The following is a 72,089-nucleotide window of genomic DNA, read 5'->3' on the forward strand; positions in this document are numbered from 1 at the left end:
TGCAAAGATATTTGCAGCACGTCTGCCTGCATTGCACACTTAAACTCATTGTTACTAAGCCATTATACTAGCAAACACTGAGTAAACTTAGTGGCATCCTAAACGTGGCTGTTGGACTTCTGTATTGTCCCACTAGTGCAAAGATATTTGCAGAACGTCTGCCTGCATTGCACACTCAAACTCATTGTTACTAAGCCATTATACTAGCAAACAATGAGTTAACTTAGTGGCATCCTAAAAGTGGCTGTTGGACTTCTGTATTGTCCCACTAGGGCCAAGATATTTGCAGCACGTCTGCCTGCATTGCACACTCAAACTCATTGTTACTAAGCCATTATACAAGCAAACACTGAGTGAACTTAGTGGCATCCTAAACGTGGCTGTTGGACTTCTGTATTGTCCCACTAGTGCAAAGATATTTGCAGCACGTCTGCCTGCATTGCACACTCAAACTCATTGTTACTAAGCCATTATACTAGCAAACATTGAGTGAACTTAGTGGCATCCTAAACGTGGCTGTTGGACTTCTGTATTGTCCCACTAGTGCAAAGATATTTGCAGCACGTCTGCCTGCATTGCACACTCAAACTAATTGTACTAAGCCATTATACTAGCAAACACTGAGTTAACTTAGTGGCATCCTAAACGTGGTTGTTGGACTTCTGTATTGTCCCACAAGTGCAAAGATATTTGCAGCACCGCTGCCTGCATTGCACACTCAAACTCATTGTTATTAAGCCATTATACTAGCAAACACTGATTGAACTTAGTGGCATCCTAAACGTGGCTGTTGGACTTCTGTATTGTCCAACTAGTGCAAAGATATTTCCAGCACGTCTGCCTGCATTGCACACTCAAACTCATTGTTACTAAGCCATTATACTAGCAAACACTGAGTGAACTTAGTGGCATCCTAAACGTGGCTCTTGGACTTCTGTATTTCCCACTAGTTCAAAGATATTTGCAGCACATCTGCCTGCATTGCACACTCAAACTCATTGTTACTAAGCCATTATACTAGCAAACACTGAGTGAACTTAGTGGAATCCTAAACGTGGCTGTTGGACATCTGTATTGTCCCACAAGTGCAAAGATATTTGCAGCACGTCTGCCTGCATTGCACACTCAAACTCATTGTTACTAAGCCATTATACTAGCAAACAGTGAGTGAACTTAGTGGCATCATAAAAGTGGCTGTTAGACTTCTGTATTGACCGACTAGGGCCGAGATATTTGCAGCACGTCTGCCTCCATTGCACACTCAAACTCATGGTTACTAAGCCATTATACTAGCAAACACTGGGTCTACGTAGTGGCATCCTAAACGTGGCTGTTGGACTTCTGTATTGTCCCACTAGTGCAAAGAGATTTGCAGCATGTCTGCCTGCATTGCACACTCAAACTCATTGTTACTAAGCCATTATACTAGCAAACACTGAGTGAACTTAGTGGCATCATAAAAGTGGCTGTTGGACTTCTGTATTGTCCCACTAGTGCAAAGATATTTGCAGCACGTCTGCCTGCATTGCACACTCAAACTCATTGTTACTAAGCCATTATACTAGCAAACAGTGAGTGAACTTAGTGGCATCCTAAAAGTGGCTGTTGGACTTCTGTATTTTCCAACAAGTGCAAAGATATTTGCAGCACGTCTGCCTGCCTTGCACACTTAAACTCATTGTTACTAAGCCATTATACTAGCAAACACTGAGTAAACTTAGTGGCATCCTAAACGTGGCTGTTGGACTTCTGTATTGTCCCACTAGTGCAAAGATATTTGCAGAACGTCTGCCTGCATTGCACACTCAAACTCATTGTTACTAAGCCATTATAGTAGCAAACACTGAGTGAACTTAGTGGCATCCTAAACGTGGCTGTTGGACTTCTGTATTGTCCCACTAGTGCAAAGATATTTCCAGCACGTCTGCCTGCATTGCACACTCAAACTCATTGTTACTAAGCAATTATAGTAGCAAACACTGAGTGAACTTAGTGGCATCCTAAACGTGGCTGTTGGACTTCTGTATTGTCCCACTAGTGCAAAGATATTTGCAGCACGTCTGCCTGCATTGCACACTCAAACTCATTGTTACTAAGCCATTATACTAGCAAACAATGAGTTAACTTAGTGGCATCCTAAAAGTGGCTGTTGGACTTCTGTATTGTCCCACTAGGGCCAAGATATTTGCAGCACGTCTGCCTGCATTGCACACTCAAACTCATTGTTACTAAGCCATTATACTAGCAAACACTGAGTGAACTTAGTGGCATCCTAAACGTGGCTGTTGGACTTCTGTATTGTCCCACTAGTGCAAAGATATTTGCAGCACGTCTGCCTGCATTGCACACTCAAACTCATTGTTACTAAGCCATTATACTAGCAAACATTGAGTGAACTTAGTGGCATCCTAAACGTGGCTGTTGGACTTCTGTATTGTCCCACTAGTGCAAAGATATTTGCAGCACGTCTGCCTGCATTGCACACTCAAACTCATTGTTACTAAGCCATTATACTAGCAAACACTGAGTGAACTTAGTGGCATCCTAAACGTGGGTGTTGTACTTCTGTATTGTCCCACAAGTGCAAAGATATTTGCAGCACGTCTACCTGCATTGCACACTCATACTAATTGTACTAAGCCATTATACTAGCAAACACTGAGTGAACTTAGTGGCATCCTAAACGTGGTTGTTGGACTTCTGTATTGTCCCACAAGTGCAAAGATATTTGCAGCACGTCTGCCTGCATTGCACACTCAAACTCATTGTTACTAAGCCATTATACTAGCAAACAATGAGTTCACTTAGTGGCATCCTAAAAGTGGCTGTTGGACTTCTGTATTGTCCCACTAGGGCCAATATATTTGCAGCACGTCTGCCTGCATTGCACACTCAAACTTCTTGTTACTAAGCCATTATACTAGCAAACACTGAGTGAACTTAGTGGCATCCTAAACGTGGCTGTTGGACTTCTGTATTGCCCCACTAGTGCAAAGATATTTGCAGCACGTCTGCCTGCATTGCACAGTCAAACTCATTGTTACTAAGCCATTATACTAGCAAACATTGAGTGAACTTAGTGGCATCCTAAACGTGGCTGTTGGACTTCTGTATTGTCCCACTAGTGCAAAGATATTTGCAGCACGTCTGCCTGCATTGCACACTCAAACTCATTGTTACTAATATATTATACTAGCAAACACTGAGTGAACTTAGTGGCATCCTAAACGTGGCTGTTGGACTTCTGTATTGTCCCACTAGTGCAAAGATATTTGCAGCACATCTACCTGCATTGCACACTCAAACTCATTGTTACTAAGCCATTATACTAGCAAACACTGAGAGAACTTAGTGGCATCCTAAAAGTGGCTGTTGGACTTCTGTATTGTCCCTCAAGTGCAAAGATATTTGCAGCACGTCTGCCTGCATTGCACACTCAAACTAATTGTTACTAAGCCATTATACTATCAAACACTGAGTGAAATTAGTGGCATCCTAAATGTGGCTGTTGGACTTCTGTATTGTCCCACAAGTGCAAAGATATTTGCAGCACGTCTGCCTGCATTGCACACTCAAACTCATTGTTACTAAGCCATTATACTAGCAAACACTGAGTGAACTTAGTGGCATCCTAAACGTGGCTGTTGGACTTCTGTATTGTCTTACTAGTGCAAAGATATTTGCAGCACGTCTGCCTGCATTGCACACTCAAACTCATTGTTACTAAGCCATTATACTAGCAAACACTGAGTGAACTTAGTGGCATCCTAAATGTGGCTGTTGTACTTCTGTATTGTCCCACTAGTGCAAAGATATTTGCACCACGTCTGCCTGCATTGCACACTCAAACTCATTGTTACTAAGCCATTATACTAGCAAACACTGAGTGAACTTAGTGGCATCATAAAAGTGGCTGTTGGACTTCTGTATTGTCCCACTAGTGTAAAGATATTTGCAGCACGTCTGCCTGCATTGCACACTCAAACTCATTGCTACTAAGCCATTATACTAGCAAACACTGAGTGAACTTAGTGGCATCCTAAACGTGGCTGTTGGACTTCTGTATTGTCTCACTAGTGCAACGATATTTGCAGCACGTCTGCCTGCATTGCACTCTCAAACTCATTGTTACGAAGCCATTATACTAGCAAACACTGAGTGAACTTAGTGGAATCCTAAACGTTACTGTTGGACATCTGTATTGTCCCACAAGTGCAAAGATATTTGCAGCACGTCTGCCTGCATTGCACACTTAAACTCATTGTTACTAAGCCATTATACTAGCAAACACTGAGTGAACTTAGTGGCATCATAAAAGTGGCTGTTTGATTTCTGTATTGACCCACTAGGGCCGAGATATTTGCAGCACGTCTGCCTGCATTGCACACTCAAACTCATGGTTACTAAGCCATTATACTAGCAAACACTGGGTGAACGTAGTGGCATCCTAAACGTGGCTGTTGGACTTCTGTATTGTCCCACTAGTGCAAAGAGATTTGCAGCATGTCTGCCTGCATTGCACACTCAAACTCATTGTTACTAAGCCATTATACTTGCAAACACTGAGTGAACTTAGTGGCATCCTAAAGGTGGCTGTTGGACTTTTGTAATGTCCCACTAGTGCAAAGATATTTGCAGCACGTCTGCCTGCATTGCACACTCAAACTCATTGTTACTAAGCCATTATACTAGCAAACAGTGAGTGAACTTAGTGGCATCCTAAAAGTGGCTGTTGGACTTCTGTATTTTCCAACAAGTGCAAAGATATTTGCAGCACGTCTGCCTGCATTGCACACTTAAACTCATTGTTACTAAGCCATTATACTAGCAAACACTGAGTAAACTTAGTGGCATCCTAAACGTGGCTGTTGGACTTCTGTATTGTCCCACTAGTGCAAAGATATTTGCAGAACGTCTGCCTGCATTGCACACTCAAACTCATTGTTACTAAGCCATTATACTAGCAAACAATGAGTTAACTTAGTGGCATCCTAAAAGTGGCTGTTGGACTTCTGTATTGTCCCACTAGGGCCAAGATATTTGCAGCACGTCTGCCTGCATTGCACACTCAAACTCATTGTTACTAAGCCATTATACAAGCAAACACTGAGTGAACTTAGTGGCATCCTAAACGTGGCTGTTGGACTTCTGTATTGTCCCACTAGTGCAAAGATATTTGCAGCACGTCTGCCTGCATTGCACACTCAAACTCATTGTTACTAAGCCATTATACTAGCAAACATTGAGTGAACTTAGTGGCATCCTAAACGTGGCTGTTGGACTTCTGTATTGTCCCACTAGTGCAAAGATATTTGCAGCACGTCTGCCTGCATTGCACACTCAAACTAATTGTACTAAGCCATTATACTAGCAAACACTGAGTTAACTTAGTGGCATCCTAAACGTGGTTGTTGGACTTCTGTATTGTCCCACAAGTGCAAAGATATTTGCAGCACCGCTGCCTGCATTGCACACTCAAACTCATTGTTATTAAGCCATTATACTAGCAAACACTGATTGAACTTAGTGGCATCCTAAACGTGGCTGTTGGACTTCTGTATTGTCCAACTAGTGCAAAGATATTTCCAGCACGTCTGCCTGCATTGCACACTCAAACTCATTGTTACTAAGCCATTATACTAGCAAACACTGAGTGAACTTAGTGGCATCCTAAACGTGGCTCTTGGACTTCTGTATTTCCCACTAGTTCAAAGATATTTGCAGCACATCTGCCTGCATTGCACACTCAAACTCATTGTTACTAAGCCATTATACTAGCAAACACTGAGTGAACTTAGTGGAATCCTAAACGTGGCTGTTGGACATCTGTATTGTCCCACAAGTGCAAAGATATTTGCAGCACGTCTGCCTGCATTGCACACTCAAACTCATTGTTACTAAGCCATTATACTAGCAAACAGTGAGTGAACTTAGTGGCATCATAAAAGTGGCTGTTAGACTTCTGTATTGACCGACTAGGGCCGAGATATTTGCAGCACGTCTGCCTCCATTGCACACTCAAACTCATGGTTACTAAGCCATTATACTAGCAAACACTGGGTCTACGTAGTGGCATCCTAAACGTGGCTGTTGGACTTCTGTATTGTCCCACTAGTGCAAAGAGATTTGCAGCATGTCTGCCTGCATTGCACACTCAAACTCATTGTTACTAAGCCATTATACTAGCAAACACTGAGTGAACTTAGTGGCATCATAAAAGTGGCTGTTGGACTTCTGTATTGTCCCACTAGTGCAAAGATATTTGCAGCACGTCTGCCTGCATTGCACACTCAAACTCATTGTTACTAAGCCATTATACTAGCAAACAGTGAGTGAACTTAGTGGCATCCTAAAAGTGGCTGTTGGACTTCTGTATTTTCCAACAAGTGCAAAGATATTTGCAGCACGTCTGCCTGCCTTGCACACTTAAACTCATTGTTACTAAGCCATTATACTAGCAAACACTGAGTAAACTTAGTGGCATCCTAAACGTGGCTGTTGGACTTCTGTATTGTCCCACTAGTGCAAAGATATTTGCAGAACGTCTGCCTGCATTGCACACTCAAACTCATTGTTACTAAGCCATTATAGTAGCAAACACTGAGTGAACTTAGTGGCATCCTAAACGTGGCTGTTGGACTTCTGTATTGTCCCACTAGTGCAAAGATATTTCCAGCACGTCTGCCTGCATTGCACACTCAAACTCATTGTTACTAAGCAATTATAGTAGCAAACACTGAGTGAACTTAGTGGCATCCTAAACGTGGCTGTTGGACTTCTGTATTGTCCCACTAGTGCAAAGATATTTGCAGCACGTCTGCCTGCATTGCACACTCAAACTCATTGTTACTAAGCCATTATACTAGCAAACAATGAGTTAACTTAGTGGCATCCTAAAAGTGGCTGTTGGACTTCTGTATTGTCCCACTAGGGCCAAGATATTTGCAGCACGTCTGCCTGCATTGCACACTCAAACTCATTGTTACTAAGCCATTATACTAGCAAACACTGAGTGAACTTAGTGGCATCCTAAACGTGGCTGTTGGACTTCTGTATTGTCCCACTAGTGCAAAGATATTTGCAGCACGTCTGCCTGCATTGCACACTCAAACTCATTGTTACTAAGCCATTATACTAGCAAACATTGAGTGAACTTAGTGGCATCCTAAACGTGGCTGTTGGACTTCTGTATTGTCCCACTAGTGCAAAGATATTTGCAGCACGTCTGCCTGCATTGCACACTCAAACTCATTGTTACTAAGCCATTATACTAGCAAACACTGAGTGAACTTAGTGGCATCCTAAACGTGGGTGTTGTACTTCTGTATTGTCCCACAAGTGCAAAGATATTTGCAGCACGTCTACCTGCATTGCACACTCATACTAATTGTACTAAGCCATTATACTAGCAAACACTGAGTGAACTTAGTGGCATCCTAAACGTGGTTGTTGGACTTCTGTATTGTCCCACAAGTGCAAAGATATTTGCAGCACGTCTGCCTGCATTGCACACTCAAACTCATTGTTACTAATATATTATTCTAGCAAACACTGAGTGAACTTAGTGGCATCCTAAACGTGGCTGTTGGACTTCTGTATTGTCCCACTAGTGCAAAGATATTTGCAGCACATCTACCTGCATTGCACACTCAAACTCATTGTTACTAAGCCATTATACTAGCAAACACTGAGTGAACTTAGTGGCATCCTAAACGTGGCTGTTGGACTTCTGTATTGTCTTACTAGTGCAAAGATATTTGCAGTACGTCTGCCTGCATTGCACACTCAAACTCATTGTTACTAAGCCATTATACTAGCAAACACTGAGTGAACTTAGTGGCATCCTAAATGTGGCTGTTGTACTTCTGTATTGTCCCACTAGTGCAAAGATATTTGCACCACGTCTGCCTGCATTGCACACTCAAACTCATTGTTACTAAGCTATTATACTAGCAAACACTGAGTGAACTTAGTGGCATCTTAAACGAGGCTGTTGGACTTCTGTATTGTCCCACTAGTGTAAAGATATTTGCAGCACGTCTGCCTGCATTGCACACTCAAACTCATTGTTACGAAGCCATTATACTAGCAAACACTGAGTGAACTTAGTGGAATCCTAAACGTGGCTGTTGGACATCTGTATTGTCCCACAAGTGCAAAGATATTTGCAGCACGTCTGCCTGCATTGCACACTTAAACTCATTGTTACTAAGCCATTATACTAGCAAACACTGAGTGAACTTAGTGGCATCATAAAAGTGGCTGTTTGACTTCTGTATTGACCCACTAGGGCCGAGATATTTGCAGCACGTCTGCCTGCATTGCACACTCAAACTCATGGTTACTAAGCCATTATACTAGCAAACACTGGGTGAACGTAGTGGCATCCTAAACGTGGCTGTTGGACTTCTGTATTGTCCCACTAGTGCAAAGAGATTTGCAGCATGTCTGCCTGCATTGCACACTCAAACTCATTGTTACTAAGCCATTATACTTGCAAACACTGAGTGAACTTAGTGGCATCCTAAAGGTGGCTGTTGGACTTCTGTAATGTCCCACTAGTGCAAAGATATTTGCAGCACGTCTGCCTGCATTGCACACTCAAACTCATTGTTACTAAGCCATTATACTAGCAAACAGTGAGTGAACTTAGTGGCATCCTAAAAGTGGCTGTTGGACTTCTGTATTTTCCAACAAGTGCAAAGATATTTGCAGCACGTCTGCCTGCATTGCACACTTAAACTCATTGTTACTAAGCCATTATACTAGCAAACACTGAGTAAACTTAGTGGCATCCTAAACGTGGCTGTTGGACTTCTGTATTGTCCCACTAGTGCAAAGATATTTGCAGAACGTCTGCCTGCATTGCACACTCAAACTTATTGTTACTAAGCCATTATACTAGCAAACAATGAGTTAACTTAGTGGCATTCTAAAAGTGGCTGTTGGACTTCTGTATTGTCCCACTAGGGCCAAGATATTTGCAGCACGTCTGCCTGCATTGCACACTCAAACTCATTGTTACTAAGCCATTATACTAGCAAACACTGAGTGAACTTAGTGGCATCCTAAACGTGGGTGTTGGACTTCTGTATTGTCCCACAAGTGCAAAGATATTTGCAGCACGTCTGCCTGCATTGCACACTCAAACTAATTGTACTAAGCCATTATACTAGCAAACACTGAGTGAACTTAGTGGCATCCTAAACGTGGTTGTTGGACTTCTGTATTGTCCCACAAGTGCAAAGATATTGCACACTAAAACTCATTGTTACTAAGCCATTTTAGTAGCAAACACTGAGTGAACTTAGTGGCATCCTAAACGTGGCTGTTGGACTTCTGTATTGTCCCAATAGGGCCAAGATATTTGCAGCACGTCTGCCTGCATTGCACACTCAAACTCATTGTTACTAAGCCATTATACTAGCAAACACTGAGTGAACTTAGTGGCATCTTAAACGAGGCTGTTGGACTTCTGTATTGTCCCACTAGTGCAAAGATATTTGCAGCACGTCTGCCTGCATTGCACACTCAAACTCATTGTTACTAAGCCATTATACAAGCAAACACTGAGTGAACTTAGTGGCATCCTAAACGTGGCTGTTGGACTTCTGTATTGTCCCACTAGTGCAAAGATATTTGCACCACGTCTGCCTGCATTGCACACTCAAACTCATTGTTACTAAGCCATTATACTAGCAAACACTGAGTGAACTTAGTGGCATCTTAAACGAGGCTGTTGGACTTCTGTATTGTCCCACTAGTGTAAAGATATTTGCAGCACGTCTGCCTGCATTGCACACTCAAACTCATTGTTACTAAGCCATTATACTTGCAAACACTGAATGAACTTAGTGGCATCCTAAAGGTGGCTGTTGGACTTCTGTAATGTCCCACTAGTGCAAAGATATTTGCAGCACGTCTGCCTGCATTGCACACTCAAACTCATTGTTACTAAGCCATTATACTAGCAAACAGTGAGTGAACTTAGTGGCATCCTAAAAGTGGCTGTTGGACTTCTGTATTTTCCAACAAGTGCAAAGATATTTGCAGCACGTCTGCCTGCATTGCACACTTAAACTCATTGTTACTAAGCCATTATACTAGCAAACACTGAGTAAACTTAGTGGCATCCTAAACGTGGCTGTTGGATCTTCTGTATTGTCCCACTAGTGCAAAGATATTTGCAGAACGTCTGCCTGCATTGCACACTCAAACTCATTGTTACTAAGCCATTATACTAGCAAACAATGAGTTAACTTAGTGGCATCCTAAAAGTGGCTGTTGGACTTCTGTATTGTCCCACTAGGGCCAAGATATTTGCAGCACGTCTGCCTGCATTGCACACTCAAACTCATTGTTACTAAGCCATTATACTAGCAAACATTGAGTGAACTTAGTGGCATCCTAAACGTGGCTGTTGGACTTCTGTATTGTCCCACTAGTGCAAAGATATTTGCAGCACGTCTGCCTGCATTGCACACTCAAACTCATTGTTACTAAGCCATTATACTAGCAAACACTGAGTGAACTTAGTGGCATCCTAAACGTGGGTGTTGGACTTCTGTATTGTCCCACAAGTGCAAAGATATTTGCAGCACGTCTGCCTGCATTGCACACTCAAACTAATTGTACTAAGCCATTATACTAGCAAACACTGAGTGAACTTAGTGGCATCCTAAACGTGGTTGTTGGACTTCTGTATTGTCCCACAAGTGCAAAGATATTGCACACTAAAACTCATTGTTACTAAGCCATTTTAGTAGCAAACACTGAGTGAACTTAGTGGCATCCTAAACGTGGCTGTTGGACTTCTGTATTGTCCCAATAGGGCCAAGATATTTGCAGCACGTCTGCCTGCATTGCACACTCAAACTCATTGTTACTAAGCCATTATACTAGCAAACACTGAGTGAACTTAGTGGCATCTTAAACGAGGCTGTTGGACTTCTGTATTGTCCCACTAGTGCAAAGATATTTGCAGCACGTCTGCCTGCATTGCACACTCAAACTCATTGTTACTAAGCCATTATACAAGCAAACACTGAGTGAACTTAGTGGCATCCTAAACGTGGCTGTTGAACTTCTGTATTGTCCCACTAGTGCAAAGATATTTGCAGCACGTCTGCCTGCATTGCACACTCAAACTCATTGTTACTAAGCCATTATACTAGCAAACATTGAGTGAACTTAGTGGCATCCTAAACGTGGCTGTTGGACTTCTGTATTGTCCCACTAGTGCAAAGATATTTGCAGCACGTCTGCCTGCATTGCACACTCAAACTCATTGTTACTAAGCCATTATACAAGCAAACACTGAGTGAACTTAGTGGCATCCTAAACGTGGGTGTTGGACTTCTGTATTGTCCCACAAGTGCAAAGATATTTGCAGCACGTCTGCCTGCATTGCACACTCAAACTAATTGTACTAAGCCATTATACTAGCACACACTGAGTGAACTTAGTGGCATCCTAAACGTGGTTGTTGGACTTCTGTATTGTCCCACAAGTGCAAATATATTTGCAGCACGTCTGCCTGCATTGCACACTCAAACTCATTGTTACTAAGCCATTATACTAGCAAACACTGAGTGAACTTAGTGGCATCCTAAACGTGGCTGTTGGACTTCTGTATTGTCCCACTAGGGCCAAGATATTTGCAGCACGTCTGCCTGCATTGCACACTCAAACTCATTGTTACTAAGCCATTATACTAGCAAACACTGAGTGAACTTAGTGGCATCTTAAACGAGGCTGTTGGACTTCTGTATTGTCCCACTAGTGCAAAGATATTTGCAGCACGTCTGCCTGCATTGCACACTCAAAGTCATTGTTACTAAGCCATTATACTAGCAAACACTGAGTGAAATTAGTGGCATCCTAAACGTGGCTGTTGGACTTCTGTATTGTCCCACAAGTGCAAAGATATTTGCAGCACGTCTGCCTGCATTGCACACTCAAACTCATTGTTACTAAGCCATTATACTAGCAAACACTGAGTGAACTTAGTGGCATCCTAAACGTGGCTGTTAGACTTCTGTATTGTCCCACTAGTGCAAAGATATTTGCAGCACGTCTGCCTGCATTGCACACTCAAACTCATTGTTACTAAGCCATTATACTAGCAAACACTGAGTGAACTTAGTGGCATCCTAAACGTGGCTGTTGGACTTCTGTATTGTCTTTCTAGTGCAAAGATAGTTGCAGCACGTCTGCCTGCATTGCACACTCAAACTCATTGTTACTAAGCCATTATACTAGCAAACACTGAGTGAACTTAGTGGCATCCTAAACGTGGCTGTTGGACTTCTGTATTGTCCCACTAGGGCCAAGATATTTGCAGCACGTCTGCCTGCATTGCACACTCAAACTCATTGTTACTAAGCCATTATACTAGCAAACACTGAGTGAACTTAGTGGCATCTTAAACGAGGCTGTTGGACTTCTGTATTGTCCCACTAGTGCAAAGATATTTGCAGCACGTCTGCCTGCATTGCACACTCAAAGTCATTTTTACTAAGCCATTATACTAGCAAACACTGAGTGAAATTAGTGGCATCCTAAACGTGGCTGTTGGACTTCTGTATTGTCCCACAAGTGCAAAGATATTTGCAGCACGTCTGCCTGCATTGCACACTCAAACTCATTGTTACTAAGCCATTATACTAGCAAACACTGAGTGAACTTAGTGGCATCCTAAACGTGGCTGTTAGATTTCTGTATTGTCCCACTAGTGCAAAGATATTTGCAGCACGTCTGCCTGCATTGCACACTCAAACTCATTGTTACTAAGCCATTATACTAGCAAACACTGAGTGAACTTAGTGGCATCCTAAACGTGGCTGTTGGACTTCTGTATTGTCCCACTAGTGCATAGATATTTGCAGCACGTCTGCCTGCATTGCACACTCAAACTCATGGTTACTAAGCCATTATACTAGCAAACACTGAGTGAACGTAGTGGCATCCTAAACGTGGCTGTTGGACTTCTGTATTGTCCCACTAGTGCAAAGATATTTGCAGCACGTCTGCCTGCATTGCACACTCAAACTCATTGTTACTAAGCCATTATACTTGCAAACACTGAGTGAACTTAGTGGCATCCTAAACGTGGCTGTTGTACTTCTGTATTGTCCCACTAGTGCAAAGATATTTGCAGCACGTCTGCCTGCATTGCACACTCAAACTCAGTGTTACTAAGCCATTATACTAGCAAACACAGAGTGAACTTAGTGGCATCCTAAAAGTGGCTGTTGGACTTCTGTATTTTCAAACAAGTGCAAAGATATTTGCAGCACGTCTGCCTGCATTGCACACTCAAACTCAGTGTTACTAAGCCATTATACTAGCAAACAGTGAGTGAACTTAGTGGCATCCTAAACGTGGCTGTTGGACTTCTGTATTGTCCCACTAGTGCAAAGATATTTGCAGAACGTCTGCCTGCATTGCACACTCAAACTCATTGTTACTAAGCCATTATACTAGCAAGCACTGAGTGAACTTAGTGGCATCCTAAACGTGGCTATTGGACTTTTGTCTAGTCACACTAGTGCAAAGCCATTTGCAGCATTGCACACTCCAACTCATTATAACTAAGCCATTATACTAGCAAACACTCAGTGTACCTAGTGGCATCCTAAACGTGGCTATTGGACTTTGCTATAGTCCCACTAGTGCAAAGACATTTGCAGCACCTCTGCCTGCATTGCTCACTCCAACTCATTATAACTAAGCCATTATACTAGCAAACACTCAGTGTACCTAGTGGCATCCTAAACATGGCTACTGGACTTTTGTCTAGTCACACTAGTGCAAAGACATTTGCAGCACCTCTACCTGCATTGCACACTCCAACTCATTATAACTAAGCCATTATACTAGCAAACACTCAGTGTACCTAGTGGCATCCTAAACGTGGCTATTGGACTTTGCTATAGTCCCACTAGTGCAAAGACATTTGCAGCACCTCTACCTGCATTGCACACTCCAACTCATTATAACTAAGCCATTATACTAGCAAACACTCAGTGTACCTAGTGGCATCCTAAACAAGGCTATTGGACTTTGCTATAGTCCCACTAGTGCAAAGACATTTGCAGCACCTCTACCTGCATTGCACACTCCAACTCATTATAACTAAGCTATTATACTAGCAAACACTCAGTGTACCTAGTGGCATCCTAAACGTGGCTATTGGACTTTGCTATAGTCCCACTAGTGCAAAGACATTTGCAGCACCTCTGCCTGCATTGCACACTCCAACTCATTATAACTAAGCCATTATAATAGCAAACACTCAGTGTACCTAGTGGCATCCTAAACGTGGCTATTGGACTTTGCTATAGTCCCACTAGTGCAAAGACATTTGCAGCACCTCTACCTGCATTGCACACTCCAACTCATTATAACTAAGCCATTATACTAGCAATTTTTGCTGCCAGTTTAAGGGCCGTAGTTGCATTGTCAGGGATATTTATTCTTTATTATTCTGCTGTTAATAAAGCTAGACCACCACTGCAATCTACACCACCTCTCAATTTTTACTACCACATTTTCAGTGCACAATCTTGTCGCAATCAACATGAGTGGCAAAATGACAGATGCTGGTGGAAAGGGGAAGAGGCGTGGTGGAAAAGGCAAAAAAGGTTTTGTCCGTGGGGAAGGTGGCAAAGCTCCATTATCATCTGCTGAAGATAGACCATCTACCAGCAAAAGTAACGTGGACAATCCTATGTGCTCCCTTTTTTACGGACACGAACAACAGGAACAAAGGTAGATGATGGCCAAAAAAGGAAAATGCTTGAATGGATCTCAAGTGGTCCAACAAGTGCCCTCTCAGCCACTTCAAGTACCGCATCCAAAAAACACCAGTCCTCTGAGTTGTCATCCCAATCAAACTTGCTTTCTCCCAGCTCTGAAGTCTTCATCAGCCCTGCACAGTATGGTGGAACTGAGATGGCTGAGTCTGCAGAGCTGTTCAGTCACACTATAGCCTGGGAATCAGAGGTCTGCTCCCAAGCTACAGTGAGTGCAGAACAGGAAATGGTCTGCAGTGATGCCCAGAACCTTTGTGACTCAGATTCAGGCCGTGAGGACCAAGTTTCTGAGCATAATGTTGACCCTTTGTCACAAACTGTAACACCTGTGGTTATAGACAATGAGGAACATACTGATGAAGATGAGACGCAGATACCCGATTGGGATGACAACTTAAATATTCGGTCAGGGCAAGAAGAGGCTCGGTCTGAGGGGGAGGGGAGTGCAAACACAACAATTGATGATGAAGTTCTAGATCCCACCTACTGTCAACCCATAGTCAGGCACTCGAGGAGGTCAACAGAGGTGGTGGAGGAGGATGCAACTGATGACGAAGTTACCTTGCGCCTTCCTGGACACAGTCGGAGTACTGATAGCACGTCTACAACTGCATCCTCAGCCACCACTCTGCTTCTGAGCATTATTCGGGGTGGATCAACAGGTTGCATGGCCTCTAAGCCTTGCCTAGCCTGGTCCTTTTTTGACATAGAAAAAGATCGCCCAAATTATGTGATCTGTAAAATTTGTCATGGTTCTCTTAGTAGAGGTCAAAACCTCAGCAGTTTGACAACTTCTTCCATGAATCGTCACATGAATAAATATCATATGGCCCGGTGGGAAGCTCACTGTGCTGCAATGCGGCCTAGCGGAGCGAACCATCCACCGCCTGCCCCTTCCAGTGCATCCGAGCGCTCGTCATCTTCTAGGACTGTGGGGACAGCTGTCACACCTGTTTTTCCACCCACAACTTCCACCACTGTAACCGCAACAGGCAGTTTGCTTGGTAGGTCGTCAGTTGGTTTGGAAGGGGAAACAAGTGAGTGTGTACAGCTCTCTCAGACATCGATAGCACCAACGTTGGATGAAGGCAACATCATGTCTCCACCTGCACTTTCCTCACAAACCTGCATTTTTCCAGGGACACCCTACTCAACACCGTCTACACACAGCAGCCAGATCTCTGTCCCTCAGAAGTGGTCAAATAAAAGGCCACTTCCTGCGACCCATGACAAAGCTAAGAGGTTGACTCTATCCCTCTGTAAGCTGTTGGCTACCGAAATGCTGCCTTTCCGCCTAGTGGACACACAGGATTTTAGAGACCTTATGTCTGTCGCTGTGCCCCAGTACCAGATGCCTAGTCGCCACTACTTCTCTAAGAAAGGTGTGCCCGCGCTACACCAGCATGTCGCACACAACATCACCGCTTCCTTGAGAAACTCTGTGTGTGAACGGGTGCATTTCACCACCGATACTTGGACCAGTAAGCATGGACAGGGACGTTACATGTTGCCGACTGGGCACTGGGTAACTATGGTGATAGATGGTGAAGGGTCTGCTGCACAAGTCTTGCCGTCCCCATGACTTGTGTGTCAATCCTCTGTCTGTCCAAGTTCCGCCACTGCTTCTGCATTCTCCACCTCATCTGGCTCCTCCACCTCCGCCCCAAGCCTGCCTGGTCAGGCCACCAGCGTTCTCACTGCGCAGAAGGAATCACGCACCCCTCATTACTATGCTGGCAGCAGAGCGCAACGGCATCAGGCGGTCTTTAGCTTGACATGTCTTGGGAATAAGAGTCACACAGCTGAGGAGTTGTGGTCAGCTCTGCGGTCCGAGTTTAATAAATGGTTGTCTCCACTCAACCTGCAGCCTGGTAAGGCCGTGTGCGACAATGCTGCAAACCTGGGTGCGGCCCTTCGCCTGGGCAAGGTGACACACGTACCTTGTATGGCTCACATGTTGAACCTTGTCGTCCAGCAATTTTTAACACACTATCCCGGCCTAGATGGCCATCTGAACAGGGCACGAAAACTGTCTGCTCACTTCCGCCGTTCAAGCGCCGCAGCTGAGCGACTTGCATCGCTCCAGAAGTCTTTCGGCCTGCCGGTTCATCGCCTGAAATGCGATGTGGCGACACGCTGGAATTCAACTCTCCACATGTTACAGCGACTGTGGCAGCACCGCCGAGCCCTGGTGCAGTACGTCATGACGTATAGCCTGGGCTAACGAGATGCAGAGGTGGGGCAGATCACCCTGATGGAGTGGTCTCAGATCAAGGACCTATGCACCCTTCTGCACAGTTTCGACATGGCGACGAATATGTTTAGCGCTGACAATGCCATTATCAGCATGACGATTCCAGTCATTTACATGCTGGAGCACACGCTAAACACTATTCGGAGTCAGGGGGTGGGACAACAGGAAGGGAATGAACTACAGGAGGATTCATATGCGCAAGACACAACAACATCACCAAGGTCCAGACGTTCATCATCACCAAGGCGCCAGGCATGAGACCATGGGGGACAGGGATCAACAAGGGCGCATGGTAGCAGGCGAGATGTTGAGGAAGGTGCAGGAGAACATGAAGAAATGGAGGACGAACTGTCCATGGACATGGAAGACTCAGCAGATGAGGGAGACCTTGGTCAAATTTCAGTTGAAAGAGGTTGGGGGGAGATGTCAGAGGAAGAAAGAACGGTTAGCACCTCTATGCCACAAACACAGCGTGGACTTGGTCCGCATGGCTGCGCAAGACACATGAGTGCCTTCTTGTTGCACTACCTCCAACATGACCCTCGTATTGTCAAAATTAGAAGTGATGATGACTACTGGCTTGCCACACTATTAGATCCCCGGTACAAGTCCAAATTTTGTGACATAATTCCAGCCATAGAAAGGGACGCACGTATGCAGGAGTATCAGCAGAAGCTGTTACTCGATCTTAGATCGGCTTTTCCACCAAACAACCGTGCAGCTGCAGGGAGTGAATCTCCCAGTTGTAACTTGACAAACATGGGACGGTCTCGTCATCTTCAACAGTCTACCCGTACCAGTAGGACCGTATCTGGTGCTGGTAACAGCAATTTTATGGAATCTTTTCATAATTTTTTTAGACCCTCCTTTACAAGGCCACCAGAGACAACAAGTCTGACACATAGTCAACAGCTGGAGAGGATGATACAGGAGTATCTCCAAATGAACATCGATGCCATGACTTTGCAAATGGAGCCTTGCTCCTTTTGGGCTTCAAATCTAGAAAAATGGCCAGAGCTATCCAGTTACGCCTTGGAGATTTTGTCGTGTCCAGCTGCCAGCGTTGTCTCTGAACGTGTCATCAGTGCTGCTGGGTGTGTGCTGACAGATAAGCGCACGCTTCTGTAAAGTGACAATGTGGACAGACTGACGTTCATCAAAATGAACAAGTCATTGATCCAGAAGAAATTTACTACCCCTGTGTCATCCTGGGGAGAGTAAATGCTTGTGGATTTGGAATGTGCTTGATGCAAATCTAGCTGTGAAGTGTACAACTAGGGCACAAGTGCTGCCACTGAATGGGTGGGTGTGTGTGGGGCCCAATTTTTGGAAAAAAGGGAGACTCCGCTTGGAGTAACCCTTGCTTGCTGTGTTTTTTAAAAATGATCCAAGATGAACAGAGCTGGGGTCAGGAAAGACTTTGCTACCTACCCCGGTGTCATCCTGGGGACGGATAAGAATGGCGTATTTTTGAATGTGCTTGATGCAAATCAAAACATCATGTTTGCAACTAGGGCACAAGTGCTGCCACTGATGGGGTGTCTGTGTGGCCCAATTTTTGGAAAAAAGGGAGACTCCGCTTGGAGTAACCCTTGCTTCCTGTGTTTTTAAAAGAAGTCAAGATGAACAGAGCTGGGATCAGGAAAGACTTTGCTACCTACCCTGGTGTCATCCTGGGGACGGTTAATTAGGCCGTATTTTTGAATGTGCTTGATGCAAATCAAAACATCATGTTTGCAACTAGGGCACAAGTGCTGCCACTGATGGGGTGTCTGTGTGGCCCAATTTTTGGAAAAAAGGGAGACTCCGCTAGGAGTAACCCTTGCTTACATTGTTTTTAAAAGAAGCCAAGATGAACAGAGCTGGGATCAGGAAAGACTTTGCTACCTACCCCGGTGTCATCCTGGGGACGGATAAGAATGGTGTATTTTTGAATGTGCTTGATGCAAATCTAGCTGTGAAGTGTACAACTGGGGCACAACTGCTGCCACTGAAGGGGTGGGTGTGTGTGGGGCCCAATTTTTGGAAAAAAGGGAGACTCCGCTTGGAGTAACCCTTGCTTGCTGTGTTTTTTAAAAATGATCCAAGATGAACAGAGCTGGGGTCAGGAAAGACTTTGCTACCTACCCCGGTGTCATCCTGGGGACGGATAAGAATGGCGTATTTTTGAATGTGCTTGATGCAAATCTAGCTGTGAAGTGTACAACTGGGGCACAACTGCTGCCACTGAAGGGGTGGGTGTGTGTGGGGCCCAATTTTTGGAAAAAAGGGAGACTCCGCTTGGAGTAACCCTTGCTTGCTGTGTTTTTTAAAAATGATCCAAGATGAACAGAGCTGGGGTCAGGAAAGACTTTGCTACTAGTGATGAGAGAGCATGCTTGTTACTACTCGGTACTCGCACGAGTATCACTGTACTCGGTCTACTCAGCGGGGACCGAGTAATCTCGCGATACTCGTGCTGTACTCGTGGTCTTCATTTCTGCATGTTGGCGCTCTTTTGAGAGCCAGCCCTCATGCAGGGATTGGCTGGCAGACCACTGCAATGCCACAGCCCTGTTAGTTGTGGAATTGCAGTGATTGGCCGGCCTGCACAGCGTGACCGAGCCTTTATACCGGCCGGCGCGCTGTGCTCTGCTCACAGCTATCCAGACAGTCAGTGCAGGGAGAGTGTCGCTGATTCAGGGAAAGCTTTGCGGCCCTTTATAGCTTTTTCAGTTGCAGGGCTGCAAACAGTGTGACCAAAAGTCCTTCTCAGGACTATTCTAGTTGTATACAGGCAGGCAGGGTATAGCCAGGTCGGAGTACAGTAGCAGAGTCCTTCTCAGGACTATTGTTGCTATATACAGGCAGGGTATAGCCAGGTCTGAATACAGGGTAGTGACCAGAAGAGTCCTTGTCAGGACTATTGTACCAGTATACAGGCAGGCAGGCAGGCAGGCAGGGTATATATAGCCATTCCTAGTGGTGACCGTATACCAGCCTTCATCATATCTGGGGCTGGTGTATACAGTCTAAGGCTTCTGCCACACTCACGTGAAATTCACGCACGTGCCGAGAGACACGTATTTTCCCTGCGTGTTGCGTGCAGGTAAGTACGTGTCTCTGGTACGTGCGTGACATGTGTGTTCTACGTGTGCTATCCGCGATAGCACACGTAGAACCGGTAATTATTATACTCACCTGGTCCTTCCTGATGTCCGCGCTGCTGTCCGTGGTGCTGATCTTCGGCTCCAGCCCTCCCGTCTCCCCGCTGCTGCTGCTGCCAGGCAGTGAAGTGAATATTCAATGAGAATAATGAGCGGCGGTCGGCAGCAAGAGGCGGCAGCGGCAGAGACAGGAGGGCTGGAGAAGGTGAGTTAATGTTTTGGTTTTTTTTCAATGACATGTGTGTTTTCTCCGGCGCGTGTCACACGGGACCGCATCCACACTACACCCGTGTGGTGCGGGTGCGGGCCGTGTGACACCCGTGCTGCCAGTGAAAAAACGGACATGTCAGCGCTTTCAAAAACGCACACACGTACAAACGCACACGGACACACGTTCCGTGTGGTTTTACGTGTGTGTGCCTGCTACAATAGGGTAGCATTGGTTAAAGTGTCTCCGTGCCGCCGGTACGTGTAAAAAATGACAAACACGTGCCGGAGGCACGGATGTGTGGCGCAGGCCTAAAACAGTCCAGATAGTGTCTGACTTGTCTGTAATTGTCGCTCCCCAAAAAAACCTGTTAGGTTCTTAGTGCGTCCGTGCTTGGTTTTTAAAACCGCACGTGTGTGCCTGTCGGTGGCAGCGTACAGGTGCACTTGTGTGCAATTTCCACAAACTTTGATATAACGCACAAGTAGTGAATACACGTCAGCACGGCATTGGCAAGGAACAAGGAAGTGGACGTGATGGTGGTGCAGGCAGAGGCCGAAGTCGTGGGCAAGCTCTAATTTCGCCACAACAAAGGGCCACATCTAGTCGCTCGCACGTCCTGTCCCAAATTCTTGGGGACCGCAGCAGTACACCGCTCTTGAACCAAGACCAGTGACAACAGGTCGTTAGTTGGATAGCAGATAATGCTTCCAGTCAGATTGGCACCACCACAAACACTCTGTCTTCCACACGGTCAAGTGTCAGTAGCCGTGATACTGCACCGCACATTTCTGAACCTGATCCTCCTTCCTACCACCAGGCTGAGTACACGTCCTCCTCGGACATTAATGATCCCACACTTGGACACTCGGAAGAGCTGTTCACGTTTCCATTCACACATTCTGGCCTCTCGCCAGCTCATATTGAAGTGGGTCATGAGGAGATCGTCTGTACAGATGGCCAAATATTTGAGCAGCCACGTTCTCACGAAGTTGGCAACATGTCTCAACAAGTGGTGGACGATGATGAGACACAATTGTCAGGAAGTCAGGAGGAGGAGCAGGGTGCGGAAGAGGAAGACGACGTGGTGGATGATCCAGTAACTGACCCAACCTGGCAGGAGGATATGCAGAGCGAGGACAGCAGTGCACAGGGGGAGGGAGGCGTAGCATCACAACAGGCAGTAAGAAGCAGGGTGGTGGCCCCAGGCAGAAGTCAGGCAACCGTTCCCCGGAACAACACGACGACACAAGGTGCCTGTACAAATGTTAGGTCTTCCCGAGTCTGGCAGTTTTTTAAGTTGGCTCCAGATGATTCTAAAAAGGCCATTTGCAACACCTGCCATGCCAGCATCAGCAGGGGTACCAAAACTAGCAGCCTGACCACCACCAGCATGATCAGGCACATGTCAGCCAAGCACCCGACTTTGTGGGAAGTACAACAGAGTCGAGGAGCAGTGCTTGCTGATGTCACTGCTACGTCTTTGCTGGTTGTGCATGCGAGCCAATCCCCTGTCCATGCTGCCTGCGAACAAGCCTCCTCCACTCCTGCACCTGCAGTTGCCTACGCAGAAAGAACACCATCATCAAGCACGTCCTTGTCCCAGCGCAGCGTTCAGTTATCCATTCAGCAAACCTTTGAACGCAGGCGCAAATACACTGCCAACACCCCACATGCCACAGTTCTAAATGCTAACATTTCGCGACTGCTTGCGCTGGAAATGTTGCCTTTTAGGCTGGTGGAGACAGAAGCATTCCGCGACCTGATGGCGGCAGCTGTCCCACGTTACTCGGTCCCCAGCCGCCACTATTTCTCCCGGTGTGCCGTCCCCGCGTTGCATAACCACGTGTCACAAAACATCACACGTGCCCTGAACAACGCTGTTTCACCCAAAGTCCACCTAACCACAGACACGTGGACAAGTGCTTGTGGGCAAGGCCGCTACATCTCGTTGACGGCACACTGGGTTAATATTGTGGAAGCTGGGACCCAGTCTGAGCGAGGGACGGAACACGTCCTTCCCACACCAAGGTTTGCAGGCCCTACCTCAGTCAGTGTTTCACCCACACTCTACAGCTAAGGAATGTCATGCTCTTCAGCCTCCTCCTCCTCCTGCGCATCCTCATCCACTGTACCCTCCACACCAGTCCCAAGCTGGAAGCACTGCCTCGGCGAAGCGGCAACAGGCTGTGCTGAAGCTAATCTGCATCTGTTACGGGGGGCTGTCTGATAACCTAAAGGAGTATCAGACAGTCAGGGTCCACCGTGCAAAGACTCTGCTGCAGACTATGGCAGAGTGCAATACCTCTGTTAACTCACAGAAGGATATAATAAGTAAGTAAAGCAATTCCTCCCTTACTTGGAGGGTGTGTGGAATGATCTCTGTTAATAATCACAGAGACAAAGGCAATGTGTGCGAAATGGCACCTACCTAGGTCCGCTCTTCTAGTAGTGCAAAAGAGACGAACAGCAGCGTAAGACGCACAAAGATCCTACCTGCGTTCGCTCCACTAGTGTGCGAGGACACGAACCACTAGATATGGCACCTGCCTAGGTCCGCTCTTCTAGTGGTGCAAAAGAGACGAACAGCAGCATAAGCCGCACAAAGCTCCTACCTCTGTTCGCTCCCCTAGTGTGCGAGGATACGAACAACTGCCAGACGCAGTATAAGGAACGTTACCCTAGCAGCAACGTCCACCTACGAGTCGAACCACAAGGCCCAGCCAGACCATGTGCCTCAGGCACCTGCCTATGTCCGCTCCCCTAAGAGGTAAGGATACGGACAGCAGCCGAAGCTGTAAGGTATAAGAACGCTACCCTGCCGGTAGCGCTCACCTAGCATAGACAGAGGAATGCCTAGAGGAACGCGCACAGAGCGTCTACTCTTATGCATGAACCAAGAGGACTGAGCGCCATGCGGCGTGTGTCAGGGTCTTATATAGACTCTGTGCCTCATCCAAGATGGAGGACACCAGAGCCAATCCGCTGCCAGAACGACAGGAGTGACGTCATGCTGGCCTATCACCGAGCAAGGCATCACAAGCACATGACCAGCGACCAATCGGCATAGAAGGTGTCAGAGACATGTGACCTCGTGTCAGCGATGATGTCACCCGCACATGTGCAATGGCTCCAAGATAGGACTTAGTCTCCGGTGCTCGCACATGTGCAGTAGCAAGAAATCTGGACTTAGTCTCCAGCGCTCGCACATGTGCAGTAGCAAGAAATCTGGACTTAGTCTCCAGCGCTCGCACATGTGCAGTAGTAAGAAATCTGGACTTAGTCTCCAGTGCTCGCAGCAACCGTAACAGTACCTCCCCCTCAAGGGCCCCCCTCCCGGCGACGCAGGTAATCGGCAACTAAGTCGGGAGCATGGACAGCCTCCTCAGGCTCCCAAGAGCGATGTTCCGGGCCGTAACCCTCCCAATCTATCAAGAAGAACCTGCGCCCTCTAACCATCTTAGAACCAACTATGGCTCGTACCTCATAGCTAGAGCGAGAGGAATCAGAGGCAGGAGAGTGCACTTCACGAGCGTGAGGTAAAATAGCCGGCTTTAGCAGTGAGACATGGAATTTGTCATGAATCTTAAGATGGACGGGTAACTTCAATTGGTAGACTACAGGATTTACCTGTCGAAGAACCTCATAAGGACCCAGGAAGCGAGGAGCAAATTTGACAGAGCTCACTCTAAGTCTCACGTGTTTTGCAGAGAGCCACACAAAGTCCCCTGGAGAAAAGACAGGAGCCGGGCGACGAAACCGATCGGACACCGTCTTCATACGGTCCTTAGCTGCTTGGATCGACTCTTGAGTCCGATCCCAAACCTCTCTGGCATTAGTTGCCCAGTCGGCCACAAGAGGAGGAGGTGCAGCAGCGGGAAACGGTACCGGTACCCTAGGGTGTTGCCCATTATTGAGTACGAACGGTGTCTGCCCAGTGGCCTCAGCCAGCGAATTGTTAAGGGCAAATTCTGCCCAGGGTAGGAGGGAGGACCAGTTATCGTGGTTCTCAGCAACAAAGTGTCGAAGGTATATAATCATAGATTGATTGGTACGCTCAACCAAACCATTGGTCTCCGGATGGTATGCCGAAGAGAGATTCAACTCAATTTGCAGAAGGCTACAAAGATCTCGCCAGAAACGGGAAGTAAATTGCGGGCCTCTATCACAAATGATACGATCTGGCATCCCGTGAAGCCTAAAGACATGCTTGAGGAATAGTTTGGCTAGTACCCTGGAAGATGGGATTCTCGATAACGGTACGAGATGAACCATCCGGGAGAAATGGTCCATAATGACCCATACAAATCTATGTCCCTGTGAACATGGAAGATCACCCACAAAGTCCATGCCTACCACCTCCCATGGTCTATCTGGCACTGGTAAAGGATGCAAGAGCCCAGCCGGTCTCTGCCGTAATGGACGGTTGCGAGCACACGAGTAGCAGGAACCGACATATCTCTTGACGTGGCTGGCTAAGTGTGGCCACCAATACCACTTCTCCAGTAACTCTCGTGTCCGCCTAATACCAAAATGCCCACCCACCTTTGAGGTGTGGGCCCATGACAGTATATCATTCTGTCGATCAGGCGGAACAAAGGTCTTGCCCGGTGGGATTTGGTCTAACGTCACAGGGGAGAGCGTATGAAAAACCCTGGAGGGAAGGATAAGATGAGGTTCGTCAATCTCCTCCTGGGTAGAAAGCATAGAGCGAGACAGGGCGTCTGCCTTGTTATTCTTACTCCCAGACAGATAGTTGATGGAGAAGTGAAAGCGGGAGAAAAACAAGGACCAGCGGGCTTGGCGAGGATTCAGACGCTGAGCGGTTTGTAAGTACGTCAGATTCTTATGGTCTGTATAGACCTGGAAAGGATGTTTCGCTCCTTCCAGCAAGTGACGCCACTCCTCCAAGGCTAATCTCAAGGCGAGCAGTTCCCTATCCCCAATGGTATAGTTTCTCTCTGCTGGTGAAAAGGTTTTCGCAAAGAAGAAACACGGCCTTTTTCTACCTGCACCGTTCTTTTGATACAAGACCGCACCAGCACCCACTGAAGAGGCATCAACCTCTAAGAGGAAGGGCTTACTCTCATCGGGTCTTTGAAGAACGGGAGCAGTTGAAAAGTGTCTTTTTACTGCCTCAAAAGCCTGAGATGTCTCAGTAGACCAGGCTTTGGGATTAGCACCTTTCTTAGTCAAGGCCACCAAAGGGGCCACCAAAGTAGAAAAATGGGGTATGAACTGCCTGTAATAATTTATGAATCCTAAGAAGCGTTGCACCGCCTTCAAGGAATGAGGTTCGGACCATTGCAGGACAGCAGAGAGCTTCGCAGGATCCATAGCCAGGCCCTCTTGTGAGATAATGTAACCCAAAAAAGGCAATGAGGACTGCTCGAATACACATTTCTCGAGTTTAGCAAACAATGAGTGCTCCCTTAAACGGGAAAGGACACGAACGACATCCTGACGATGAGTCTCCAGATCAGGAGAAAAAATCAGGATGTCGTCCAGATACACCACTACTGAGGATAACAGTAAATCCCTGAACACATCGTTTACGAAGTCCTGAAATACTGCGGGTGCATTACATAACCCAAAAGGCATGACGAGGTATTCATAGTGACCGTCTCGGGTGTTAAAAGCGGTCTTCCATTCGTCACCCTTTCGAATTCGTACCAAGTTATACGCACCCCGCAGATCCAACTTTGTAAAAACTTGAGCTCCTCTCAATCTGTCAAAGAGCTCCGAAATTAAAGGTAATGGGTATTTGTTCTTTATTGTGATTGCGTTGAGACCCCTGTAATCTATGCAGGGACGCAAATCACCCTCTTTCTTCCGAACAAAGAAAAACCCAGCTCCCGCGGGAGAGACAGACTTACGAATGAACCCCTTCTCTAAACTCTCTCTTATATAGGTCGACATGGCCTCCGACTCAGGTATCGACAGGGGGTAAACCCTGCCTTTAGGTGGAACCGAACCTGGGATAAGGTCTATGGCACAGTCATACGGCCTATGGGGTGGAAGAACCTCAGCACCCTGTTTGGAGAACACGTCAGCGAAATCCAGATAGGGTGTAGGTATGGGAGAGAGATCAGTAGATGCAACCGCAATGACCTTATGTGGTAAGGGAAGACATCGGGACTGACATTTCGAACCCCAACTAATAATGCTGTCAGACTCCCAGTCAATGTGAGGAGCATGAGTCCGAAGCCATGGGAGACCCAGAAGGATGTCGTCTATACCCTCAGGCAAAACAAGAAAAGAAATCTCCTCTATGTGACCCTGAGACAGGGAAAGGCGCAAGGGAACTGTCCTCAATGTAATGGAGTCAGACAACATAGTTCCATTAACAACACGGACAGGAATAGGCGCCTCTAACATGATAGAGGGAATATTGTGTCCCTTTACAAATCCTGAGGACACAAAAGTCCCGTCAGCTCCGGAATCCACAAAAGCCATAATAGGCCATGTATTCTCAGATAACGAGAGCTGACCTGGGATACAACACTTAGAGGGTGTAGAAGACGTCTCTAGTAACCCCCCTCTAATGGTTACTAGGCCAGGGAGTTTCCCTGACGACTAGGACACTTGTTGGCATAGTGCCCAGCCTGACGACATACGTAACATATAGGAGGACCAGACTTGCGTAGTCTGGAAGACGTATGACCTAACTCCATAGGAGTCGAAGATGTTTCAGATGCTGAGGAAGATGGTAGTGGACCCTCAACAACTGGAATAGCCCGATGCTTAGGGCGTGAGGAAGAGACCTCGAGTCTACGTTCCTTATGGCGTACATCGATCCTCGTTGCTACTGTGATCAAGTCCTCCAGAGAAGCAGGGACCTCACGAGTAGCAAGAGCATCCTTGACATAGCCTGCCAACCCTCTCCAGAAGATAGGAATCAACACCTTCTCTGGCCAATCTAGTTCTGCCACCAGAGTTCTAAAAGCAATGGCATAAGAACTAGTGGATAACGAACCCTGAGATAGATCTAACAGTCTCAGGACCGCATCATGGGTAACCTGCGGACCCATGAATACCGCCTTAAGAGCATCAAGAAAGTCTTGATGTCTCAGAGTAACCACATCAGAGCGCTCCCATAGGGGAGTCGCCCATTCTAAGGCTTTGTCCTGAAGTAAGGAGATGATAAAGCCTACTCTGGACCTCTCCGTAGAGAAGCGAGAAGAGTTGACCTCTAGGTGTATCTGACACTGACTAATGAAACCACGACATGATCTGGCATCGCCAGAATATCTGTTTGGCAGAGCAAGTCGAGGATCATGTGCAGATGTCACCATGGTCTGAGGTTTATCCTCTATACTCTTGAGCCGTGACTCAAGTACTTGTATGTAACGGTGTAACTGCTGATATTCTGCCATAACTGCCAGACCCTTGGCTCAGTCCTAATGTTACGGGGGGCTGTCTGATAACCTAAAGGAGTATCAGACAGTCAGGGTCCACCGTGCAAAGACTCTGCTGCAGACTATGGCAGAGTGCAATACCTCTGTTAACTCACAGAAGGATATAAGTAAGTAAAGCAATTCCTCCCTTACTTGGAGGGTGTGTGGAATGATCTCTGTTAATAATCACAGAGACAAAGGCAATGTGTGCGAAATGGCACCTACCTAGGTCCGCTCTTCTAGTAGTGCAAAAGAGACGAACAGCAGCGTAAGCCGCACAAAGCTCCTACCTGCGTTCGCTCCACTAGTGTGCGAGGACACGAACCACTAGATATGGCACCTGCCTAGGTCCGCTCTTCTAGTGGTGCAAAAGAGACGAACAGCAGCGTAAGCCGCACAAAGCTCCTACCTCTGTTCACTCCCCTAGTGTGCGAGGATACGAACAACTGCCAGATGCAGTATAAGGAACGTTACCCTAGCGGCAACGTCCACCTACGAGTCGAACCACAAGGCCCAGCCAGACCATGTGCCTCAGGCACCTGCCTATGTCCGCTCCCCTAAGAGGTAAGGATACGGACAGCAGCCGAAGCTGTAAGGTATAGGAACGCTACCCTGCCGGTAGTGCTCACCTAGCATAGACAGAGGAATGCCTAGAGGAACGCGCACAGAGCGTCTACTCTTATGCATGAACCAAGAGGACTGAGCGCCATGCGGCGTGTGTCAGGGTCTTATATAGACTCTGTGCCTCATCCAAGATGGAGGACACCAGAGCCAATCCGCTGCCAGAATGACAGGAGTGACGTCATGCTGGCCTATCACCGAGCAAGGCATCACAAGCACATGACCAGCGACCAATCGGCATAGAAGGTGTCAGAGACATGTGACCTCGTGTCAGCGATGATGTCACCCGCATATGTGCAATGGCTCCAAGATAGGACTTAGTCTCCAGCGCTCGCACATGTGCAGTAGCAAGAAATCTGGACTTAGTCTCCAGCGCTCGCACATGTGCAGTAGTAAGAAATCTGGACTTAGTCTCCAGTGCTCGCAGCAACCGTAACAGCATCGGTGACAAACCCCACAATGCAGAAGAGGTGTTGACAGCTCTGAAACAGCAGGCAGATCACTGGCTCACACCTCTGAACCTAAAGCCAGGAAAGGTCGTGTGTGACAATGGCCGGAACCTGGTGGCGGCTTTTAGGCGAGGCCAGCTGACACATGTTCCATGCGTGGCCCATGTGCTAAACCTCGTGGTTCAGCGGTTTATAAAGTCATACCCAGAGCTGTCTGATCTGCTGGTAAAAGTTCGCCGCCTGTCTGCACATTTTCGAAAGTCACCTACTGCTTCAGCCGGCCTTGCCGGCTTTCAGCGCCGTTTGCATCTTCCGGCTCACAGACTGGTGTGTGATGTCCCCACGCGTTGGAATTCAACTCTGCACATGTTGGTCAGGATATGTGAGCAGAAGAGGGCAGTTGTTGAGTACCTGCATCACCTAAGCCGTCGGGAAATGGGTCAAACTCCACACATAACACCTGAGGAGTGGAGATGGATGTCAGACCTATGTACCATCCTCCAAAACTTTGAGGACTCCACCAAGATGGTGAGTGGTGATGACGCCATTATTAGCGTCACCATACCGCTACTCTGCCTTCTAAAACGGTCTCTGCTGAAAAACAAACATGATGCATTGCAGGCGGAGCGCGATGAGTTGCAGCAAGAAACAGTAGTGGGTGTGGGTGATAACACACAGCCCAGCCTCGTCTCATCACAACGTGCAGTGGAGGACTATGACGAGGAGGAGGATGAAGACATGGAGCAACTCTCCGGCCAAATTGAGGATATGACATGCACACCAGTCATATCCTCGGTTCAGCGTGGCTGGCCAGAGGACAGGGTAGATGAGGAGGAGAAGGAGGAGGAGGAGGAGGAGGAGGAGGACAGCATGTTCAGTCATCTTGTTGGTCAGGCTACTGAAGTCCTGGCTGTTAAGAGTCTGGCGCACATGGCTGACTTTATGGTAAGCTGCCTGTCTCGTGACCCTCGCGTTAAGAACATCTTGGCCGACAATCATTACTGGTTGGTAACACTGTTAGACCCACGCTACAAGGAGAACTTTTTGTCTCTTATTCCCGTGCAGGAGAGGTCAACCAAAATGCAGCAGTTCCGGAAGGCCATAGTCACGGAAGTAGGCAAAGCATTCCCCTCACAAAACGCTAGCGGCATAGGTCAGGAATCAGTGGACAACCGAGGCGTACAGCCGAGAGAGGCACAAGTCCAATCCGCCAGAGGTAGGGGAACAGTCTTTAAGATGTGGGACAGTTTTCTCAGCCCCTCACGTACCACAGCCCCTGAGGTGCGGGGTAGTGCCACAAGAAATCCTAAGTTTGCCCAGATGCTGAAGGAGTACCTTGCAGATCGAACAACTGTACTCCGACATTCCTCTGTGCCTTACAATTATTGGGTATCCAAGCTGGACACGTGGCATGAATTGGCTCTCTACGCCTTGGAAGTCCTGGCCTGCCCTGCCGCTAGCGTTTTGTCAGAGCGTGTTTTTAGTGCCGCAGGTGGAATCATTACAGATAAACGCACCCGCCTGTCAACTGAAAATGCTGACAGGCTGACTCTGATCAAGATGAACAAGGGTTGGATTGGGCCAGACTTCACCACACCACCAGCAAATGAGAGCGGAATATAAAGTTTGCCATGTACCTCCACTCACCCATGGGTACACACTTCTGGACTTTGGATAATCGCTGGACTGCTCCTCCTTCTCCTCATGCGCCACCATGATGACAGTTACAAATTGCAATACTTAGGCCTTTGTTTCAGGTATACCCCCAGTGGTAAATTTTTTCGCCCATTCTTTGCAGAATGGACATTACAACGACAGGAGACCCGCTCCTTTGCAATGGGAACAATGTTTTGAGGCCCTCATGCACGTCTCTACCCAGGGACAACGTGGAGCCTCCCAATTTTTGGCTGCCCTGCCTAAGGGCTATACTATAATACACCCACTTCCTGACAATGGACACTTAATGTTTTGAGGCCCTCATGCACGTCTCTATCCAGGGACAACGTGGAGCCTCCCAATTTTTGGCTGCCCTGCCAAAGGGCTATACTATAATACACCCACTTCCTTACAATGGGCACTTCAAGTTTACAGGCCCTCATGCACGTCTCTACCCAGGGACAACGTGGAGCCTCCCAATTTTTGGCTGCCCTGCCAAAGGGCTATACTACAATAGACCCACTTCCTTACAATGGGCACTTCAAGTTCACAGGCCCTCATGCACGTCTCTACCCAGGGACAACGTGGAGCCTCTCAATTTTTGGCTGCCCTGCCAAAGGGCTATACTATAATACACCCACTTCCTGACAATGGACACTTAATGTTTTGAGGCCCTCATGCACGTCTCTATCCAGGGACAACGTGGAGCCTCCCAATTTTTGGCTGCCCTGCCAAAGGGCTATACTATATTACACCCACTTCCTTACAATGGGCACTTCAAGTTTACAGGCCCTCATGCACGTCTCTACCCAGGGACAACGTGGAGCCTCCCAATTTTTGGCTGCCCTGCCAAAGGGCTATACTACAATAGACCCACTTCCTTACAATGGGCACTTCAAGTTCACAGGCCCTCATGCACGTCTCTACCCAGGGACAACGTGGAGCCTCTCAATTTTTGGCTGCCCTGCCTAAGGGCTATACTACAATAGACCCACTTCCTTACAATGGGCACTTCAGGTTTACAGGCCATCATGCACGTCTCTATCCAGGGACAACGTGGAGCCTCCCAATTTTTGGCTGCCCTGCCTAAGGGCTATACTACAATAGACCCACTTCCTTACAATGGGCACTTCAAGTTCACAGGCCCTCATGCACGTCTCTACCCAGGGACAACGTGGAGCCTCTCAATTTTTGGCTGCCCTGCCAAAGGGCTATACTACAATAGACCCACTTCCTTACAATGGGCACTTCAAGTTTACAGGCCCTCATGCACGTCTCTATGCAGGGGCATTGGTGAACCTCACAATTTTGGACTGCCCTGGCAAAGGAAAATACTACAAAGACTCACTTCCTCAAAATGGGCACATTAGACTCAAGAGGCCTTCATGTACGTCTCTTCTCAGGGACATCGGAGTGCCACACAATGTTTTCACGTAAAATCTTTCATGTATTAATCTCAAAAAGTAACATACACCAGCTCTATCTCACTATTGGGTATGTGCCCTTAACATTTCTGCCATGAAAAATCATTTTGGGGTCATTTTGGAAGATTTTCTGGTGAGTCCGTAAAAATGGCGTGAAACGCAGACAAAATTGTTCACAGCTGTGACTTTTGAGTTATAAATGCTTCAAGGGGGTCTTCCCCATGCTGTTGCCATGTCATTTGAGCACTCTTCTGAGACTTTTGTGCCATTTTTAGGGTTTCTCCATGCTGCCGGGGGGTCATTTCACAAAAATACTCGGGTCTCCCATAGGATAACATTGGGCTCGTTGCTCGGCCCGAGTACACGAGTATCTTGGGAGGCTCGGCCCGAGCTTCGAGCACCCGAGCTTTTTAGTACTTGCTCATCACTATTTGCTACCTACCCCGGTGTCATCCTGGGGACGGATAAGAATGGCGTATTTTTGAATGTGCTTGATGCAAATCAAAACATCATGTTTGCAACTAGGGCACAACTGCTGCCACTGATGGGGTGTCTGTGTGGCCCAATTTTTGGAAAAAAGGGAGACTCCGCTTGGAGTAACCCTTGCTTGCTGTGTTTTTTAAAAATGATCCAAGATGAACAGAGCTGGGGTCAGGAAAGACTTTGCTACCTACCCCGGTGTCATCCTGGGGACGGATAAGAGTGGCGTATTTTTGAATGTGCTTGATGCAAATCTAGCTGTGAAGTGTACAACTGGGGCACAACTGCTGCCACTGAAGGGGTGGGTGTGTGTGGGGCCCAATTTTTGGAAAAAAGGGAGACTCTGCTTGGAGTAACCCTTGCTTGCTGTGTTTTTTAAAAATGATCCAAGATGAACAGAGCTGGGGTCAGGAAAGACTTTGCTACCTACCCCGGTGTCATCCTAGGGACGGATAAGAATGGCGTATTTTTGAATGTGCTTGATGCAAATCAAAACATCATGTTTGCAACTAGGGCACAACTGCTGCCACTGATGGGGTGTCTGTGTGGCCCAATTTTTGGAAAAAAGGGAGACTCCGCTTGGAGTAACCCTTGCTTGCTGTGTTTTTTAAAAATGATCCAAGATGAACAGAGCTGGGGTCAGGAAAGACTTTGCTACTTTGCTACCTACCCCGGTGTCATCCTGGGGACGGATAAGAGTGGCGTATTTTTGAATGTGCTTGATGCAAATCTAGCTGTGAAGTGTACAACTGGGGCACAACTGCTGCCACTGAAGGGGTGGGTGTGTGTGGGGCCCAATTTTTGGAAAAAAGGGAGACTCTGCTTGGAGTAACCCTTGCTTGCTGTGTTTTTTAAAAATGATCCAAGATGAACAGAGCTGGGGTCAGGAAAGACTTTGCTACCTACCCCGGTGTCATCCTGGGGACGGATAAGAATGGCGTATTTTTGAATGTGCTTGATGCAAATCAAAACATCATGTTTGCAACTAGGGCACAACTGCTGCCACTGATGGGGTGTCTGTGTGGCCCAATTTTTGGAAAAAAGGGAGACTCCGCTTGGAGTAAGCCTTGCTTTCTGTGTTTTTAAAAGAAGCCAAGATGAACAGAGCTGGGATCAGGAAAGACTTTGCTACCTACCCTGGTGTCATCCTGGGGACGGTTAGTTAGGCCGTATTTTTGAATGTGCTTGATGCAAATCAAAACATCATGTTTGCAACTAGGGCACAACTGCTGCCACTGATGGGGTTTCTGTGTGGCCCAATTTTTGGAAAAAAGGGAGACTCCGCTTGGAGTAACCCTTGCTTGCTGTGTTTTTTAAAAATGATCCAAGATGAACAGAGCTGGGGTCAGGAAAGACTTTGCTACCTACCCCGGTGTCATCCTGGGGACGGATAAGAATGGCGTATTTTTGAATGTGCTTGATGCAAATCTAGCTGTGAAGTGTACAACTGGGGCACAACTGCTGCCACTGAAGGGGTGGGTGTGTGTGGGGCCCAATTTTTGGAAAAAAGGGAGACTCTGCTTGGAGTAACCCTTGCTTGCTGTGTTTTTTAAAAATGATCCAAGATGAACAGAGCTGGGGTCAGGAAAGACTTTGCTACCTACCCCGGTGTCATCCTGGGGACGGATAAGAATGGCGTATTTTTGAATGTGCTTGATGCAAATCAAAACATCATGTTTGCAACTAGGGCACAAGTGCTGCCACTGATGGGGTGTCTGTGTGGCCCAATTTTTGGAAAAAAGGGAGACTCCGCTTGGAGTAACCCTTGCTTGCTGTGTTTTTAAAAGAAGCCAAGATGAACAGAGCTGGGATCAGGAAAGACTTTGCTACCTACCCTGGTGTCATCCTGGAGACGGTTAATTAGGCCGTATTTTTGAATGTGCTTGATGCAAATCAAAACATCATGTTTGCAACTAGGGCACAAGTGCTGCCACTGATGGGGTGTCTGTGTGGCCCAATTTTTGGAAAAAAGGGAGACTCCGCTTGGAGTAACCCTTGCTTACATTGTTTTTAAAAGAAGCCAAGATGAACAGAGCTGGGATCAGGAAAGACTTTGCTACCTACCCCGGTGTCATCCTGGGGACGGTTAATTAGGCCGTATTTTTGAATGTGCTTGATGCAAATCAAAACATCATGTTTGCAACTAGGGCACAACTGCTGCCACTGATGGGGTTTCTGTGTGGCCCAATTTTTGGAAAAAAGGGAGACTCCGCTTGGAGTAACCCTTGCTTGCTGTGTTTTTAAAAGAAGCCAAGATGAACAGAGCTGGGATCAGGAAAGACTTTGCTACCTACCCTGGTGTCATCCTGGGGACGGTTAATTAGGCCGTATTTTTGAATGTGCTTGATGCAAATCAAAACATCATGTTTGCAACTAGGGCACAACTGCTGCCACTGATGGGGTTTCTGTGTGGCCCAATTTTTGGAAAAAAGGGAGACTCCGCTTGGAGTAACCCTTGCTTGCTGTGTTTTTAAAAGAAGCCAAGATGAACAGAGCTGGGATCAGGAAAGACTTTGCTACCTACCCTGGTGTCATCCTGGGGACGGTTAATTAGGCCGTATTTTTGAATGTGCTTGATGCAAATCTAGCTGTGAAGTGCACAACTAGGGCACAAGTGCTGCCACTGAATGGGTGGGTGTGTGTGGGGCACAATTTTTGGAAAAAAAGGGAGACTCCGCTTGGAGTAACCCTTGCTTGCTGTGTTTTTTAAAAGGAGCCAAGATGAACAAGTCATGGTTCAGCAAAGACTTTGCTACCTACCCCGGAGTCATCCTGGGGACGGTTAAGTATGGCGTATTTTTGAATGTGCTTGATGCAAATCTAGCTGTGAAGTGTACAACTAGGGCACAAGTGCTGCCACTGAATGGGTGGGTGTGTGTGGGGCCCAATTTTTGGAAAAAAAGGGAGACTACGCTTGGAGTCACCTTGCGGTGTTTTACATGATTTTAGAAGGGCGTGCCATGCCTATATCTGTGTGTCCTCCTCTTTTTCCTTGTCCAGCTGTTTTGTTTTCGCATGAGCATATGTCCTTGTCACTTTCCCATGTGTTTGTGTTGTGTTGTGAGTTGTTTGTCACCTTTTGGACACCTTTGAGGGTGTTTTCTAGGTGTTTTTATGTGTTTGTGATTGCCTGCCATTGTTTCCTATGCAGTTCGAGTTCGGTTCGTCGAACGTTCGACGAACTGAACTCGAACGGGACCTCCGTTCGGCGAACCGACCTCGAGCCGAACCGGGACCGGTTCGCTCATCTCTATTCTTAACCGTCCCCAGGATGACACCGGGGTAGGTAGCAAAGTCTTTGCTGAACCATGACTTGTTAATCTTGGCTCCTTTTTAAAAACACAGCAAGCAAGGGTTACTCCAAGCGGAGTCTCCCTTTTTTCCAAAAATTGGGCCCCACACACACCCACCCCTTCAGTGGCAGCAGTTGTGCCCCAGTTGTACACTTCACAGCTAGATTTGCATCAAGCACATTCAACAATACGCCATTCTTTACCGTCCCCAGAATGACACCGGGATAGGTAGCAAAGTCTTTGCTGAACCATGACTTGTTCATCTTGGCTCCTTTTAAAAAACACAGCTAGCAAGGGTTACTCCAAGTGGAGTCTCCCTTTTTTCCAAAAATTGGGCCACACAGACACTAACCTGTTGTGAATGTTAGTTATGTCTTGGCTGCTGGGAGGCTCCCTCTAGTGGCCAGGAAGGGTTTGGACAGAGACCAGGTGGGTTGTGCAGTGGGTGTTTCCTTTCCTAATTCTCTGCTTATTTAAGTCCTGGTCTGATTGCAGGCTGTTGCCGGATGTCAGTTGTACTTTGTATTTTCAGCCTGCTTAATCCTGCTCTACACCACATCTTCCCCAGATAAGTGCTTGCTCTTTATTTATTGTCTGGTTCTTTTGTTTATCTGGGTTTGTCATTTGTTGTGGTTGGTTTCAGTTTATTTCCTTCCAGGGATTTTCCCCCTCAGTGGATTGTTGAGGAACTCCCTGCAGTTCTGTGTGGAGTATAGCTCCTTTGGGTCCATGTGTTTATGGCTTGTTGAATTTGTTATAATTCTTGTTTTCTGTTCATTGGTATGACAATGGCACCTGGTATAGGACGGAGTTCAGATCGAGCGATCTGAGGGCCTTTTTGTACTATCAGGAAGTTGGTATTTTGTAGGGTTTTTCTCTGGCTACCATCAGTCCCTTTCCTGTCCTTTCCTATTTTAGTCAGCGGGGGCCTCACCTTTTGCTAATCCTGTCATCTACCTGTGTATTGTGTTTTTCCTATATCACCGCAGTCTTTGAATGTGGGGGGCTTGCTATTCTTGTCTATTTTCTGAGGCAGAGAGTTATTCATCTTTCCTACCTTTAGGATAGTTAGTTCTCCGGCTGGGTTCGCGGTGGACAGGATGTTAGTTCACCCCTCTGTTACGAGGGGGACCCGGGGAAGCATGCCAAGATGGGGAATGGACAGCTTCCGCCGGTCAAGGTCCACTGTGCGGTGTAAGGGACCGCTGCTATGGTGGGTGAAGAGTGAGCGGGTTGCTGCTAGCGATCGTCTGGAATGTCACAGACGATCTACGTACACCGGTCTGCACTAACCCGTGAGGGTTGTATGGCAGGGATCACACGGCTCAGTGTACCTGTTGCACGGGGAAGCACAGAGGTCCCCACGCACGTGTACCAGTGGAAATCACGAGAATATGGCACGAGGGTAGCACAGAGGTGCCCACGCACGTGTGCTTTCAATAACCAGGTGAGTCCGGTGGAGACTCGAGGAGCTCACCTGGAACAGGAATACGGCCTGTCGAAGGAGCTACTGCCGGAGCAGCAAGGCAGGGACACGGCCTGCAAACCAGGTGCTGCCTAAGCAGCAAGGGCCAAGCCCACGGAAGACGATAATGCTTGAGCAGTGGCGTGGCAGCACGCTGCCAGACATCCAAACATAGAAGGACGGTCGCGCGCCGCCATGATGGCAGGAGGAGCTTTTAAGGAGGTGTCGCTCCAGCCAAGGGCGGGCGCGAGGCGGAGATGACGGACTTGACCCAATCAGGATCCACGACGTCCCAGCCTGGCCAGTCAGGATTCACCACGTCACCAGCCTCGTCATCAAGCCGTGTGACGTGAGTGGGCGAATCAGGACCCACCAAGCATTGCACATGCTCACCCTCCTGCCTCTGGGAAATAGAGGCGGGATCCTCGGTCTCACAATGTGAAGAGATAACGGGAGTCTCACTGCTTCCCTGAGCACATTGCGCAACCTCACAGACCTTCGGGGCTGCTGAGCAGGAGGAGCAGCGGCAGGCAAGGAATGGGAGACCGCCTCATTTCTTGCAACAGGAGTACCACTAGGTGTCACCCTTGTGCTGCCTCTCTGAGGAGGTTTCTCCTGCACTCTGCGCAGTCTGGCAGACCTTCGGCGCTGCTGAGCAGGAGCGCTCGTGGCAGGCAAGGAGACTGCCTCATTCCTTGCCACAGGAGAGCCACGAGGTGTAACACCCCTCAGCTACTTCTAGTTGTGTTGGTTAGTAGGGGATGGCGGCCAGATTAGTTGCCAAGGCTCTTGTCACCTTTTTGCCAATGATGTGTGGTGATCTTCCATGGTTCCGGATCATAACACTAACCCCTTCAGTGGCAGCACTTGTGCCCCAGTTGTACACTTCACAGCTAGAATTGCATCAAGCTCATTCAAAAATACGCCATCCTTAACCGTCCCCAGGATGACACCGGGGTAGGTAGCAAAGTCTTTGCTGAACCATTACTTGTTCATCTTGGCTCCTTTTAAAAAACACAGCAAACAAGGGTTACTCCAAGCGGAGACTCCCTTTTTTCCAAAAATTGGGCCACACAGGCACCCCATCAGTGGCAGCACTTGTGCCCTAGTTGCAAACAGGATGTTTTGATTTGCATCAAGCACATTCCAAATCCACAAGCATTTACTCTCCCCAGGATGGCACAGGGGTAGTAAATTCCTTGTGGATCCATGACTTGTTCATTTTGATGACCCGTGCGCTTATCTGTCAGCACACACCCAGCAGCACTGAAGACACGTTCAGAGACAACGCTGGCAGCTGGACACGACAAAATCTCCAAGGCGTAAGTTGAGAGCTCTGGCCATTTTTCAAGATTTGAAGCCCAAAATAAGCAAGGCTCCATTTGCAAAGTCATGGCATCAATGTTCATTTGGAGATAATCCTGTATCATCCTCTCCAGCCGTTGACTATGTGTCAGACTTGTTGTCTCTGGTGGCCTTGCAAAGGATGGTCTAAAAAAATTATGAAAAGATTCCATAAAATTGCTGTTACCAGCACCAGATACGGTGCTACTGGTACGGGTAGACTGTTGAAGATGACGAGACCGTCCCATGTTTGTCAAGTTACAACTGGGAGATTCACTCCCTGCACCTGCACGGTTGTTTGGTGGAAAAGCCGAGCTAAGATCGAGTAACAGCTTCTGCTGATACTCCTGCATATGTACGTCCCTTCCTATGGCTGGAATTATGTCACAAAATTTGGACTTGTACCGGGGATCTAATAGTGTGGCAAGCCAGTAGTCATCATCACTTCTAATTTTGACAATACGAGGGTCATGTTGAAGGTAGTGCAGCAAAAAGGCGCTCATGTGTCTTGCGCAGCCATGCGGACCAAGTCCACGCTGTGTTTGTGGCATAGAGGTGCTAACCGTTCTTTCTTCCTCTGACATCTCCCCCCAACCTCTTTCAACAGAAATTTGACCAAGGTCTCCCTCATCCGCTGAGTCTTCCATGTCCATGGACAGTTCATCCTCCATTTCTTCATGTTCTCTTGCACCTTCCTCAACATTTCGCCTGCTACCATGCGCCCTTGTTGATCCCTGTCCCCCATCGTCCCATGCCTGCCGCGTTGGTGATGATGAACATCTGGACCTTGGTGATGTTGTTGTGTCTTGCGGATATGAATCCTCCTGTAGTTCCTCCCCTTCCTGTTGTCTCACCCCCTGACTCCGAATAGTGTTTAGTGTGTGCTCCAGCATGTAAATGACTGGAATTGTCATGCTGATAATGGCATTGTCAGCGCTAAACATATTCGTCGCCATGTCGAAACTGTGCAGAAGGGTGCATAGGTCCTTGATCTGAGACCACTCCATCAGGGTGATCTGCCCCACCTCTGCATCTCGTTGGCCCAGGCTATACGTTATGACGTATTGCACCAGAGCTCGGCAGTGCTGCCACAGTCGCTGTAACATGTGGAGAGTCGAATTCCAGCGTGTCGCCACATCGCATTTCAGGCGATGAACCGGCAGGTCGAAAGACTTCTGGAGCGATGCAAGTCGCTCAGCTGCGGCGGTTGAACGGCGGAAGTGAGCAGACAGTTTTCGTGCCCTGGTCAGAAGGCCATCTAGGCCGGGATAGTGTGTTAAAAATTGCTGGACAACAAAGTTCAACACGTAAGCCATACAAGGCACGTGTGTCACCTTGCCCAGGTGAAGGGCCGCACCCAGGTTTGCGCCCTTCACCTTCATCAGCGCCTGATGCCGTTGCGCTCTGCTACAAGCATAGTAATGAGGGGTGCGTGATTCCTTCTGCGCAGTGCAAACGCTGGTGGCATGACCAGGCAGGCTTGGGGTGGAGGTGGAGGACCCAGATGAGGTGGAGGAGGCAGAAGCACTGGCGGAACTTGGACAGACAGAGGATTGACACACAAGTCGAGGGGACGGCAAGACTTGTGCAACAGACCCTTCACTATCTATCACCATAGTTACCCAGTGCCCAGTCAGCGACATGTAACGTCCCTGTCCATGCTTACTGGTCCAAGTATCGGTGGTGAAATGCACCCGTTGACACACAGAGTTTCTCAAGGAAGCGGTGATGTTGTGTGCGACATGCTGGTGTAGCGCGGGCACACCTTTCTTAGAGAAGTAGTGGCGACTGGGCATCTGGTACTGGGGCACAGCGACAGACATAAGGTCTCTAAAATCCTGTGTGTCCACCAGGCGCAAAGGCAGCATTTCGGTAGCCAAGAGCTTACAGAGGGATAAAGTCAACCTCTTAGCTTTGTCACGGGTCGCAGGAAATGGCCTATTTTTTTTTCCACATCTGAGGGACAGAGATCTGGCTGCTGTGTGTAGACGGTGTTGAGTAGGGTGTCCCTGGAAAAATGCAGCTTTGTGAGGAAAGTGCAGGCGTAGACATGATGTCGCCTTCATCCAACGTTGGTGCTATCGATGTCTGAGAGAGCTGTACACACGTACTTGTTTCCCCTTCCAAACCAACTGACGACCTACCAAGCAAACTGCCTGTTGTGGTTACAGTGGTGGAAGTTGTGCGTGGAAAACCAGGTGTGACAGCTGTCCCCACAGTCCTAGAAGATGAAGAGCGCACGGATGCACTAGAAGGGGCAGGCGGTGGATGGTTCGCTCCGCCAGGCCGCATTGCAGCACGGTGAGCTTCCCACCGGGACATATGATATTTATTCATGTGACAATTCATGGAAGAAGTTGTCAAACTGCTGAGGTTTTGCCCTCTACTAACAGAATCATGACAAATTTTACAGATCACATAATTTGGGCGATATTTTGCTATGTCAAAAAAGGACCAGGCTAGGCAAGGCTTAGAGGGCATGCGACCTGCTGATTCACCCCGACTAGTGCTCAGAGGCACAGTGGTGGCTGAGGATGCAGTTGTAGACGTGCTACCAGTACTCCTACTCTGTCCAGGAAGGTGCAAGGTAACTTCGTCGTCAGTTGCATCCTCCTCCTCTGTTGACCTCCTCGAGGGCCTGACTGTGGGTTGACAGTAGGTGGGATCTAGAACTTCCTCATCAATTGTTGTGTTTGCACTTCCCTCACCCTCAGACCGAGCCTCTTCTTGCCCTGACCGAATATTTAAGTTGTCATCCCAATCTGGTATCTGCGTCTCATCATCATCAGTATGTTCCTCATTGTCTATAACAACAGGTGTTACAGTTTGTGAAAAAGGGTCAACATTATGCTCAGAAACTTGGTCCTCACGGCCTGAATCAGAGTCACAAAGGTTCTGGGCATCACTGCGGGCCATTTCCTGGTCTGTACTCACTGTAGCTTGGGAGCAGACCTCTGATTCCCAGGCTATAGTGTGACTGAACAGCTCTGCAGACTCAGCCATCTCAGTTCCACCATACTGTGCAGGGCGGATGGAGACTTCAAAGCTGGAAGAAAGCAAGTTTGATTGGGATGACAACTCAGAGGACTTGTGTTTTTTGGATGCGGTAGTTGAGGTGGCGGAGAGGGCACTTGTTGGACCACTTGAGATCCATTCAAGCATTTTCCTTTTTTGGCCATCATCTACCTTTGTTCCAGTTGTTCATGTCCGTAAAAAAGGGAGCACATCGGATTGTCTACGGTAAGTAGTAGACACCTTACTTTTTCTGGAAGATGGTCTATCTTCAGCAGATGTTAATGGAGCTTTGCCACCTTCCCCACGGACAAACCCTTTTTTTTCCTTTTCCAACACGCCTCTTCCCCTTTCCACCAGCATCTGTCATTTTGCCACTCATTTTGATTGCGACAAGATTGTGCACTTAAAATGTGGTAGTAAAAATTGAGAGGTGGTGTAGATTTCAGCGGTGGTCTAGCTTTATTAACAGCAGAATAAACAACAATAATTATCCCTGACAATGCAACTACGGCCCTTAAACTGGCAGCAGTGTTTGCTAGTATAATGGCTTAGTAACAATGAGTTTGAGTGTGCAATGCAGGCAGACGTGCTGCAAATATCTTTGCACTAGTGGGGCAATACAGAAGTCCAACAGCCACGTTTAGGATGCCACTAAGTTCACTCAGTGTTTGCTAGTATAATGGCTTAGTAACAATAAGTTTGAGTGTGCAATGCAGGCAGACGTGCTGCAAATATCTTTGCACTAGTGGGACAATACAGAAGTCCAACAGCCACTTTTATGATGAAACTAAGTTCACTCAGTGTTTGCTAGTATAATGGCTTAGTAACAATGAGTTTGAGTGTGCAATGCAGGCAGACGTGCTGCAAATATCTTTGCACTAGTGGGACAATACAGAAGTCCAACAGCCACGTTTATGATGCCACTAAGTTCACTCAGTGTTTGCTAGTATAATGGCTTAGTAACAATAAGTTTGAGTTTGCAATGCAGGCAGACGTGCTGCAAATATCTTTGCACTAGTGGGACAATACAGAAGTCCAACAGCCACTTTTATGATGAAACTAAGTTCACTCAGTGTTTGCTAGTATAATGGCTTAGTAACAATGAGTTTGAGTGTGCAATGCAGGCAGACGTGCTGCAAATATCTTTGCACTAGTGGGACAATACAGAAGTCCAACAGCCACGTTTAGGATGCCACTAAGTTCACTCAGTGTTTGCTAGTATAATGGCTTAGTAACAATGAGTTTGAGTGTGCAATACAGGCAGACATGCTGCAAATATCTTTGCACTAGTGGGACAATACAGAAGTCCAACAGCCACTTTTATGATGCCACTAAGTTCACTCAGTGTTTGCTAGTATAATGGCTTAGTAACAATGAGTTTAAGTGTGCAATGCAGGCATAAGTGCTGCAAATATCTTTGCACTAGTGGGACAATACAGAAGTCCAACAGCCACTTTTATGATGCCACTAAGTTCACTCAGTGTTTGCTAGTATAATGACTTAGTAACAATGAGTTTGAGTGTGCAATGCAGGCAGACGTGCTGCAAATATCTTTGCACTAGTGGGACAATACAGAAGTCCAACAGCCACGTTTAGGATGCCACTAAGTTCACTCAGTGTTTTCTAGTATAATGGCTTCGTAACAATGAGTTTGAGTGTGCAATGCAGGCAGACGTGCTGCAAATATCTTTGCACTAGTGGGACACTAATGGAAGTCCAACAGCCACTTTTATGATGCCACTAAGTTCACTCAGTGTTTGCTAGTATAATGGCTTAGTAACAATGAGTTTGAGTGTGCAATGCAGGCAGACGTGCTGCAAATATCTTTGCACTAGTGGGACAATACAGAAGTCCAACAGCCACGTTTAGGATGCCACTAAGTTCACTCAGTGTTTGCAAGTATAATGGCTTAGTAACAATGAGTTTGAGTGTGCAATGCAGGCAGACGTGCTGCAAATATCTTTGCACTAGTGAGACAATACAGTAGTCCAACAGCCAAATTTAGGATGCCATTAAGTTCACTCAGTGTTTGCTAGTATAATGGCTTAGTAACAATGAGTTTGAGTGTGCAATGCAGGCAGACGTGCTGCAAATATATTTGCACTAGTGGGACAATACAGAAGTCCAACAGCCACGTTTAGGATGCCACTAAGTTCACTCAGTGTTTGCTAGTATAATGGCTTAGTAACAATGAGTTTGAGTGTGCAATGCAGGCAGACATGCTGCAAATATCTTTGCACTAGTGGGACAATACAGAAGTCCAACAGCCACTTTTATGATGCCACTAAGTTTACTAAGTGTTTGCTAGTATAATGGCTTAGTAACAATGAGTTTGAGTGTGCAATGCAGGCAGACATGCTGCAAATATCTTTGCACTAGTGGGACAATACAGAAGTCTAACAGCCACGTTTAGGATGCCACTAAGTTCACTCAGTGTTTGCTAGTATAATGGCTTAGTAACAATGAGTTTGAGTGTGCAATGCAGGCATAAGTGCTGCAAATATCTTTGCACTAGTGGGACACTAATGGAAGTCCAACAGCCACTTTTATGATGCCCCTAAGTTCACTCAGTGTTTGCTAGTATAATGGCTTAGTAACATTGAGTTTGAGTGTGCAATGCAGGCATAAGTGCTGCAAATATCTTTGCACTAGTGGGACACTAATGGAAGTCCAACAGCCACTTTTATGATGCCACGCCACTAAGTTCACTCAGTGTTTGCTAGTATAATGGCTTAGTAACAATGAGTTTGAGTGTGCAATGCAGGCAGACGTGCTGCAAATATCTTTGCACTAGTGGGACAATACAGAAGTCTAACAGCCACGTTAAGGATGCCACTAAGTTCACTCAGTGTTTGCAAGTATAATGGCTTAGTAACAATGAGTTTGAGTGTGCAATGCAGGCAGACGTGCTGCAAATATCTGTGCACTAGTGAGACAATACAGTAGTCCAACAGCCACGTTTAGGATGCCATTAAGTTCACTCAGTGTTTGCTAGTATAATGGCTTAGTAACAATGAGTTTGAGTATGCAATGCAGGCAGACATGCTGCAAATATCTTTGCACTAGTGGGACAATACAGAAGTCCAACAGCCACTTTTATGATGCCACTAAGTTCACTCAGTGTTTGCTAGTATAATGGCTTAGTAACAATGAGTTTGAGTGTGCAATGCAGGCAGACGTGCTGCAAATATCTTTGCACTAGTGGGACAATACAGAAGTCCAACAGCCACGTTTAGGATGCCACTAATTTCACTTAGTGTTTGCTAGTATAATGGCTTAGTAACAATGAGTTTGAGTGTGCAATGCAGGCAGACATGCTGCAAATATCTTTGCACTAGTGGGACAATACAGAAGTCCAACAGCCACTTTTATGATGCCACTAAGTTTACTAAGTGTTTGCTAGTATAATGGCTTAGTAACAATGAGTTTGAGTGTGCAATGCAGGCAGACATGCTGCAAATATCTTTGCACTAGTGGGACAATACAGAAGTCTAACAGCCACGTTTAGGATGCCACTAAGTTCACTCAGTGTTTGCTAGTATAATGGCTTAGTAACATTGAGTTTGAGTGTGCAATGCAGGCATAAGTGCTGCAAATATCTTTGCACTAGTGGGACACTAATGGAAGTCCAACAGCCACTTTTATGATGCCCCTAAGTTCACTCAGTGTTTGCTAGTATAATGGCTTAGTAACAATGAGTTTGAGTGTGCAATGCAGGCATAAGTGCTGCAAATATCTTTGCACTAGTGGGACACTAATGGAAGTCCAACAGCCACTTTTATGATGCCACGCCACTAAGTTCACTCAGTGTTTGCTAGTATAATGGCTTAGTAACAATGAGTTTGAGTGTGCAATGCAGGCAGACGTGCTGCAAATATCTTTGCACTAGTGGGACAATACAGAAGTCCAACAGCCACTTTTAGGATGCCCCTAAGTTCACTCAGTGTTTGCTAGTATAATGGCTTAGTAACAATGAGTTTGAGTGTGCAATGTAGGCAGACGTGCTGCAAATATCTTTGCACTAGTGGGACAATACAGAAGTCCAACAGCCACGTTTAGGATGCCACTAAGTTCACTCAGTGTTTGCTAGTATAATGGCTTAGTAACAATGAGTTTGAGTGTGCAATGCAGGCAGACATGCTGCAAATATCTTTGCACTAGTGGGACAATACAGAAGTCCAACAGCCACTTTTATGATGCCACTAAGTTCACTCAGTGTTTGCTAGTATAATGGCTTAGTAACAATGAGTTTGAGTGTGCAATGCAGGCAGACGTGCTGCAAATATCTTGGCCCTAGTGGGACAATACAGAAGTCCAACAGCCACTTTTATGATGCCACTAAGTTCACTCAGTGTTTGCTAGTATAATGGCTTAGTAACAATGAGTTTGAGTGTGCAATGCAGGCAGACGTGCTGCAAATATCTTTGCACTAGTGGGACAATACAGAAGTCCAACAGCCACGTTTAGGATGCCACTAAGTTCACTTAGTGTTTGCTAGTATAATGGCTTAGTAACAATGAGTTTGAGTGTGCAATGCAGGCAGACGTGCTTCAAATATCTTTGCACTTGTGGGACAATACAGAAGTCCAACAGCCACGTTTAGGATGCCACTAAGTTCACTCAGTGTTTGCTAGTATAATGGCTTAGTAACAATGAGTTTGAGTGTGCAATGCAGGCAGATGTGCTTCAAATATCTTTCCACTAGTGGGACAATACAGAAGTCCAACAGCCACGTTTAGGATGCCAGTAAGTTCACTCAGTGTTTGCTACTATAATGGCTTAGTAACAATGAGTTTGAGTGTGCAATGCAGGCAGACGTGCTGCAAATATCTTTGCACTAGTGGGACAATACAGAAGACCAACAGCCACGTTTAGGATGCCCTTAAGTTCACTCAGTGTTTGCTAGTATAATGGCTTAGTAACAATGAGTTTGAGTGTGCAATGCAGGCAGACGTGCTGCAAATATCTTTGCACTTGTGGGACAATACAGAAGTCCAACAGCCACGTTTAGGATGCCACTAAGTTCATTCAGTGTTTGCAAGTATAAAGGCTTAGTAACAAAGAGTTTGAGTGTGCAATGCAGGCAGACGTGCTGCAAATATCTTTGCACTTGTGGGACAATACAGAAGTCCAACAGCCACGTTTAGGATGCCACTAAGTTCACTCAGTGTTTGCTAGTATAATGGCTTAGTAACAATGCGTTTGAGTGTGCAATGCAGGCAGACGTGCTGCAAATATCTTTGCACTAGTGGGACAATACAGAAGTCCAACAGCCACATTTAGGATGCCCTTAAGTTCACTCAGTGTTTGCTAGTATAATGGCTTAGTAACAATGAGTTTGAGTGTGCAATGCAGGCAGACGTGCTGCAAATATCTTTGCACTAGTGGGACAATACAGAAGTCCAACAGCCACGTTTAGGATGCCACTAAGTTCACTCAGTGTTTGATAGTATAATGGCTTAGTAACAATGGGTTTGAGTGTGCAATGCAGGCAGACGTGCTGCAAATATCTTTGCACTTGTGGGACAATACAGAAGTCCAACAGCCACGTTTAGGATGCCCCTAAGTTCACTCAGTGTTTGCTAGTATAATGGCTTCATAACAATGAGTTTGAGTGTGCAATGCAGGCAGACATGCTGCAAATATCTTTGCACTAGTGGGACAATACAGAAGTCCAACAGCCACGTTTAGGATGCCACTAAGTTCACTCAGTGTTTGCTACTATAATGGCCTAGTAACAATGAGTTTGAGTGTACAATGCAGGCAGACGTGCTGCAAATATCTTTGCACTTGTTGGACAATACAGAAGTCCAACAGCCACGTTTAGGATGCCACTAAGTTCACTCAGTGTTTGCTAGTATAATGGCTTAGTCACAATGAGTTTAAGGGGGCAATGCAGGCAGACGTGCTTCAAATATCTTTGCACTTGTGGGACAATACAGAAGTCCAACAGCCACGTTTAGGATGCCACTAAGTTCACTCAGTGTTTGCTAGTATAATGGCTTAGTAACAATGAGTTTGAGTGTGCAATGCAGGCAGACGTGCTGCAAATATCTTTGCACTAGTGGGACAATACAGAAGTCCAACAGCCACGTTTAGGATGCCACTAAGTTCACTCAGTGTTTGCTAGTATAATGGCTTAGTAACAATGCGTTTGAGTGTGCAATGCAGGCAGACGTGCTGCAAATATCTTTGCACTAGTGGGACAATACAGAAGTCCAACAGCCACATTTAGGATGCCCTTAAGTTCACTCAGTGTTTGCTAGTATAATGGCTTAGTAACAATGAGTGTGAGTGTGCAATGCAGGCAGACGTGCTGCAAATATCTTTGCACTTGTGGGACAATACAGAAGTCCAACAGCCACGTTTAGGATGCCACTAAGTTCACTCAGTGTTTGCTAGTATAATGGCTTAGTAACAATGAGTTTGAGTGTGCAATGCAGGCAGACGTGCTGGAAATATCTTTGCACTAGTGGGACAATACAGACGTCCAACAGCCACGTTTAGGATGCCTGTAAGTTCACTCAGTGTTTGCTACTATAATGGCTTAGTAACAATGAATTTGAGTGTGCAATGCAGGCAGACGTGCTGCAAATATCTTTGCACTAGTGGGACAATACAGAAGTCCAACAGCCACATTTAGGATGCCCTTAAGTTCACTCAGTGTTTGCTACTATAATGGCTTAGTAACATTGAGTTTGAGTGTGCAATGCAGGCAGACGTGCTGGAAATATCTTTGCACTAGTGGGACAATACAGAAGTCCAACAGCCAAGTTTAGGATGCCACTAAGTTCACTCAGTGTTTGCTAGTATAATGGCTTAGTAACAATGCGTTTGAGTGTGCAATGCAGGCAGACGTGCTGCAAATATCTTTGCACTAGTGGGACAATACAGAAGTCCAACAGCCACATTTAGGATGCCCTTAAGTTCACTCAGTGTTTGCTAGTATAATGGCTTAGTAACAATGAGTTTGAGTGTGCAATGCAGGCAGACGTGCTGCAAATATCTTTGCACTTGTGGGACAATACAGAAGTCCAACAGCCACGTTTAGGATGCCACTAAGTTCACTCAGTGTTTGGTAGTATAATGGCTTAGTAACAATGAGTTTGAGTGTGCAATGCAGGCAGACGTGCTGCAACTATCTTTGCACTAGTGAGACAATACAGAAGTCCAACAGCCACGTTTAGGATGCCACTAAGTTCACTCAGTGTTTGCTAGTATAATGGCTTAGTAACAATGAGTTTGAGTGTGCAATGCAGGCAGACGTGCTGCAAATATCTTTGCACTAGTGGGACAATACCAAAGTCCAACAGCCACGTTTAGGATGCCACTAAGTTCACTCAGTGTTTGCTAGTATAATCGCTTAGTAACAAAGAGTTTGAGTGTGCAATGCAGGCAGACGTGCTGCAACTATCTTTGCACTAGTGAGACAATACAGAAGTCCAACAGCCACGTTTAGGATGCCACTAAGTTCACTCAGTGTTTGCTAGTATAATGGCTTAGTAACAATGAGTTTGAGTGTGCAATGCAGGCAGACGTGCTGCAAATATCTTTGCACTAGTGGGACAATACCAAAGTCCAACAGCCACGTTTAGGATGCCACTAAGTTCACTCACTGTTTGCAAGTATAATGGCTTGGTAACAAAGAGTTTGAGTGTGCAATGCAGGCAAACGTGCTACAAATATCTTTGCACTAGTGTGACAATACAGAAGTCCAACAGCCACGTTTAGGATGCCACTAGGTTCACTCAGTGTTTTCTACTATAATGGCTTAGTAACAATGAATTTGAGTGTGCAATGCAGGCAGACGTGCTGGAAATATCTTTGCACTAGTGGGACAATACAGAAGTCCAACAGCCACGTTTAGGATGCCACTAAGTTCACTCAGTGTTTGCTAGTATAATCGCTTAGTAACAAAGAGTTTGAGTGTGCAATGCAGGCAGACGTGCTGCAACTATCTTTGCACTAGTGAGACAATACAGAAGTCCAACAGCCACGTTTAGGATGCCACTAAGTTCACTCAGTGTTTGCTAGTATAATGGCTTAGTAACAATGAGTTTGAGTGTGCAATGCAGGCAGACGTGCTGCAAATATCTTTGCACTAGTGGGACAATACCAAAGTCCAACAGCCACGTTTAGGATGCCACTAAGTTCACTCACTGTTTGCAAGTATAATGGCTTGGTAACAAAGAGTTTGAGTGTGCAATGCAGGCAAACGTGCTACAAATATCTTTGCACTAGTGTGACAATACAGAAGTCCAACAGCCACGTTTAGGATGCCACTAGGTTCACTCAGTGTTTTCTACTATAATGGCTTAGTAACAATGAATTTGAGTGTGCAATGCAGGCAGACGTGCTGGAAATATCTTTGCACTAGTGGGACAATACAGAAGTCCAACAGCCACTTTTAGGATGCCACTAAGTTCACTCAGTGTTTGCTAGTATAATGGCTTAGTAACAATGAGTTTGAGTGTGCAATGCAGGCAGACATGCTACAAATATCTTTGCACTTGTGGGACAATACAGAAGTCCAACAGCCACGTTTAGGATTCCACTAAGTTCACTCAGTGTTTGCTAGTATAATGTCTTAGTAACAATGAGTTTGAGTGTGCAATGCAGGCAGACGTGCTGCAAATATCTTTGCACTAGTGGGACAATACAGAAGTCCAACAGCCACGTTTAGGATGCCACTAAGTTCACTCAGTGTTTGCTAGTATAATGGCTTAGTAACAATGAGTTTGAGTGTGCAATGCAGGCAGACGTGCTGCAAATATCTTTGCACTTGTGGGACAATACAGAAGTCCAACAGCCACGTTTAGGATGCCACTAAGTTCACTCAGTGTTTGCTAGTATAATGGCTTAGTAACAATGAGTTGGAGTGTGCAATGCAGGCAGACGTGCTGCAACTATCTTTGCACTAGTGAGACAATACAGAAGTCCAACAGCCACGTTTAGGATGCCACTAAGTTCACTCACTGTTTGCTAGTATAATGGCTTAGTAACAATGAGTTTGAGTGTGCAATGCAGGCAGACGTGCTGCAAATATCTTTGCACTAGTGGAACAATACAGAAGTCCAACAGCCACGTTTAGGATGCCACTAAGTTCACTCAGTGTTTGCTAGTATAATGGCTTAGTAACAATGAGTTTGAGTGTGCAATGCAGGCAGACGTGCTGCAAATATCTTTCCACTAGTGGGACAATACAGAAGTCCAACAGCCACGTTTAGGATGCCCTTAAGTTCACTCAGTGTTTGCTAGTATAATGGCTTAGTAACAATGAGTTTGAGTGTGCAATGCAGGCAGACGTGCTGCAAATATCTTTGCACTTGTGGGACAATACAGAAGTCCAACAGCCACGTTTAGGATGCCACTAAGTTCACTCAGTGTTTGCTAGTATAATGGCTTAGTAACAATGAGTTTGAGTGTGCAATGCAGGCAGACGTGCTGCAAATATTTTTGCACTAGTGGTACAATACTGAAGTCCAACAGCCACGTTTAGGATGCCACTAAGTTCACTCAGTATTTGCTAGTATAATGGCTTCGTAACAATGAGTTTGAGTGTGCAATGCAGGCAGACGTGCTGCAAATATCTTTCCACTAGTGGGACAATACAGAAGTCCAACAGCCACGTTTAGGATGCCACTAAGATCACTCAGTGTTTGCTAGTATAATGGCTTAGTAACAATGAGTTTGAGTGTGCAATGCAGGCAGACGTGCTGCAAATATCTTTGCACTAGTGGGAAAATACAGAAGTCCAACAGCCACGTTTAGGATGCCACTAAGTTCACTCAGTGTTTGCTAGTATAATGGCTTAGTAACAATGAGTTTGAGTGTGCAATGCAGGCAGACGTGCTGCAAATATCTTTGCACTAGTGGGACAATACAGAAGTCCAACAGCCACATTTAGGATGCCACTAAGTTCACTCAGTGTTTGCTAGTATAATGGCTTAGTAACAATGGGTTTGAGTGTGCAATGCAGGCAGACGTGCTGAAAATATCTTTGCACTAGTGGGACAATACAGAAGTCCAACAGCCACGTTTAGGATTCCACTAAGTTCACTCAGTGTTTGCTACTATAATGGCTTAGTAACAATGAGTTTGAGTGTGCAATGCAGGCAGACGTGCTGCAAATATCTTTGCACTTGTGGGACAATACAGAAGTCCAACAGCCACGTTTAGGATGCCACTAAGTTCACTCAGTGTTTGCTAGTATAATGGCTTCATAACAATGAGTTTGAGTGTGCAATGCAGGCAGACGTGCTGCAAATATCTTTGCACTAGTGGGACAATACAGAAGTCCAACAGCCACGTTTAGGATGCCACTAAGTTCACTCAGTGTTTGCTACTATAATGGCTTAGTAACAATGAGTTTGAGTGTACAATGCAGGCAGACGTGCTGCAAATATCTTTGCACTTGTTGGACAATACAGAAGTCCAACAGCCACGTTTAGGATGCCACTAAGTTCACTCAGTGTTTGCTAGTATAATGGCTTAGTCACAATGAGTTTGAGGGTGCAATGCAGGCAGACGTGCTTCCAATATCTTTGCACTTGTGGGACAATACAGAAGTCCAACAGCCACGTTTAGGATGCCACTAAGTTCACTCAGTGTTTGCTAGTATAATGGCTTAGTAACAATGAGTTTGAGTGTGCAATGCAGGCAGACGTGCTGCAAATATCTTTGCACTAGTGGGACAATACAGAAGTCCAACAGCCACGTTTAGGATGCCACTAAGTTCACTCAGTGTTTGCTAGTATAATGGCTTAGTAACAATGCGTTTGAGTGTGCAATGCAGGCAGACGTGCTGCAAATATCTTTGCACTAGTGGGACAATACAGAAGTCCAACAGCCACATTTAGGATGCCCTTAAGTTCACTCAGTGTTTGCTAGTATAATGGCTTAGTAACAATGAGTTTGAGTGTGCAATGCAGGCAGACGTGCTGCAAATATCTTTGCACTTGTGGGACAATACAGAAGTCCAACAGCCACGTTTAGGATGCCACTAAGTTCACTCAGTGTTTGCTAGTATAATGGCTTAGTAACAATGAGTTTGAGTGTGCAATGCAGGCAGACGTGCTGGAAATATCTTTGCACTAGTGGGACAATACAGAAGTCCAACAGCCACGTTTAGGATGCCTGTAAGTTCACTCAGTGTTTGCTACTATAATGGCTTAGTAACAATGAATTTGAGTGTGCAATGCAGGCAGACGTGCTGCAAATATCTTTGCACTAGTGGGACAATACAGAAGTCCAACAGCCACATTTAGGATGCCCTTAAGTTCACTCAGTGTTTGCTACTATAATGGCTTAGTAACAATGAGTTTGAGTGTGCAATGCAGGCAGACGTGCTGGAAATATCTTTGCACTAGTGGGACAATACAGAAGTCCAACAGCCACGTTTAGGATGCCACTAAGTTCACTCAGTGTTTGCTAGTATAATGGCTTAGTAACAATGCGTTTGAGTGTACAATGCAGGCAGACGTGCTGCAAATATCTTTGCACTAGTGGGACAATACAGAAGTCCAACAGCCACATTTAGGATGCCCTTAAGTTCACTCAGTGTTTGCTAGTATAATGGCTTAGTAACAATGAGTTTGAGTGTGCAATGCAGGCAGACGTGCTGCAAATATCTTTGCACTTGTGGGACAATACAGAAGTCCAACAGCCACGTTTAGGATGCCACTAAGTTCACTCAGTGTTTGCTAGTATAATGGCTTAGTAACAATGAGTTTGAGTGTGCAATGCAGGCAGACGTGCTGCAAATATCTTTGCACTAGTGGGACAATACAGAAGTCCAACAGCCACGTTTAGGATGCCACTAAGTTCACTCAGTGTTTGCTAGTATAATGGCTTAGTAACAATGAGTTTGAGTGTGCAATGCAGGCAGACGTGCTGCAAATATCTTTGCACTAGTGGGACAATACAGAAGTCCAACAGCCACGTTTAGGATGCCACTAAGTTCACTCAGTGTTTGCAAGTATAAGGGCTTAGTAACAAAGAGTTTGAGTGTGCAATGCAGGCAGACGTGCTGCAACTATCTTTGCACTAGTGAGACAATACAGAAGTCCAACAGCCACGTTTAGGATGCCACTAAGTTTACTCAGTGTTTGCTAGTATAATGGCTTAGTAACAATGAGTTTGAGTGTGCAATGCAGGCAGACGTGCTGCAAATATCTTTGCACTAGTGGGACAATACCAAAGTCCAACAGCCACGTTTAGGATGCCACTAAGTTCACTCAGTGTTTGCAAGTATAATGGCTTGGTAACAAAGAGTTTGAGTGTGCAATGCAGGCAAATGTGCTACAAATATCTTTGCACTAGTGTGACAATACAGAAGTCCAACAGCCACGTTTAGGATGCCACTAGGTTCACTCAGTGTTTGCTACTATAATGGCTTAGTAACAATGAGTTTGAGTGTGCAATGCAGGCAGACGTGCTGGAAATATCTTTGCACTAGTGGGACAATACAGAAGTCCAACAGCCACTTTTAGGATGCCACTAAGTTCACTCAGTGTTTGCTAGTATAATGGCTTAGTAACAATGAGTTTGAGTGTGCAATGCAGGCAGACATGCTACAAATATCTTTGCACTTGTGGGACAATACAGAAGTCCAACAGCCACGTTTAGGATGCCACTAAGTTCACTCAGTGTTTGCTAGTATAATGTCTTAGTAACAATGAGTTTGAGTGTGCAATGCAGGCAGACGTGCTGCAAATATCTTTGCACTAGTGGGACAATACAAAAGTCCAACAGCCACGTTTAGGATGCCACTAAGTTCACTCAGTGTTTGCTAGTATAATGGCTTAGTAACAATGAGTTTGAGTGTGCAATGCAGGCAGACGTGCTGCAACTATCTTTGCACTAGTGAGACAATACAGAAGTCCAACAGCCACATTTAGGATGCCACTAAGTTCACTCACTGTTTGCTAGTATAATGGCTTAGTAACAATGAGTTTGAGTGTGCAATGCAGGCAGACGTGCTGCAAATATCTTTGCACTAGTAGGACAATACAGAAGTCCAACAGCCACGTTTAGGATGCCACTAAGTTCACTCAGTGTTTGCTAGTATAATGGCTTAGTAACAATGAGTTTGAGTGTGCAATGCAGGCAGACGTGCTGCAAATATCTTTGCACTTGTGGGACAATACAGAAGTCCAACAGCCACGTTTAGGATGCCACTAAGTTCACTCAGTGTTTGCTAGTATAATGGCTTAGTAACAATGAGTTTGAGTGTGCAATGCAGGCAGACGTGCTGCAAATATTTTTGCACTAGTGGTACAATACTGAAGTCCAACAGCCACGTTTAGGATGCCACTAAGTTCACTCAGTATTTGCTAGTATAATGGCTTCGTAACAATGAGTTTGAGTGTGCAATGCAGGCAGACGTGCTGCAAATATCTTTCCACTAGTGGGACAATACAGAAGTCCAACAGCCACGTTTAGGATACCACTAAGATCACTCAGTGTTTGCTAGTATAATAGCTTAGTAACAATGAGTTTGAGTGTGCAATGCAGGCAGACGTGCTGCAAATATCTTTGCACTAGTGGGACAATACAGAAGTCCAACAGCCACGTTTAGGATGCTACTAAATTCACTCAGTGTTTGCTAGTATAATGGCTTAGTAATAATGAGTTTGAGTGTGCAATGCAGGCAGACGTTCTGCAACTATCTTTGCACTAGTGAGACAATACAGAAGTCCCACAGCCACGTTTAGGATGCCACTAAGTTCACTCACTGTTTGCTAGTATAATGGCTTAGTAACAATGAGTTTGAGTGTGCAATGCAGGCAGACGTGCTGCAAATATCTTTGCACTAGTGGGACAATACAGAAGTCCAACAGCCACCTTTAGGATTCCACTAAGTTAATTCAGTGTTTGCTAGTATAATGGCTTAGTAACAATGAGTTTGAGTGTGCAATGCAGGCAGACGTGCTGCAAATATCATTGCACTAGTGGGACAATACAGAAGTCCAACAGCCACGATTAGGATGCCACTAAGTTCACTCAGTGTTTGCTAGTATAATGGCTTAGTAACAATGAGTTTGAGTGTGCAATGCAGGCAGACGTGCTGCAAATATCTTGGCCCTAGTGGGACAATACAGAAGTCCAACAGCCACTTTTAGGATGCCACTAAGTTCACTCAGTGTTTGCTAGTATAATGGCTTAGAAACAATGAGTTTGAGTGTGCAATGCAGGCAGACATGCTGCAAATATCTTTGCACTAGTGGGACAATACAGAAGTCCAACAGCCACGTTTAGGATGCCACTAAGATCACTCAGTGTTTGCTAGTATAATGGCTTAGTAACAATGAATTTGAGTGTGCAATGCATGCAGACGTGCTGCAACTATCTTTGCACTAGTGAGACAATACAGAAGTCCAACAGCCACGTTTAGGATGCCACTAAGATCACTCAGTGTTTGCTAGTATAATGGCTTAGTAACAATGAGTTTGAGTGTGCAATGCAGGCAGACGTGCTGCAAATATCTTTGCACTAGTGGGACAATACAGAAGTCCAACAGCCACGTTTAGGATGCCCTTAAGTTCACTCAGTGTTTGCTAGTATAATGGCTTAGTAACAATGAGTTTGAGTGTGCAATGCAGGCAGACGTGCTGCAAATATCTTTGCACTTGTGGGACAATACAGAAGTCCAACAGCCACCTTTAGGATTCCACTAAGTTAATTCAGTGTTTGCTAGTATAATGGCTTAGTAACAATGAGTTTGAGTGTGCAATGCAGGCAGACGTGCTGCAAATATCTTTCCACTAGTGGGACAATACAGAAGTCTAACAGCCACGATTAGGATGCCACTAAGTTCACTCAGTGTTTGCTAGTATAATGGCTTAGTGACAATGAGTTTGAGTGTGCAATGCAGGCAGAAGTGCTGCAAATATCTTTGCACTAGTGGGACAATATCAAAGTCCAACAGCCACGTTTAGGATGCCACTAAGTTCACTCAGTGTTTGCTAGTATAATGGCTTAGTAACAATGAGTTTGAGTGTGCAATGCAGGCAGACGTGCTGCAAATATCTTGGCCCTAGTGGGACAATACAGAAGTCCAACAGCCACTTTTAGGATGCCACTAAGTTCACTCAGTGTTTGCTAGTAAAATGGCTTAGTAACAATGAGTTTGAGTGTGCAATGCAGGCAGACGTGCTGCAAATATCTTTGCACTAGTGGGACAATACAGAAGTCCAACAGCCACGTTTAGGATGCCACTAAGTTCACTCAGTGTTTGCTACTATAATGGCTTAGTAACAATGAGTTTGAGTGTGCAATGCAGGCAGACGTGCTGCAAATATCTTTGCCCTTGTGGGACAATACAGAGGTCCAACAGCCACGTTTAGGATGCCACTAAGTTCACTCAGTGTTTGCTAATATAATGGCTTAGTAACAATGAGTTTGAGTGTGCAATGCAGGCAGACGTGCTGCAAATATCTTTACACTAGTGGGACAATACCAAAGTCCAACAGCCACGTTTAGGATGCCACTAAGTTATCTCACTGTTTGCTAGTATAATGGCTTAGTAACAATGAGTTTGAGTGTGCAATGCAGGCAGACGTGCTGCAAATATCTTTGCACTAGTGGGACAATACAGAAGTCCAACAGCCACGTTTAGGATGCCCTTAAGTTCACTCAGTGTTTGCTAATATAATGGCTTAGTAACAATGAGTTTGAGTGTGTAATGCAGGCAGACGTGCTGCAAATATCTTTGCACTTGTGGGACAATACAGAAGTCCAACAGCCACCTTTAGGATTTCACTAAGTTAATTCAGTGTTTGCTAGTATAATGGCTTAGTAACAATGAGTTTGAGTGTGCAATGCAGGCAGACGTGCTGCAAATATCATTGCACTAGTGGGACAATACAGAAGTCCAACAGCCACGATTAGGATGCCACTAAGTTCACTCAGTGTTTGCTAGTATAATGGCTTAGTAACAATGAGTTTGAGTGTGCAATGCAGGCAGACATGCTGCAAATATCTTTGCACTTGTGGGACAATACAGAAGTCCAACAGCCACGTTTAGGATTCCACTAAGTTCAATAAGTGTTTGCTAATATAATTGCTTCGTAACAATGAGTTTGAGTGTGCAATGCAGGCAGACGTGCTGCAAATATCTTTCCACTAGTGGGACAATACAGAAGTCCAACAGCCACGTTTAGGATGCCCTTAAGTTCACTCAGTGTTTGCTAGTATAATGGCTTAGTAACAATGAGTTTGAGTGTGCAATGCAGGCAGACGTGCTGCAAATATCTTTGCACTTGTGGGACAATACAGAAGTCCAACAGCCACCTTTAGGATTCCACTAAGTTAATTCAGTGTTTGCTAGTATAATGGCTTAGTAACAATGAGTTTGAGTGTGCAATGCAGGCAGACGTGCTGCAAATATCATTGCACTAGTGGGACAATACAGAAGTCCAACAGCCACGATTAGGATGCCACTAAGTTCACTCAGTGTTTGCTAGTATAATGGCTTAGTAACAATGAGTTTGAGTGTGCAATGCAGGCAGACGTGCTGCAAATATCTTGGCCCTAGTGGGACAATACAGAAGTCCAACAGCCACTTTTAGGATGCCACTAAGTTCACTCAGTGTTTGCTAGTATAATGGCTTAGAAACAATGAGTTTGAGTGTGCAATGCAGGCAGACATGCTGCAAATATCTTTGCACTAGTGGGACAATACAGAAGTCTAACAGCCACGTTTAGGATGCCACTAAGTTCACTCAGTGTTTGCTAGTATAATAGCTTAGTAACAATGAGTTTGAGTGTGCAATGCAGGCAGACGTGCTGCAAATATCTTTGCACTAGTGGAACAATACAGAAGTCCAACAGCCATGTTTAGGATGCCACTAAGTTCACTCCGTGTTTGCTAGTATAATGGCTTAGTAACAATGAGTTTGAGTGTGCAATGCAGGCAGACGTGCTGCAAATATCTTTGCACTTGTGGGACAATACAGAAGTCCAACAGCCACGTTTAGGATGCCACTAAGTTCACTCAGTGTTTGATAGTATAATGGCTTAGTAACAATGAGTTTGAGTTTGCAATGCAGGCAGATGTGCTGCAAATATCTTTGCACTAGTGGGACAATACAGAAGTCCAACAGCCACGTTTAGGATGCCACTAAGTTCAATCAGTGTTTGCTAGTATAATGGCTTAGTAACAATGAGTTTGAGTGTGCAATGCAGGCAGACGTGCTGCAAATATCTTTGCACTAGTGGGACAATACAGAAGTCCAACAGCCACGTTTAGGATGCCACTAAGTTCACTCAGTGTTTGCTAGTATAATGGCTTCGTAACAATGAGTTTGAGTGTGCAATGCAGGCAGACGTGCTGCAAATATCTTTGCACTAGTGGGACAATACAGAAGTCCAACAGCCACGTTTAGGATGCCACTAAGATCACTAAGTGTTTGCTAGTATAACGGCTTAGTAACAATGAGTTTGAGTGTGCAATGCAGGCAGACGTGCTGCAAATATCTTTGCACTAGTGGGACAATACAGAAGTCCAACAGCCACGTTTAGGATGCCACTAAGTTCACTCAGTGTTTGCTAGTATAATGGCTTAGTAACAATGAGTTTGAGTGTGCAATGCAGGCAGACGTGCTGCAAATATCTTTGCACTAGTGGGACAATACAGAAGTCCAACAGCCATGTTTAGGATGCCACTAAGTTCACTCAGTGTTTGCTAGTATAATGGCTTAGTAACAATGAGTTTGAGTGTGCAATGCAGGCAGACGTGCTGCAAATATCTTTGCACTTGTGGGACAATACTGAAGTCCATCAGCCACGTTTAGGATTCCACTAAGTTCACTCAGTGTTTGCTAGTATAATGGCTTCGTAACAATGAGTTTGAGTGTGCAATGCAGGCAGACGTGCTGCAAATATCTTTGCACTAGTGGGAAAATACAAAAGTCCAACAGCCACGTTTAGGATGCCACTAAGTTCACTCAGTGTTTGCTAGTATAATGGCTTAGTAACAATGAGTTTGAGTGTGCAATGCAGGCAGACGTGCTGCAAATATCTTTGCACTAGTGGGACATTACAGAGGTCCAACAGCCACGTTTAGGATGCCACTAAGTTCACTCAGTGTTTGCTAGTATAATGGCTTAGTAACAATGAGTTTGAGTGTGCAATGCAGGCAGACGTGCTGCAAATATCTTGCCCCTAGTGGGACAATACAGAAGTCCAACAGCCACGTTTATGATGCCACTAAGTTCACTCAGTGTTTGCTAGTATAATGGCTTCATAACAATGAGTTTGAGTGTGCAATGCAGGCAGACATGCAGCAAATATCTTTGCACTTGTGGGACAATACAGAAGTCCAACAGCCACGTTTAGGATTCCACTAAGTTCACTCAGTGTTTGCTAGTATAATGGCTTAGTAACAATGAGTTTGAGTGTGCAATGCAGGCAGACGTGGTGCAAATATCTTTGCACTTGTGGGACAATACAGAAGTCCAACAGCCACGTTTAGGATGCCACTAAGTTCACTCAGTGTTTGCTAGTATAATGGCTTAGTAACAAAGAGTTTGAGTGTGCAATGCAGGCAGACGTGCTGGAAATATCTTTGGACTTGTGGGACAATACAGAAGTCCAACAACCACGTTTAGGATTCCACTAAGTTCACTCAGTGTTTGCTAGTATAATGGCTTCGTAACAATGAGTTTGAGTGTGCAATGCAGGCAGACGTGCTGCAAATTTCTTTGCACTAGTGGGACAATACAGAAGTCCAACAGCCACGTTTAGGATGCTACTAAGTTCACTCAGTGTTTGCTAGTAAAATGGCTTAGTAACAATGAGTTTGTGTGTGCAATGCAGGCAGACGTGCTGCAAATATCTTGCCCCTAGTGGGACAATACAGAAGTCCAACAGCCACTTTTAGGATGCCACTAAGTTCACTCAGTGTTTGCTAGTATAATGGCTTAGTAACAATGAGTTTGAGTGTGCAATGCAGGCAGACGTGCTGCAAATATCTTTGCACTTGTGGGACAATACAGAAGTCCAACAGCCACGTTTAGGATGCCACCAAGATCACTCAGTGTTTGCTAGTATAATGGCTTAGTAACAATGAGTTTGAGTGTGCAATGCAGGCAGACGTGCTGCAAATATCTTTGCACTAGTGGGATAATACAGAAGTCCAACAGCCACGTTTAGGATGCCACTAAGTTCACTCACTGTTTGCTAGTATAATGGCTTAGTAACAATGAGTTTGAGTGTGCAATGCAGGCAGACATGCTGCAAATATCTTTGCACTAGTGGGACAATACAGAAGTCCAACAGCCACGTTTAGGATGCTACTAAGTTCACTCAGTGTTTGCTAGTATAATGGCTTAGTAACAATGAGTTTGTGTGTGCAATGCAGGCAGACGTGCTGCAAATATCTTGCCCCTAGTGGGAAAATACAGAAGTCCAACAACCACGTTTAGGATTCCACTAAGTTCACTCAGTGTTTGCTAGTATAATGGCTTCGTAACAATGAGTTTGAGTGTGCAATGCAGGCAGACGTGCTGGAAATATCTTTGCACTAGTGGGACAATACAGAAGTCCAACAGCCACGTTTAGGATGCCACTAAGTTCACTCAGTGTTTGCTAGTATAATGGCTTAGTAACAATGAGTTTGAGTGTGCAATGCAGGCAGACGTGCTGGAAATATCTTTGGACTTGTGGGACAATACAGAAGTCCAACAACCACGTTTAGGATTCCACTAAGTTCACTCAGTGTTTGCTAGTATAATGGCTTCGTAACAATGAGTTTGAGTGTGCAATGCAGGCAGACGTGCTGCAAATATCTTTGCACTAGTGGGACAATACAGAAGTCCAACAGCAACGTTTAGGATGCCACTAAGATCACTCAGTGTTTGCTAGTATAATGGCTTAGTAACAATGAGTTTGAGTGTGCAATGCAGGCAGACGTGCTGCAAATATCTTTGCACTAGTGGGACAATACAGAAGTCCAACAGCCACGTTTAGGATGCCACTAAGTTCACTCAGTGTTTGCTAGTATAATGGCTTAAAAACAATGAGTTTGAGTGTGCAATGCAGGCAGACGTGCTGCAAATATCTGTGCACTTGTGGGACAATACAGAAGTCCAACAGCCACGTTTAGGATGCCACTAAGTTCACTCAGTGTTTGCTAGTTTAATTGCTTAGTAACAATGAGTTTGAGTGTGCAATGCAGGCAGACGTGCTGCAAATATCTTTGTACTTGTGGGACAATACAGAAGTCCAACAGCCACGTTTAGGATGACACTAAGTTCACTCAGTGTTTGCTAGTATAATGGCTTAGTAACAATGAGTTTGAGTGTGCAATGCAGGCAGACGTGCTGCAAATATCTTTGCACTTGTGGGACAATACAGAAGTCCAACAGCCACGTTTAGGATGCCACTAAGTTCACTCAGTGTTTGATAGTATAATGGCTTAGTAACAATGAGTTTGAGTGTGCAATGCAGGCAGACGTGCTGCAAATATCTTTGCACTAGTGGGACAATACAGAAGTCCAACAGCCATGTTTAGGATGCCACTAAGTTCACTCAGTGTTTGCTAGTATAATGGCTTAGTAACAATGAGTTTGAGTGTGCAATGCAGGCAGACATGCTGCAAATATCTTTGCACTAGTGGGAAAATACAGAAGTCCAACAGCCTCGTTTAGGATGCCACTAAGTTCACTCAGTGTTTGCTAGTATAATGGCTTAGTAAAAATGAGTTTGAGTGTGCAATGCAGGCAGACGTGCTGCAAATATCTTTGCACTTGTGGGACAATACAGAAGTCCAACAACCACGTTTAGGATTCCAATAAGTTCACTCAGTGTTTGCTAGTATAATGGCTTCGTAACAATGAGTTTGAGTGTGCAATGCAGGCAGAGGTGCTGCAAATATCTTTGCACTAGTGGGACAATACAGAAGTCCAACAGCCACGTTTAGGATGCTACTAAGTTCACTCAGTGTTTGCTAGTATAATGGCTTAGTAACAATGAGTTTGTGTGTGCAATGCAGGCAGACGTGCTGCAAATATCTTGCCCCTAGTGGGACAATACAGAAGTCCAACAGCCACTTTTAGGATGCCACTAAGTTCACTCAGTGTTTGCTAGTATAATGGCTTAGTAACAATGAGTTTGAGTGTGCAATGCAGGCAGACGTGCTGCAAATATCTTTGCACTTGTGGGACAATACAGAAGTCCAACAACCACGTTTAGGATGCCACTAAACTCACTCAGTGTTTGCTAGTATAATGGCTTCGTAACAATGAGTTTGAGTGTGCAATGCAGGCAGACATGCTGCAAATATCTTTGCACTAGTGGGACAATACAGAAGTCCAACAGCCACGTTTAGGATGCCACTAAGTTCACTCAGTGTTTGCTAGTATAATGGCTTAGTAACAATGAGTTTGAGTGTGCAATGCAGGCAGACGTGCTGCAAATATCTTTGCACTTGTGGGACAATACTGAAGTCCAACAGCCACGTTTAGGATTCCACTAAGTTCACTCAGTGTTTGCTAGTATAATGGCTTCATAACAATGAGTTTGAGTGTGCAATGCAGGCAGACATGCTGCAAATATCTTTGCACTTGTGGGACAATACAGAAGTCCAACAGCCACGTTTAGGATTCCACGAAGTTCACTCAGTGTTTGCTAGTATAATGGCTTAGTAACAATGAGTTTGAGTGTGCAATGCAGGCAGACGTGGTGCAAATATCTTTGCACTAGTGGGAAAATAAAGAAGTCCAACAGCCACGTTTAGGATGCCACTAAGTTCACTCAGTGTTTGCTAGTATAATGGCTTAGTAACAATGAGTTTGAGTGTGCAATGCAGGCAGACGTGCTGCAAATATCTTTGCAATTGTGGGACAATACAGAAGTCCAACAACCACGTTTAGGATTCCACTAAGTTCACTCAGTGTTTGCTAGTATAATGGCTTCGTAACAATGAGTTTGAGTGTGCAATGCAGGCAGACGTGCTGCAAATTTCTTTGCACTAGTGGGACAATACAGAAGTCCAACAGCCACGTTTAGGATGCTACTAAGTTCACTCAGTGTTTGCTAGTATAATGGCTTAGTAACAATGAGTTTGTGTGTGCAATGCAGGCAGACGTGCTGTAAATATCTTGCCCCTAGTGGGACAATACAGAAGTCCAACAGCCACTTTTAGGATGCCACTAAGTTCACTCAGTGTTTGCTAGTATAACGGCTTAGTAACAATGAGTTTGAGTGTGCAATGCAGGCAGACGTGCTGCAAATATCTTTGCACTAGTGGGAAAATACAAAAGTCCAACAGCCACGTTTAGGATGCCATCAAGTTCACTCAGTGTTTGCTAGTATAATGGCTTAGTAACAATGAGTTTGAGTGTGCAATGCAGGCAGACGTGCTGCAAATATCTTTGCACTAGTGGGACAATACAGAAGTCCAACAACCACGTTTAGGATTCCAATAAGTTCACTCAGTGTTTGCTAGTATAATGGCTTCGTAACAATGAGTTTGAGTGTGCAATGCAGGCAGACGTGCTGCAAATATCTTTGCACTAGTTGGACAATACAGAAGTCCAACAGCCACGTTTAGGATGCTACTAAGTTCACTCAGTGTTTGCTAGTATAATGGCTTAGTAACAATGAGTTTGTGTGTGCAATGCAGGCAGACGTGCTGCAAATATCTTGCCCCTAGTGGGACAATACAGAAGTCCAACAACCACGTTTAGGATGCCACTAAGTTCACTCAGTGTTTGCTAGTATAATGGCTTCGTAACAATGAGTTTGAGTGTGCAATGCAGGCAGACATGCTGCAAATATCTTTGCACTAGTGGGACAATACAGAAGTCCAACAGCCACGTTTATGATGCCACTAAGTTCACTCACTGTTTGCTAGTATAATGGCTTAGTAACAATGAGTTTGAGTGTGCAATGCAGGCAGACATGCTGCAAATATCTTTGCACTAGTGGGACAATACAGAAGTCCAACAGCCACGTTTAGGATGCTACTAAGTTCACTCAGTGTTTGCTAGTATAATGGCTTAGTAACAATGAGTTTGTGTGTGCAATGCAGGCAGACGTGCTGCAAATATCTTGCCCCTAGTGGGAAAATACAGAAGTCCAACAACCACGTTTAGGATTCCACTAAGTTCACTCAGTGTTTGCTAGTATAATGGCTTCGTAACAATGAGCTTGAGTGTGCAATGCAGGCAGACGTGCTGCAAATATCTTTGCACTAGTGGGACAATACAGAAGTCCAACAGCCACGTTTAGGATGCCACTAAGATCACTCAGTGTTTGCTAGTATAATGGCTTAGTAACAATGAGTTTGAGTGTGCAATGCAGGCAGACGTGCTGCAAATATCTTTGCACTAGTGGGACAATACAGAAGTCCAACAGCCACGTTTAGGATGCCACTAAGTTCACTCAGAGTTTGCTAGTATAATGGCTTAAAAACAATGAGTTTGAGTGTGCAATGCCGGCAGACGTGCTGCAAATATCTGTGCACTTGTGGGACAATACAGAAGTCCAACAGCCACGTTTAGGATGCGACTAAGTTCACTCAGTGTTTGCTAGTTTAATTGCTTAGTAACAATGAGTTTGAGTGTGCAATGCAGGCAGACATGCTGCAAATATCTTTGTACTTGTGGGACAATACAGAAGTCCAACAGCCACGTTTAGGATGCCACTAAGTTCACTCAGTGTTTGCTAGTATAATGGCTTAGTAACAATGAGTTTGAGTGTGCAATGCAGGCAGACGTGCTGCAAATATCTTTGCACTTGTGGGACAATACAGAAGTCCAACAGCCACCTTTAGAATTCCACTAAGTTCACTCAGTGTTTGCTAGTATAATGGCTTCGTAACAATGAGTTTGAGTGTGCAATGCAGGCAGACGTGCTGCAAATATCTTTGCACTAGTGGGACAATACAGAAGTCCAACAGCCATGTTTAGGATGCCACTAAGTTCACTCAGTGTTTGCTAGTATAATGGCTTAGTAACAATGAGTTTGAGTGTGCAATGCAGGCAGACGTGCTGCAAATATCTTTGCACTTGTGGGACAATACTGAAGTCCATCAGCCACGTTTAGGATTCCACTAAGTTCACTCAGTGTTTGCTAGTATAATGGCTTCGTAACAATGAGTTTGAGTGTGCAATGCAGGCAGACGTGCTGCAAATATCTTTGCACTAGTGGGAAAATACAAAAGTCCAACAGACACGTTTAGGATGCCACTAAGTTCACTCAGTGTTTGCTAGTATAATGGCTTAGTAACAATGAGTTTGAGTGTGCAATGCAGGCAGACGTGCTGCAAATATCTTTGCACTTGTGGGACAATACAGAAGTCCAACAACCACGTTTAGGATTCCAATAAGTTCACTCAGTGTTTGCTAGTATAATGGCTTCGTAACAATGAGTTTGAGTGTGCAATGCAGGCAGACGTGCTGCAAATATCTTTGCACTAGTGGGACAATACAGAAGTCCAACAGCCACGTTTAGGATGCTACTAAGTTCACTCAGTGTTTGCTAGTATAATGGCTTAGTAACAATGAGTTTGTGTGTGCAATGCAGGCAGACGTGCTGCAAATATCTTGCCCCTAGTGGGACAATACAGAAGTCCAACAGCCACTTTTAGGATGCCACTAAGTTCACTCAGTGTTTGCTAGTATAATGGCTTAGTAACAATGAGTTTGAGTGTGCAATGCAGGCAGACGTGCTGCAAATATCTTTGCACTTGTGGGACAATACAGAAGTCCAACAACCACGTTTAGGATGCCACTAAGTTCACTCAGTGTTTGCTAGTATAATGGCTTCGTAACAATGAGTTTGAGTGTGCAATGCAGGCAGACATGCTGCAAATATCTTTGCACTAGTGGGACAATACAGAAGTCCAACAGCCACGTTTAGGATGCCACTAAGATCACTCAGTGTTTGCTAGTATAATGGCTTAGTAACAATGAGTTTGAGTGTGCAATGCAGGCAGACGTGCTGCAAATATCTTTGCACTTGTGGGACAATACTGAAGTCCAACAGCCACGTTTAGGATTCCACTAAGTTCACTCAGTGTTTGCTAGTATAATGGCTTCATAACAATGAGTTTGAGTGTGCAATGCAGGCAGACGTGCTGCAAATATCTTTGCACTAGTGGGACAATACAGAAGTCCAACAGCCACGTTTAGGATGCTACTAAGTTCACTCAGTGTTTGCTAGTATAATGGCTTAGTAACAATGAGTTTGTGTGTGCAATGCAGGCAGACGTGCTGCAAATATCTTGCCCCTAGTGGGACAATACAGAAGTCCAACAGCCACTTTTAGGATGCCACTAAGTTCACTCAGTGATTGCTAGTATAATGGCTTAGTAACAATGAGTTTGAGTGTGCAATGCAGGCAGACGTGCTGCAAATATCTTTGCACTTGTGGGACAATACAGAAGTCCAACAACCACGTTTAGGATGCCACTAAGTTCACTCAGTGTTTGCTAGTATAATGGCTTCGTAACAATGAGTTTGAGTGTGCAATGCAGGCAGACATGCTGCAAATATCTTTGCATTAGTGGGACAATACAGAAGTCCAACAGCCACGTTTAGGATGCCACTAAGATCACTCAGTGTTTGCTAGTATAATGGCTTAGTAACAATGAGTTTGAGTGTGCAATGCAGGCAGACGTGCTGCAAATATCTTTGCACTTGTGGGACAATACTGAAGTCCAACAGCCACGTTTAGGATTCCACTAAGTTCACTCAGTGTTTGCTAGTATAATGGCTTCATAACAATGAGTTTGAGTGTGCAATGCAGGCAGACATGCTGCAAATATCTTTGCACTTGTGGGACAATACAGAAGTCCAACAGCCACGTTTAGGATTCCACGAAGTTCACTCAGTGTTTGCTAGTATAATGGCTTAGTAACAATGAGTTTGAGTGTGCAATGCAGGCAGACGTGCTGCAAATATCTTTGCAATTGTGGGACAATACAGAAGTCCAACAACCACGTTTAGGATTCCACTAAGTTCACTCAGTGTTTGCTAGTATAATGGCTTCGTAACAATGAGTTTGAGTGTGCAATGCAGGCAGACGTGCTGCAAATTTCTTTGCACTAGTGGGACAATACAGAAGTCCAACAGCCACGTTTAGGATGCTACTAAGTTCACTCAGTGTTTGCTAGTATAATGGCTTAGTAACAATGAGTTTGTGTGTGCAATGCAGGCAGACGTGCTGTAAATATCTTGCCCCTAGTGGGACAATACAGAAGTCCAACAGCCACTTTTAGGATGCCACTAAGTTCACTCAGTGTTTGCTAGTATAACGGCTTAGTAACAATGAGTTTGAGTGTGCAATGCAGGCAGACGTGCTGGAAATATCTTTGCACTAGTGGGACAATACAGAAGTCCAACAGCCACGTTTAGGATGCCACTAAGTTCACTCAGTGTTTGCTAGTATAATGGCTTAGTAACAATGAGTTTGAGTGTGCAATGCAGGCAGACATGCTGCAAATATCTTTGCACTAGTGGGACAATACAGAAGTCCAACAGCCATGTTTAGGATGCCACTAAGTTCACTCAGTGTTTGCTAGTATAATGGCTTAGTAACAATGAGTTTGAGTGTGCAATGCGGCAGACGTGCTGCAAATATCTTTGCACTTGTGGGACAATACTGAAGTCCATCAGCCACGTTTAGGATTCCACTAAGTTCACTCAGTGTTTGCTAGTATAATGGCTTCGTAACAATGAGTTTGAGTGTGCAATGCAGGCAGACGTGCTGCAAATATCTTTGCACTAGTGGGAAAATACAAAAGTCCAACAGCCACGTTTAGGATGCCACTAAGTTCACTCAGTGTTTGCTAGTATAATGGCTTAGTAACAATGAGTTTGAGTGTGCAATGCAGGCAGACGTGCTGCAAATATCTTTGCACTTGTGGGACAATACAGAAGTCCAACAACCACGTTTAGGATTCCAATAAGTTCACTCAGTGTTTGCTAGTATAATGGCTTCGTAACAATGAGTTTGAGTGTGCAATGCAGGCAGACGTGCTGCAAATATCTTTGCACTAGTGGGACAATACAGAAGTCCAACAGCCACGTTTAGGATGCTACTAAGTTCACTCAGTGTTTGCTAGTATAATGGCTTAGTAACAATAAGTTTGTGTGTGCAATGCAGGCAGACGTGCTGCAAATATCTTGCCCCTAGTGGGACAATACAGAAGTCCAACAGCCACTTTTAGGAAGCCACTAAGTTCACTCAGTGTTTGCTAGTATAATGGCTTAGTAACAATGAGTTTGAGTGTGCAATGCAGGCAGACGTGCTGCAAATATCTTTGCACTTGTGGGACAATACAGAAGTCCAACAACCACGTTTAGGATGCCACTAAGTTCACTCAGTGTTTGCTAGTATATTGGCTTCGTAACAATGAGTTTGAGTGTGCAATGCAGGCAGACATGCTGCAAATATCTTTGCACTAGTGGGACAATACAGAAGTCCAACAGCCACGTTTAGGATGCCACTAAGATCACTCAGTGTTTGCTAGTATAATGGCTTAGTAACAATGAGTTTGAGTGTGCAATGCAGGCAGACGTGCTGCAAATATCTTTGCACTTGTGGGACAATACTGAAGTCCAACAGCCACGTTTAGGATTCCACTAAGTTCACTCAGTGTTTGCTAGTATAATGGCTTCATAACAATGAGTTTGAGTGTGCAATGCAGGCAGACATGCTGCAAATATCTTTGCACTTGTGGGACAATACAGAAGTCCAACAGCCACGTTTAGGATTCCACGAAGTTCACTCAGTGTTTGCTAGTATAATGGCTTAGTAACAATGAGTTTAAGTGTGCAATGCAGGCAGACGTGGTGCAAATATCTTTGCACTAGTGGGAAAATACAGAAGTCCAACAGCCACGTTTAGGATGCCACTAAGTTCACTCAGTGTTTGCTAGTATAATGGCTTAGTAACAATGAGTTTGAGTGTGCAATGCAGGCAGACGTGCTGCAAATATCTTTGCAATTGTGGGACAATACAGAAGTCCAACAACCACGTTTAGGATTCCACTAAGTTCACTCAGTGTTTGCTAGTATAATGGCTTAGTAACAATGAGTTTGAGTGTGCAATGCAGGCAGACGTGCTGCAAATTTCTTTGTACTAGTGGGACAATACAGAAGTCCAACAGCCACGTTTAGGATTCAACTAAGTTCACTCAGTGTTTGCTAGTATAATGGCTTCGTAACAATGAGTTTGAGTGTGCAATGCAGGCAGACGTGCTGAAAATATCTTTGCACTTTTGGGACAATACAGAAGTCCAACAGCCACGTTTAGGATTCCACTAAGTTCACTCAGTGTTTGCTAGTATAATGGCTTCGTAACAATGAGTTTGAGTGTGCAATGCAGGCAGACGTGGTGCAAATATCTTTGCACTAGTGGGACAATACAGAAGTCCAACAGCCACGTTTAGGATGCAACTAAGTTCACTCAGTGTTTGCAAGTATAATGGCTTAGTAACAATGAGTTTGAGTGTGCAATGCAGGCAGATGTGCTGCAAATATCTTTGCACTAGTGGGACAATACAGAAGTCCAACAGCCACGTTTAGGATGCTACTAAGTTCACTCAGTGTTTGCTAGTATAATGGCTTAGTAACAATGAGTTTGTGTGTGCAATGCAGGCAGACGTGCTGCAAATATCTTGCCCCTAGTGGGACAATACAGAAGTCCAACAGCCACTTTTAGGATGCCACTAAGTTCACTCAGTGTTTGCTAGTATAATGGCTTAGTAACAATGAGTTTGAGTGTGCAATGCAGGCAGACGTGCTGCAAATATCTTTGCACTTGTGGGACAATACAGAAGTCCAACAACCACGTTTAGGATTCCAATAAGTTCACTCAGTGTTTGCTAGTATAATGGCTTCGTAACAATGAGTTTGAGTGTGCAATGCAGGCAGACGTGCTGCAAATATCTTTGCACTAGTGGGACAATACAGAAGTCCAACAGCCACGTTTAGGATGCTACTAAGTTCACTCAGTGTTTGCTAGTATAATGGCTTAGTAACAATGAGTTTGTGTGTGCAATGCAGGCAGACGTGCTGCAAATATCTTGCCCCTAGTGGGACAATACAGAAGTCCAACAGCCACTTTTAGGATGCCACTAAGTTCACTCAGTGTTTGCTAGTATAATGGCTTAGTAACAATGAGTTTGAGTGTGCAATGCAGGCAGACGTGCTGCAAATATCTTTGCACTTGTGGGACAATACAGAAGTCCAACAACCACGTTTAGGATGCCACTAAGTTCACTCAGTGTTTGCTAGTATAATGGCTTCGTAACAATGAGTTTGAGTGTGCAATGCAGGCAGACATGCTGCAAATATCTTTGCACTAGTGGGACAATACAGAAGTCCAACAGCCACGTTTAGGATGCCACTAAGATCACTCAGTGTTTGCTAGTATAATGGCTTAGTAACAATGAGTTTGAGTGTGCAATGCAGGCAGACGTGCTGCAAATATCTTTGCACTTGTGGGACAATACTGAAGTCCAACAGCCACGTTTAGGATTCCACTAAGTTCACTCAGTGTTTGCTAGTATAATGGCTTCATAACAATGAGTTTGAGTGTGCAATGCAGGCAGACATGCTGCAAATATCTTTGCACTTGTGGGACAATACAGAAGTCCAACAGCCACGTTTAGGATTCCACGAAGTTCACTCAGTGTTTGCTAGTATAATGGCTTAGTAACAATGAGTTTGAGTGTGCAATGCAGGCAGACGTGGTGCAAATATCTTTGCACTAGTGGGAAAATACAGAAGTCCAACAGCCACGTTTAGGATGCCACTAAGTTCACTCAGTGTTTGCTAGTATAATGGCTTAGTAACAATGAGTTTGAGTGTGCAATGCAGGCAGACGTGCTGCAAATATCTTTGCAATTGTGGGACAATACAGAAGTCCAACAACCACGTTTAGGATTCCACTAAGTTCACTCAGTGTTTGCTAGTATAATGGCTTAGTAACAATGAGTTTGAGTGTGCAATGCAGGCAGACGTGCTGCAAATTTCTTTGTACTAGTGGGACAATACAGAAGTCCAACAGCCACGTTTAGGATTCAACTAAGTTCACTCAGTGTTTGCTAGTATAATGGCTTAGCAACAATGAGTTTGAGTGTGCAATGCAGGCAGACGTGCTGCAAATATCTTTGCACTAGTGGGACAATACAGAAGTCCAACAGCCATGTTTAGGATGCCACTAAGTTCACTCAGTGTTTGCTAGTATAATGGCTTAGTAACAATGAGTTTGAGTGTGCAATGCAGGCAGACGTGCTGCAAATATCTTTGCACTTGTGGGACAATACAGAAGTCCAACAGCCACGTTTAGGATGCCACTAAGTTCACTCAGTGTTTGCTAGTATAATGGCTTAGTAACAATGAGTTTGAGTGTGCAATGCAGGCAGACGTGCTGCAAATATCTTTGCACTAGTGGGACAATACAGAAGTCCAACAGCCACATTTAGGATGCCACTAAGTTCACTCAGTGTTTGCTAGTATAATGGCTTAGTAACAATAAGTTTGAGTGTGCAATGCAGGCAGACG

Source organism: Anomaloglossus baeobatrachus, chromosome 8, assembly GCF_048569485.1.
Source record: "Anomaloglossus baeobatrachus isolate aAnoBae1 chromosome 8, aAnoBae1.hap1, whole genome shotgun sequence".
In the NCBI taxonomy this organism is placed as follows: Eukaryota; Metazoa; Chordata; class Amphibia; order Anura; family Aromobatidae; genus Anomaloglossus; species Anomaloglossus baeobatrachus.